The 72,089-nt window shown below is 38.5% G+C and overlaps 5 protein-coding genes across 11 annotated transcripts in view; 1 reads left to right on the top strand and 4 right to left on the bottom strand.

The window, feature by feature from the left end:
- LOC106874816 (uncharacterized) overlaps positions 1-8,285 on the top strand; it is a 23,588-nt gene extending 15,303 nt beyond the window's left edge. The window contains exons 5-9 of one of the 2 annotated variants that reach the window (XM_089348210.1): positions 1-761; positions 3,034-3,200; positions 5,120-5,255; positions 6,613-6,758; positions 7,704-8,285. The exon at positions 1-761 is cut by the window's left edge and continues 13 nt beyond it. In XM_089348210.1, coding sequence (XP_089204336.1) covers positions 1-761; positions 3,034-3,200; positions 5,120-5,255; positions 6,613-6,758; positions 7,704-8,114 — 1,621 coding nt within the window. In that variant the 3' untranslated portion in view covers positions 8,115-8,285. The remainder of the gene's footprint in view (positions 762-3,033; positions 3,201-5,119; positions 5,256-6,612; positions 6,759-7,703) is intronic. The other variant, XM_089348211.1, reaches the window with a different exon arrangement.
- An 8,878-nt stretch (positions 8,286-17,163) lies between these two features.
- On the bottom strand, positions 17,164-21,722 carry LOC106874817 (uncharacterized). The gene is made up of 2 exons (XM_014922677.2): positions 20,956-21,722; positions 17,164-18,216 (listed from the first exon to the last, which is right to left on the bottom strand). The coding sequence occupies exons 1-2, from the start codon at positions 21,398-21,400 to the stop codon at positions 17,804-17,806; spliced, it is 858 nt and encodes a 285-aa protein (XP_014778163.2). The 5' UTR covers positions 21,401-21,722; the 3' UTR covers positions 17,164-17,803.
- Positions 21,723-30,519: 8,797 nt separating this feature from the next.
- LOC106874820 (centrosomal protein CEP57L1) lies at positions 30,520-58,458 on the bottom strand. 6 transcript variants are annotated; one of them, XM_014922682.3, is made up of 14 exons: positions 58,152-58,458; positions 55,032-55,101; positions 53,038-53,211; positions 49,318-49,364; positions 48,063-48,219; positions 45,740-45,913; positions 44,829-44,881; positions 43,553-43,718; positions 42,792-42,968; positions 41,499-41,746; positions 40,404-40,478; positions 39,213-39,427; positions 34,959-35,103; positions 30,520-33,959 (listed from the first exon to the last, which is right to left on the bottom strand). In XM_014922682.3, exons 1-14 carry the CDS (start codon positions 58,176-58,178, stop codon positions 33,732-33,734), a joined length of 1,956 nt encoding a protein of 651 aa, XP_014778168.2. In that variant the 5' UTR covers positions 58,179-58,458; the 3' UTR covers positions 30,520-33,731. The 6 variants fall into 6 exon arrangements, 3 of the variants coding, with proteins under 3 accessions (XP_014778168.2, XP_014778169.2, XP_014778170.2); XM_014922683.3 differs by having other exon boundaries at positions 57,957-58,165; XM_014922684.3 differs by having other exon boundaries at positions 57,980-58,165.
- Positions 58,459-63,276: 4,818 nt separating this feature from the next.
- LOC149137312 (uncharacterized) lies at positions 63,277-64,061 on the bottom strand. Its single transcript, XM_089348209.1, has one exon. It carries the CDS (start codon positions 64,059-64,061, stop codon positions 63,303-63,305), a length of 759 nt encoding a protein of 252 aa, XP_089204335.1. The 3' UTR covers positions 63,277-63,302.
- On the bottom strand, positions 63,277-68,685 carry LOC149137311 (uncharacterized). The gene is given in 3 exon segments (XM_089348207.1): positions 63,277-66,793; positions 66,796-68,072; positions 68,074-68,685. Coding segments are annotated over 3 exon segments (4,299 nt in total). The 5' UTR covers positions 68,544-68,685; the 3' UTR covers positions 63,277-64,241.
- Positions 68,686-72,089: the final 3,404 nt, after the last annotated feature.

Raw genomic sequence — 72,089 nt, 5'->3', positions numbered from 1 at the left:
AAAGAAGAGATCGAACTATGTGAATTGTAATCCTTTAAACGGGAGCAACATCAACTGCAACAAGACTATTAAAACTTTCACTAATCTAAAAGCAACCAAAGAAGTTAGTCGAGAAAATAAGATGCCAACACCGAAGAGAAATACTGTTGATATGAATGGACCAGTGAGGTCGACAAGAAAAAATAATTTGTCTGAGAGAGAGATAAAACAATCAAACGAGACTGTAAAAAATGTTAGTTCTCCAAAAAAAGTTATGGCACAGCATAACCTTAACAAAGAAACCAAACTTAAAAAATCCCCTAAATGTAAAACCAAAAAGGTTTCTTCCAAATCTGTTCTTTTGGTGAATGAAGATGATTTAAAATTTGTAAGCACACAAGTTGCAGACGAAACGGCTAAAAAGGAGGAAGGAAACTGTGCTTCTAAGAAAGACATTGTCAAGAAGATTGACGGAAATAATGAAGAATTTATTTTAGATTTGTTAAGGAATACTCACCCACATCATGATCATTGTTACACGACGGTATCCGGTAAGAAATGTCTTGTTGAAACATGTTCTGTATATTCAGATCAGGAAGAGGACAATTCTAGCAATCACTCAGCAGATGTCGATGACAGTTCTACATTTGATAGCAGACCATTATTGCCAATATTGGAATTAGATTTTTGCAGTGAAGATATACCTACCGTGGCCTCTGAAGAGATTGTGGACAGTTCATTGCTGACCGAAGACGATGACTCTTTGGGTCATTGTGGACATAGTATGTGTTTTTTTTGTTATCTTTTTCTTTGTATCTTTTATCGACTATCTGTTTCAGTCGTTGAACTGTGGTCATGCTGGGGCACTAACTTAAACAAACAACACCAGTAAATATTTTTAAAGTCCGGCATTTATTTTCAATTGGCCTCTTGCTGAACTGCTAAGTTATGGGGGATATAAACAAACCAACACCAATCACCAAGGGGTGTGTGGGGACAAAGACACACGCATACATATGATGGGTTTCCATAGTGTTCTTTATAAAGCATTGGTTGGCCTGGGGCCATAATAGAAGACACTTGCCCAAAGTGCCATGCAGTGGGATGGAACCCAAAGCCATATGGTTGCAAAGTGAGATTCTTAACCACACAGCCATGCTTGAATCTGTAATTTTATAGAAATTTGACAAAATATGTTGAATTGGGAAGATTTCAGTTTTTTTTATTGTTATCAACTGAATTTAAATTTGCAGTTAATTTCAGAAAAGTAATTTCGTGATATTGTGAAGTATATTTGCCAGCTAAATGTGGCAGTCCCATAGAGAACAATGCTACTGTTGTTTATAACCTCAGGAAGACATCTCCTTCAACTGGCTAATGACACACTGTCTGTGTCTGTTTAATATTTGCGAAGGGAAATCATTATCATTCTCATCTCTAGCCTTACTAGGTGGCAAATATACTTCACGGTTCCGTGCTGCTACTGCTTGCTTCTCGCTCAGAGATTTAATTTTGTGATATTTGTACTAAAAAAGAAAATCAAATAAATATTTGGCTTTTTAAATTTCTGTGAAAATGTGGAGAAAAATGAGAAAATATAGATTTTAAGCATTTATTTCTGTAATACATTATAAATATAATTTGGTGCCACATAAAAAGCACCCATAATACTCTGTAAAGTGGTTGAAGTTAGGAATGGCATTCAGCTGCAGAAACCTCATCAAAACAAACCAAGGAACCTGGTATATCGCTATGGCTTGCCAGCTCCTGTCAACCCATCCAAACCAGGCCAGCGTGGAAAACGGATGTCAAATGATGATAGTAATATTCATCATCATCATCATATGTCCATTGTCCATGCTGGCATGGATTGGACTGTTTGGCTGGGACTGGTAAGCAGGAAGGCTGCACCAGACTCCAGTCTCACTTGGCATGGCTTTCTACGGCTAGATGCCGTTCCCAACACCAACCATTCTGAGAGTGTAATGGGTGCTTTTACATGCCACCAGCACGAGTGCCATTTGCATGACACCAGTATCTGCCACAACTGCAATTTTGCTTGGCTTGATGGATCTTCTTCTCAAGCATACTCTGCTTGATGGGTCCAAGCATGTCACATGGAAGTGTTGGTACTTGTCTACCATTCACAAGAAATTGGTTAACCCATGGCTATAAATAGGACACTAATTGACCATGTCCTCACAGTGAGAGTCAACCCCAAAGCACATGTTTGTCCATAACTTTTTTGGGGCCTACTTATATACCAGAAGTTGATGCAGTTGACATCAGCCTAGAATTTCTGTAGGGTGATGCACATATGGAATGCATGGATAGAGAACGAGTGCCAGGTATTTGTACTTTCCATGAAGGAAAGATTGGTAGAATGTTTAGCAGAGATTTTAAAAAGTCAGTCACTGTAAGGACGCAGGAAAGAGGGAAAGGTTTACCTTGTGTTGGTACTTTAAAATCAGTGATGATGTCATTATCAAGAGCACTATGATTTAACATCTGTTTTCCAGGCTGGCATGGGTTGGATGGTTTCACGGGAGCTGGGAAGGTCAGGAGCCATGCCAGGTTCTGTTGTCTGTTTTGGCATGGTTTCTACAGCTGGATGCCCTCCCTATTGTCAATCACTTTGCAGAGTGTACTGGGTGCTTTTTACTTGGCCCCTTCATCAGTGCTTTTTATGTGGCACTAGCATCAACAGGGCTTCCCTGGTACCTTGCATGTCAAAAACCCCTGAGCTGGGATTAGAGAGATTTAAGGTATAAGTATCTTCCTGTAGAGTAGGTACATGGATGTCCCTATATTTATGCATGTATACTATACACACATACAGATGTGTGTGTGTGGGGGGCTTGTGTGAATTTGTGTATGTGGACGTATGTCAAGAGTGGAACATGCTTCGTTTAGGTGTATCCTATAATTGATGTAAGTATATTTAACTGTGTACAGTATATGTGCTATGTACCTGGGTATATGTGTGAGTGTGTATTTAGATCTCTATGCCAGAGTATTGTAACGATGATAATGCTGACGTTTGTTTGTATTCAGAACCATATCCCCCTATGCCGAAATCAGCTTTAGCCAAAAAAGGGAAACTCCAGGTGCCAGAAGAGAATGAATCCCTTAGCGAAGGAGAAGCAGTGGAATATAACGCCCCTTGTCCCAAGAAGAAGAAGAAAGATTTTGAGAAGAATACAGCTGCTGAATTAGAAAGGGTAAGTGTTTGTAGAATTTGATTTGTAAAATTTTGACGTTACGAAGGGCAGTGAGCCATAGAAACCATGCCACAAATGTTAGCACGCCGGGCGAAATGCTTAGCGGTATTTTGTCTGTTGTTACGTTCTGAGTTCAAATTCTGCCGAGGTCGACTTTGCCTTTCATTCTTTCGGGGTCGGTAAATTAAGTACCAGTGAAACACTGGGGTTGATGTCATCGACTTAATCCCTTTGTCTGTCCTTGTTTGTCCCCTCTATGTTTAGCCCCTTGTGGGCAATAAAGAAATAAGAAACCATGCTCCCCAGTTTGCCATTTTCTGTCAAACTGTCCAACCCATGCCAGCACGGAAAATGGACATTAAATGATGATGATGATGGTGTTTCTTGAAGTAATAATAATAAAAGTAGAGATGAGAAATGGCATTATCTAGTCTCTTTCGGTATATTTCAGGAGTGATATTGAGATAAAACCAGTAGGTAGTGAACTCAGTAGGGCTCTTGGCAAAATGTACAGCTGATAGTTACATTCCTGTATGTTGTGAGTTCAAATCCCACTAATGCTGAGTTTGTCTTGCATCCACCCCCTGGGGTGAGAGGTGTTGATAAAATAAGTAACAGTTAAATATTGGAGACAGGTAAACCAATATAGCTACCTCTCTCCCTCTGTTGAACTTTATGTCAATGATAAAAATTAATATTTAGATAACTTTATGTGTATTTTCATGTATTTTAATCTGATATAGTGCCCTGTTATGGCTGGAAGTGTGAGGGGCTTCCATTTTAAACTGGGACCAGGAGAGACATGTTGGCATGTGCCAACAACATAATTTTCATTGTGTTGGACATCACAGAAGTGGGCATCATCATCATCGTCGTCGTTTAACGTCCGTTTTCCATGCTGGCATGGGTTGGATGGTTTGACTTAGGTCTGGAGAGCCAGCAGCTGCACCAGGCTCCAATCTGATCTGGCAAGGTTTCTACAGCTGGATGCCCTTCCTAATGCCAACCACTCCGAGAGTGTAGTGGATGCTTTTTATGTGCCACCGGTATGAGAGCCAGTCCGGCGGTACTGGCATCGATCACATTCGGATAGTGCTTTTTATGTGCCACTGGCCCTGGGGCCAGTCAGGTGGTACTGGCATCAGCCATGTTTGGATGATGCTTTTTACGTGCCATCGGCACTGACACTATTCTAAAGCAATATGAGATGGTGGCAGGAGTCAAGATCAATGCAGACAACTTGATGGGCTTGCAACTGGACACATGAAGAGGCTGGTCAGTGTTGTTCAATAATGTTATAGGATGTTGGATTGATGGACCAGATAAACCACTCACGGTCTGGTTCACTTGCAACAAATACATGTAGACTGGACCTAGGATGAGGCGAGAAACAGGGTGGCTAGTCCTGTCCAGAAATTGGTTGAATGACTGCAGCCTCAGAAAGGCTGGGCAGAAAAGGCAAATGCCCACATCACTTCTGATTTCAATTTCTGCTGAGATTAACTTTGTCTTTCATCCTTTTGGGATCAGTCATCAACGAGCTCCTTCCCCTCAAAATTTCAGGCCTTGTATCTATTGTAGAAAGGATTATTATCATTGTTATTATTATTATTATTATTATTATTATTATTATTATTAAGGTGGCAAACTGGCAGAATCATAAGCATACTGGATGAAATACTTGGTGGTATTTCACCCATCGCTGCGTTCTGAGTTCAAATTCTGCCACGGTCACCTTTGCCTTTCATCCTTTCGGGGTCGATAAATTAAGTACCAGTGAAACGCTGGGGTTGATGTAATCAACTAGTCCCCTTCCCCCAAATTTCAGGCTTTGTGCCTATAGTAGAAAAAAATTATTATTATTATTATTATTATTATTATTATTTTTTTTTTTTTTGTCTTTTTCTTATATATTGAAGAAAACCGCATTACGTTGCATCAGGGAATTGAAAGGCCGCAAGAAAGATGATAAAATTGCTCTTGCTTGTCAAATTTGTCTTGACAAGACTTTTACAGCCAGTGCAACTCTAATGTACCACTATCGTAGCCATGCTGGTAAGTATCTAAAACTTGTCTTTGATCCTTTCATTCTTATCATCAGAACAGCCATTAGTGGTATAGGTTTTAATATTTGGCAACAAGTCTTTAGCTTTCCATAAATTTGTTTTGATATAGTCGTTCTTCTCTGTTACCCATGCCAGTGGCACGTAAAAGCTCCTGTTACACACTTGGAGTGGTTGGCCTTATGAAGGGCATCCAGCCATAGAAAACCATGCTACATGAGACTGGAGTCTGGTGCAGCCTTCCAGCTGGCCAACTGTGGTCAAACAGTCCAACCCATGCCAGCATGGACAATGGACGTTAAATGGTGACGATGATCAATATAAGTAATCACCATAAACTGTAAATCCACAAACACTTTCAACTATACAATAATGAAGGACAACTCAGAATAAAAAGAGAGAGAGAGAGAGGGGGCACCACCACCCCCACCAACATAAAAAAATTTGCAAACAAGCATATCAAATATCCAATTCCATCATCAGTTCACCAACAAATATCACAATGGTGTGTGAGTGGACAAATGAAAGAAAGTGTCACTCAACACATTTGGTAGAGGTTGTGCCAGTGGCACGTGTAAAGACATTCGAGCGAGATCGTTGCCAGTGCCGCTGGACTGGCTCCTGTGCAGGTGGCACGTAAAAGACACCGTTTCAAGTGTGGCCATTGCCAGTACCGCCTGACTGGTCTTCGTGCCGGTGGCACGTAAAAGCACCCACTACACTCTCTGAGTGGTTGGTGTTAGGAAGGGCATCCAGCTGTAGAAACTCTGCCAGATCAGATTGGAGCCTGGTGTAGCCATCTGGCTTGCCAGTCCTCAGTCAAACTGTCTAACCCATGCTAGTATGGAAAGCGGACGTTAAACGACGAGGATGATGATGATGAGTTTAACTCAGCTCCAAATGTCTCTTCTGATATCTGATGACCTGGGTCTCTCTTGTGCACTCATGAAAGTCATATGAAGCCAAGTCAAACTCATATGTGATGTGTGTGTGTGTGTGTGTGTGAGATATACAATCCATAAATGCCATCTAAACTGATCTTCAATCTCTTCCACTGTTGTTTTTTTTTTTCCTTTCAAGAAACACTGATATTAAAATTTTATGATTTTTTTTGAAATCAAGGAAACAGACTTCCTCTGACAGTAATGTCTCCACTCATTAGTAACAGCGACTGGAGACATTACCAATATCACATGGTAGTTTTATTCTGTGGAATCTTTCAAATACCTTGTGTGTGTATATATATAATGTGTTCGTTAATTTAAATATTTCATTAACACTTAAGAAGCCACTTCATAGTTTTTAACAAAGAGAGTTCTTACTAATTTAATTTCCTTAATTCTGTTTAGGAATTAAACCATTTGTGTGCCTTCTGTGCAGTACCACATTTACAAGACAACACAGTCTCAACTATCACATGTTAATCCATAACAATCAAAGCCGTTTCACTTGCAAAGACTGTGGCAGAAAATTTCGGCATCCCAGCCATTTTAAGGTACGGTTGTGACATTTTATCCTCCTTTTGTTTCCCCTTCTTCTTCCACCAACATCTGGCAGTTTCAGACTAAATGCTGTTTAGTTTTAATTCCCAGTTCTATCATTATTCTTTTGTTTATAAAGCAAAAATCTCTCTTGACTGGAGAAATCAACCAACCAAACAACTGTTTTTAGGAGAGTATTGTTGTTTGCTTGAAGCATTGTGTATTGTTTATGAAATATAATGTCTTGAATGGCACAACAATGCAGGGTGGACTATAATAACTGTTATAATTTAATTATTTATAGTCTAATATAATAATATTTTCGAATATAAAAATTCCTTCTTCAGGTATCGCTAGGAATTGATTGAGTCACTGCTATAAACCGATTATAACAGTGACTATGAATAATTAAATTAAAGCAGTTATTATAGTCCACCCTGCATTGTTGTGCCTTTCAAGACATTATATTTCACAAACTAATTTTATATTGGCTGTTATTATATAGAGATTATAACAACTCTTTTTTGTGTCTAACACACGTGGGCATGTCTACAAAGTCAGAAAGCAGCACAGCTCCCATGACTTTCAGAAACATTTTTTCACACTCAGAGTTGCTGAAGCATGGAACAGACAACCTGCATCAGTTGTTAGCTGCCGAGACATTGCATCCTTTAAAACCTCCATGCTTCCTGAAATTCACCAACACTACACCTGACATCCTCCCTATCCTCCCCTCCATACGAATGCACAAATGTCTATCATGACCCGTTCACTGTCCTGACTCTTGTACATGATTCTATGCCCTGTATATGCACCTTCTGATGAGTTGTAGTGCACCTGAGCACTATACACCATAATTTCATTGTTATATTATTTTAATAACTTTGTGATGTAAAGTAAGTAATTGTATATTATGACATTATGAAAATGTTAATGCTTGCTCCTTCTCTTCTCTTTAGGAGCATTTGCGACGACACACAGGAGAAACTCCGTTTGAATGCAAAGACTGCCCACAAAAATTCAAAACACGTAACACATATAAAAGACATTTGAAAACAAGACATGGCAAGTTGCTTACTGCTGCAGGTATTCACGTTTTATCAAAGGAAGAATTTCTGAAAGTTAGAACTAAACCATACAAGAAATATTACACTCTAAAACACACAGAATCTGTTAAAGAACAATTAATGCCTGAATTAGGGGATTCCCAATTAGTGAGTCCATGTTCTGAATCTGTTTACAATCCAGTGCCTACAACATCGAATAATGCCTCTAATTTCACAAACACTATTGAAAAACCATCAACTGCTATAATTAATTCTACAGACAACTCTTTCTATATCCCATTTGAAATATCTGTTAATTCATGAAGGAAATGGTTTAGATGTTCTTTCAGGTGTTGCCTATGTTTCTCATTTTGATAATGTTTGACCATAATTTGATAGTTATACCATAGTGGTATTTTCAAGATGGTACAACTGAAGCCAAAAATTAAGTTTCTTAAACAAAACTAAAACAAAAAAAAAACTCCTCCAACAAAATTGTGTTCTTCATGCGGAAGAGAATTTGGATTATTTTGATAACCTATTTCTTTATCAACAGTACATATATATATGTATATATACACATACACACACACATACACACACACACATATATATATATACATACACACAGACATGTACATATGTATATATATATATACATACACATGTACAAATGTGTGTGTGTGTGTGTGTATACATATATATATATATATATATATATATATATAGAATGTTGAAAAGGAACACATGAGTTGATATATATATGTGGAATAAAAAAGTCAAGGTAGAAAATGCTAAAATGATTTTATAAAAAGCATTTCAGTACCGGTTTCGGTCATTGAGACTTTTTCAACTGTAAGTATGGAAAACAATTGAATTTGGGAAAAATTAAAAGAAATGTATTTTAAAAGAATATTTGCATAGTATTCAAATACAAGGGGTGTTTTCCTTGTTTCTTCCTGTTTCTGTCTCTCTTGTTTACTCTTGTGGGTTCGAGGTCATTGTGAATTCTTGGCAGAGACAGGCAGAAACAAGGAAAACACCCCTTGTATTTGAATACTATGCAAATATTTTTTTAAAAGACATTTCATTTAATTTTTCCAAAATTGAATTGTTTTCCATACTTACAGTTGAAAAAGTCTCAATGACTGAAACCAGGACTGAAACGTTTTTTATAAAATTATTTTAGCATTTTCTACCTTGACTTTTTTCAATATATATATATATATATATATATATATATATATATATATATATAGTTAATGAAAATAGAGCAGTAGTCGTTACAACAAAATTTTCTGATGAGCTGTCCACAAGGCTTTAGCTTTGTGGGTGCGAAACCTTGGGTAACTCTATATAAAATTTTGTTGTAATATATATATATATATACACACACACATATATACATATGTCTATATGTATTGGTTCTTCTGGATGCCAAAACCTCTCATATATATATGTATATGTGCAAGCGCACACACACACACATATAAATATATATACATTGGATACTCTCATTCAATTCAGCATATGAGGGCCCAACAGCCTTTAGCTACCGATATTGATAACCTGTTTTCAGTTGTGAAGGCTTGTGTAGATCCAGCTTTGGAAATATTGATAGAAAGTTGGTGCAAAGGTTTATCGCAAACTTAATGGACAACATGCTGCAGGCTTTTCCTATTATGTTCCAATTGTACCCTGCAGCTGTTTCACTAGCATTGAACATCGATTATACGTCAGTTTTCTTTGTATAGAGAAGGTTATAATCTTTAACATTGACACAGTTAACATAAGGAGGAGATGTATAGTTATTTCCTTCCTAGTTAATATATGTCTAGGAATTGTTTAGGTCAGGGCTGAAAAGCAAAATAGTTCTAAGTGGATTTGAACTCAGAACATAAAGGGAGATAACAAAATACTGCTTCAGATTTTTAATCTTAGTTATTTACTGCTTTTGAAAGTTCACAAAACACTAGTTGCAGTAGTTGTAGTATGGGGACATGTGCTGTAACAGTGTGGCACTGTATCCACCATTTGTTGGTGATTCCCTTCTCCTGGCAGTTGACACCTTTGCACTGCTAAGACGATGACTTTCCAACCCATGGGTCTGTTTGGATAGTTGCTACTAGAGAGGATTTTGTGAGGTCAGAGTTTAAATTCTACCTCAAACATTTTTAGTTGTCTTTTACAACATGCAAAGCGTTGGGACATTTTTTGACATGCTGGTTCCCCCGTGGCACTAGACCAACGTGGTCTGAAGTGTTTTGCTCAAGAACACAATATGCCATCCAGTCTGGGAATCGAACATTGACCTGGCGATCATGAGTGCATTACCCTAACCATCAGACCATGTAACTTCACAGAATACTGACAAAAATAACTACTCTTCAATACGTGTATACTTAGACATAGATATCATCATCATCATCATTAGTGTTTAACGTCTGCCTTCCATGCTGGCATGGGTGGGACAAATATATACACACTGACATACACAGCTGAGGTGTAGCTGCGTGATTAAGAAGTTTGCTTCCCAACCACAAACGAAGTCCTTGGGAGCATCCTTCTTTGCTAACTTTGTCTCTTTTAACACCATAAAACTCAACAAGCTTAAAATGTAATCTTATAAAATCGAATTTTAAAATATTGAAATAGATTTCTAACATATTTGTTAATGCCTTAAAACCCTTCAAGACCACCCTTGGTTTTATTGTACAACCTCCCTGTTTTAAAGTGATCTTAATTAAAACCTCCTCTAAAATTTCACGTTAATTTATGATCCAAACTCCGGCTTCACAATGACAAAGTTATTTTGCAATATTTTTTTCAATTGAGAATAATCTGTATTTCAACAGAAGTATAGCAAAAGGATTAATACATTCATCCTACTACACACATCTTCTCTCTCTCTCTCTCTCTCTCAACCCCACTCCATCACTTTCTCAATATTTGTTAAATTAGGGTGGCTAGCTGGCAGAATCATTAGCATGCCAGGTTAAATGCTTATCGGTATTTCGTCTGCCGTTACGTTCTGAGTTCAAATTCCACCGAGGTTGACTTTGTCTGTCATCCTTTTGGGGTCAATAAATAAGTACCAGTTATGCATTGGGGTCAATGTAATCGACTTAAACCCTTTGTTTGTCCCCTCTATGTTTAGCCTCCTGTGGGCAATAAAGAAATAAGGCAGCAAGCTAGCAGAAATGTTAGCACACCAGGCGAAATGCTTAGCGGTATTTCATCTGTTTTTACATTCTGAGTTCAAATTCTGCCAAGGTCGACTTTGCCTTTAATACTTCCAGGGTCGATAAATTAGTGCCACTTGTGTACTGCCTTTGATCTAATCTACTGGCCCCCTACCCCCAAAATTTCAGGCCTTGTGCCTTGAGTAGAAAAGAATATTTGTTAAATACCAGCAATCCACCACATTCTGTGTTTATGTATGAAAACTATCTCTTGTAGTAATTCTATTATTTTGGTTATGTTTCCTGTTATGTTCTGAGTTTAATCCACCCCAGGGTCAACTTTGCTTTCCATCTGTCTGAGGTTAATAAAATAAATACTTGACAAAATACTGATGCTGATATAATCAACGAAAACCCTTTAAGACAATCCACCTCTGTTTAACACCAGTCCCCCTCTTAGGACCAGTCACCCCACATGGCCACAGTCTGATGGCTGTTCCACCAGCACGACCATAGTCTGATAGCAGGCTTCCCCTCTTCCAAAAGTCACAAGTCTGTCAGCAGAACCCCCAGCACAGCCATAGTCTGATGACAGTCCCCATCTCTTATACTGGTGGTGGAATTCTCCTGGGGTAGGTTGAGCCAACTCTGACCAATGAGTTCACCACATCTCTTATGAATGCTGACCATCAGCATGACCACAGTCTAACATCATTCCACCTTCCAAAGAATCTATTTTTCCAGCGATTAGAGCGCAGAAGGTGTCAGTAGATGTTTCTATTTTGTCATAATTTCCCAGATTATCAGCTAAAATAGAGGTGACTCTCAAGTGATTTTGAAACTGTTTTTACCATGATTAGGCCAGTGACAAAGATGAAGTATTATCACTTGACCAACTTACATTCACATTACAGTAGACATTCGTGGTCTATGAAAGACATCATCCAGCTGTCTAGGGATTTATTTCATACGTATGTAAATAATTAACCATATTTTGTCAAGTGGAGAAAATGTTAGTTCTGTTGCTGGTGATTAACACCAGGCTCCGAATCAGACTGGAGCCTGGTGCAGCTCTCTAGCTTGCTAGTTCTGGTCAAACCATCCAACCCAAACAGACGTTAAATGATAATGATGATGAACAAATTTATAATCAAGTCATGATTTCAGCATTGACCAACACATTTTTTGTCTCTAGATACAAAGTATTTTGCATTATTATTATTATTATTATTATTTAGGCAGTGAGCTGGCAGAATTGTTAGCATGCTGGGCGAAATGCTTAGCAGTATTTCATCTGCCGCTATGTTCTGAGTTCAAATTCCGCCGACGTTGACTTTGCCTTTTATCCTTTCAGGGTTGATAAATCAAGTACCAGTTGAGTACTGGGGTCGATTTAATTGACTTCCCCCCCCCATAATTTCAGGGCTTGTGCCTTTTTAGTTAAAAGGATTATTATTATTACTCTTATTATTATTATTATTATTATTATTATTATTATTATTATTAAGGTGGTGAGCTGGCAGAATTGTTAGCACGCTGGGCAAAAAAGTTGGCGGTATTTCACCCGTCTACATTCTGAGTTCAAATTCTGCCAAGGTTGACTTTGCTTTCATTTTTTTTTTTTTTCAGGGTCAATAAAATAAGTACCAGTTGAATACTGGGGGGGGGGGGTCAATGTATTCAGCTCATCCCCTTCCCACCAAAATTGCTGCCCTTGTGGCAAAATTTGAAATCATCATTATTATTATCCAAAGTGTTCTCTTCTATAACGGTCTGCATATAACATTTGACTGCTATTTCTAGCAGGTCATGGTTCCCCCTCATAAGCGCATGTGAAATTCAGTAAAAGCTAAGGGTATTATATAAACATAGAATAGTATATTTTGTGATGCTTACCCACAGAATAATTGGTGGAACGTTTTAATAATGATGATGACTTGGATATTTGTTCTTGATATCTTCCAACAAGTTTCAATGTGAATATTTTAATTGCTGTTTTATTTCATCATTGGAGAACAGTCTTCATTAGCACAAGGAATTTGTCTCTTGTTAGCTTCATTATTAGTCTGGTGGGGTGGGGGTGGGTCTCAAGCTGACGAGACCCAACAATGTCGAAACAATGACTGTCAAACCGGAGTCCCTTGCATTAATGAATCAAGTATTTTTTTTTACTTGTTTCAGTCATTTGACTGTGGCCATGCTGGAGCACCGCCTTTAGTTGAACAAACCAACCCCAGGACTTATTCTTTGTAAGCCTAGTACTTATTCTATCGGTCTCTTTTGCCAAACCACTAAGTTATGGGGACGTAAACACACCAACATCGGTTTTTCAAGTGATGGTGGTGGGGGACAAACACATATACAAATACACACACACACGCACATGATGGGCTTCTTTCAGTTTCCGTCTTCCAAATTTACTCACAAGTTACTACACAATGTGGGACTGAACCCAGAACCATGTGGTTGGTAAGCAAGCTACTTACCACCTATGTGTATGTTGCAAACAAACGTTTGTCATATAGGCGAAGCCTTTTAAAGTATTGACTAGTAAACCTTTAATATACTTGGTAGAATATTATGGTTGTATAGCAAAATACGGTGCTCCAACCCACCCACAATTAATAAGTACATACCAGTTGCCAGGAATGGGTTTAATATGTAAAATCAATAAATCCAATTGTGTTACACAGCTAAATATTAGTGGTTATTTAAGCAACATGTTTGTGGGTGGTTAATGGGTTGGATGTGATACTGAAGAAGGAGCAAGAACTCCTGAAATATCCATGTACACCCATTACCCATTTTTCCATTTTTGATCACATTGTTTACATAGACATATTCGTATATGAAACGTCATAGCTTTCAGCGCTGGCTCTAGTTACTATAGAAAGTCTGTAGAGATAACTTAAAAGTGACTGATTTGCACTGCTAACACAAGTAGGATACAGGATTGACTTATAAACATTTAATATATTTGGTAGAATATTATGGTTGCATAACAAAATACAGTGTCCCTACCAGCAATTAATAGGAGGAGCGATTCACCACTGATGAAACACCACAAAATTAGCATATTTACATTTGAATCTGCCTGAATGTTTTAAGACTAAATATGCCGGTCATCATTCTGATTGTTGCTGCTCACCAGGCAGAGGATGATGTCTAGATAATGAAATGCCATCAATATAAAGTTTCACCATCCCACCTCAGAATACATCATGTGAGAAGTAATTTTTAGATATCTTTACATTTTACCATCACTGAGAAATTTCAATTCATAAAAGACATATTTTCCTATGAATTAGCCAAACCCTTTTGATACCAACATACTTGAGACTGCTTATGGTTCCCTCATAGAAACAACCTGTTTCATAGGGTTCATATTTATGTTAACCCTTAAGCGTTCAGATTATTCTGTTAAATGCAATACGTATACATTTCCATTGTTTTCAATTAATCCTGAATTATCTTGAAGCTTCAAAATTACAATAAGACGTGATTGTTTATTTTTAGAATAACATTGCGGGATAGGTGTGAAGGGCCAGATCTGGCCAGTTTCAACATAAAACAGGTGGAATATATGGGCTGGAAATGGTCAGTTGAAATGCTAAAGGGTTAAACCTTCCATCATAATTTTACACAAATTGTAATAATGAGTTTATTGTGTACTTCCTCTACAGCAAGAGACCTGTTTTGCTTTGGCCCCTTCCCTCATATTTTAACCACACTGATCTCCTAGCATGAAGCTGCCTCTTTCAGGGTTCATAGTCTTGTTAGCTAGTGCTGGTGACATGAAAAAAAGCACTCAATACAAGGTGTAAATTGTTTGGTGTTGGGAAGACCTCCAGCTGTTGGGATCATTCCAAAGTAGAAAGTGGAGTACATTGCAGTCCTTGGACTCATTGGATCTTGTCAAACTGTCCGTCCTGTGCCACTATGGAACATGGACCTTAAATGATAATGAGTCTATTGTATACAATGAATAATGAACTTATCGTATACAGTGCTGCTTGGGTGCTGCACTACAAGTCATCAGGAATGGTAACCAATGGTAACCAAAAGTGCATGTACAGTGCATAAAATAATTCACAGGAAGTGAATAGTAAACAAGTAGTTTAAAAATACAGGTGGGGCATCAGGTGTACTGTTGTTGAATTTCGGGAAGCCTGGAAGTTTTGCAGAATGTAATGTCCCAACAACTAACAACCGATGCCAGTAGTTTATTCCATGCTTCAGCAATTCTGGGCATGAAGAAAAAATGTTTCCAAAAGTCATGGACACTCTGTTGTTTTCCAATTTTGTAAGTAATGCTCAGATGCATTGCAAATTATTGGGAAAAGGTAAAAGAGAAGACAGGAAGTAGGTGTAAGTAATGAAAGCGAGAGGTAGACACATGATATGAAGAACAAAATGAACAGAAAATGGGCCATGAGAAGGAAAAGGTGCTTAGGTAGATCAGGAGTAGTGTTAGTTCCAGAAAGTGTTGGAATATTTCAAATGATTCAGTATCCTGGCAGCTAACAACCAACACATATGGTTTATTCCATGTTTTCACAATTCTAAGCATAAAATATATATAATATTAATAAATGACAGAAATTTTGCTAAATCCTGCCAAATTCTTGACTGTTTTTAAAATTAGCTAAAAAAAAAAAAAACTGGTGTATTTCACGAGAAAAGGATTAACCCTTTAGCATTCAGATTACTCTGCCAAATGTGTGTTTATTTATTCCACTTGTTTTTGGATTAATCATGCATTATCTTGAGGCTTTGAGATTTTGATGATGTGATTGTTTATTTTTAGAATGACATTGTAGGGTAGTGTAAGAGACCAGATCTGGCTGGTTTGAACATAAAACAATATTTAGGCCAGTTTAAATGCTAAAGGGTTAAAAAAAAACACTAAACGTACCATGTGACAGAAAAGAATGAAAATACAAAACTAGGAACAGAATTGAAACAAAACAAAACAAATGGATTCTAACTCTATTTTAGGAATGATGTTTAATCTGTAATCCAGACACTATTTTATTGTATTTTGAAAAATATATTTATGAAAAAAAATCATATCATTTTTTCTAAGAAATAAGATTTTAGGACAGTGGGTCTTAGTGATGGTGTTATTTCTCGAGATTCTCTTTTCAACTACAAGGGCTACAATACAGATTCTTTATAAACAAGATCTCAGATAGAAGCTTATACTTTGAGTAAAGTTAAACCCAACTCTATTAGCTTGAAAAAAAACAAAAATATGGAAAAAAAAAGAAAAAAGGCAAAGCAAATATGTAAATATTAAAAGTATATTGTTCTTTTTTTTTATGATGTAGTATTTTTATATGTTATAGATACAATAAATATATCTTGAAATATTGTATGTGTATGTATGTATACATACACACTCACACATATGTATATATATATATATATGAATGTATTTTTTAATGAATAGAATAAAAATTATTTTCCTTGGAACATGAGTCTTTGATTTTAGTGGTATTTTGTCTGTCTTTACATTCTGAGTTCAAATTCTGCCAAGGTCAACTTTGCCTTTCATCCTCTCGTGGGGGGGGGGGGGGGGGGGGTGAAAAATTAAGTACCAGTAATCAACTGACCCCCTTCCTAAAAATTTCGGGCCTTGTGCCTAGAGTAGAAAAGAATATAAGTCTTTGATTTATATTCTCATCTCAGTCTTCAGATATAAGAGAACCAATCAACCGAGGGTTACTTCCAAGATTCTTTGAAGGGGAACACCACTGACCCCTGCAAAAATGTATAATTGATGGAATGTGTATCTTTTTTTAATTTTTTTTTTTACTTCTTTCAGTCATGAGACCACGACCAGGCTGGGGCATGGCCTTGAATTTTAATTTTTAGATAAAATAAGTACTAGGCTTACAAAGAATAAGTCTTGGGGATCGATTCGTTTGACTTAGTCCTTTTAAGCCTGGTACTTTTACCAAACTGCTAAGTTACAGGGATGTTACCATGCCAACACTGGTTGTCAAACGGTCGTGGGACACACACACACATACATACTCGACAAGCTTCTTTCAGTTTCCATCTACCAAATCCACTCACAAGGCTTTAGTTGGCCTGGGGCTGTAGTAGAAGACATTTGCATAAGGTACCACACAGTGGGACTGAACCCAGAACCATGTGGTTGGAAAATTTATTTACTGATTTCTTGCTTTTCTTTACTTCTTACCATTTTTTTTCTCATTATTTTCTTTTGTTGTGTTTTCTTTTCACTAAAATCCAGGTGCTGGTTCTGAATTTTCCTTGTAATATTCTCAAATATTAAATTCTAACATTTTTTTTTTTTTTTGCTTGGCTTTGCAACCCTGGAGTTTTGCATTCAATCTCGCTGTACAGCACTTTGATCAGAAGTCTTCCACTGAGTAACCTCAAACCAACCAATGGCCTTGGGAGTAAATTTGGCAGACAGAAACATTGTGTGTTTGTACCCCACCATTGCTTGACAACCAGTGTTGGTTTGTTTATGTCCCTGTAACTTATTGGCAAAAGAGACCAATAGAATAAGTACTAGGGTTTGGCTTGCTTAATTAAACCCTTCAAGTGTGTGTGTGTGTTACATGATCTTTCGTTAAGCAGCAGCAGCAGTAGTAGTAGTAGTATGAGTGGTGGGGAGGGAGGTGAAGTAATAGTACATTACTGCATCCACCATTTGTTGGTGATGCTCTATTCTTGGCAGACGAGACTTTTTGCACCGTTCAGGTGACACCCCTCCAACCGATGGGTCTGTTTGGGCAGTGAGGGGTTTTGTAAGGTCGGCGTGCAAAACCTTCCTCAACCAGTTTTAGTTACATGTTAAGGGTCAGATTTAAACAGGACATGTTCCAACAATAAACTTGGGGATACAAACTGAGAAAATATTGCCTCTCCACAGACGTAACCAGCTGCTGCAGACGCCACAACCAATGGCAGGAAATGTTCGATACGGGGATGGGCTTTGTGAAAAAATCCAAGAGATTCACACTCAAGCATTTGTTTTTTCCTTTCTGATGGTGATAATTTGGGGTTACAAAATACATTGCGCTCCCAAACTTTAAATTCGGTTGCCCATTCAAATACACCATCAACAGTTTTCGCTTTTTCGCTAGAGTGAGTCATAAAACCAGATCCAACAATAAGTATTCCGTCTTTGCGTAGTTCTGATAATGCCTCACCAATTTCTTGGTGTTCTTTCATGTCCAAAGTATTCTTCAGAGACACTTGAAATGCTGAAATGAATTACAATAAAATATTAAAAATTAGGAAAGCTAATTTTAATCTTTAGAAATAATACATTTCTAAATCTCTGAGAGAGATTTATGCAGTAGTGATACGATGAAGTAGTTGTATGCTGTCAACTTAATGTGACAGTCCCCTGAAGGGAATAATACTACTGTTGGTTAGACCTAGGAAGCTACACCGCTTCCTGTCGGCCTTGACATATTTCCTGTGTCCTTATGTTTACAAGGGGGAGACTAGCACCTCCACCCAGCTAAGCCTGCATCCAGAGCAAAGACTCAGAAACATGTCTCTGGATGCAGGCTTAGCTGGGTGGAAGTGCTTGTCTCCCCCTTGTGAACATAAGGACACAGGAAATGTGTCAAGGCCGACGGGAAGCGGTGCAGCTTCCTAGGTCTAACCAACAGTAGTATTATTCCCTTCAGGGGACTGTCACATTAAGTTGACAGCATACAACTGCTAATTTTAAGTTTCATTTTGTGATGTGTGTCGGTATGCATGTGTGCGAGCCTAGCAATTTTTTTCGTATTCAATTCTGACATAATTGTAATCTACACCATCTGAAAGGTATTTATAGACAATTTCATTAAATAATACCCTTTGTTCAGAAAGTTATTAGGAAACAAAGCTCATTCAAGGTTCCACACAGTGGGACTGAGCCCGGAACCATGTGGTTGGTAAGCAAGCTACTGGTGAAATAATTTAACTTTCACAGAATTCCCTCAGTATACTGTGTCCACAGGTACCTACTAGGGTACCTGTGTTATTTCTTAAATACTTCAGAAATAACAGCCGAGAGGTACACCGTTCCAACCTTACCATACCTAACATAAATGGGGCCTAATGCAGTTTCGCACCTCTCCTTGAAAAATGCAGTTTTTGGAAAATTTTCTTTCGGATTCTTACGTTTTGGATGTCGGAGATTACGAATATGCAAAAAAAAAATGTTTTTTTATTTTCGCCACCTCCCCCTCGCACCCCCATTTAAATTTTTAATTTTGTTTACTTTAAAGAGATCGTAGCAAATTGACAAACATTGGCAGATCGAAATTAAATCCAGACAAAAACATTTAAGTGAAGAGAATTTGCGTTTTACTTGTGTCAATAAGAGTTTAATGTAAATTAGATACACCAATTTATGAGGAACAAACATTAAGGAATGTTTTCACTTTCATCAGCAGATCGAGAAATTTATTTTTGGTAACTAAACACTTTCAAACTTCGTAGAATGGTAGAATGTGTCATATAAAACATCTTTTACTCAGTTGAGAAAAGTTTCTATTTACGAAGTTATTTCGTGTTAAAATTGTCGTATTTCGGTAATTTCACCCTCCCCCAATTTTAAATTTTGAACTTTTTCATCCATTTATTTATCGATCTGTCTGTTTATCCCTGTCCGTTTATTCATAAAATATATTTGTCAAATGTGGCGGTCCTATAGAGGACGGTGTTACTGTTGTTTATTTTCCCAGGAAGACATTCTATCTCTCTTTTTTTCTTTTACTCTTTCATTTGTTTCAGTCATTTGACTGTGGCCATGCTGGAGCACCGCCTTTAGTCGAGCAAATCGGCCCCAGGCCTTATTCTTTGTAAGCCTAGTACTTATTCTATCGGTCTAACCGCTAAGTTACGGGGACGTAAACACATCAGCATCGGTTATCAAACACAGACGCACAAACATATACACACACATATATACATATATATATATATATATATATATATATATATACGACAGGCTTCTTTCAGTTTCCGTCTACCAAATCCACTCACAAGGCTTTGGTTGACCTGAGGCTATAGTAGAAGACACTTGCCCAAGGTGCCACGCAGTGGGACTGAACCCGGAACCATGTGGTTAGGAAGCAAGACTTCTTACCACACAGCCACGCCTGTGCCTATATCTTTATACGCATCTCTTTATATACACATATCTATATTCTTATTGAATTAAAATTTTGAAAACGTGGTCTCTTGCATTTTCGGAATATCCGTCATCTAAAAACATAACGAGAAAAAAATTTCGATAAAGTCCAAAATTTTAGGGGGTTAAAAATTTTTTTTTTTTTTTTACCTATTCGTAATCTCCGACATCTTAAACGTAGGAATCCGAAAAAAAAATTATTTTAATGCATTTTTCAATGAGAGGTGCAAAACTGCATTAACACCCCCATACATATGATTGTTTTCATCTTATATAAAATATTTGTATAGGCATGAGCCATAATTTTCGAGAAGCGGCCCGCTAAGATATGGCTTATCATCAGTCGGGCCTCACTACTAAAAATATTCAGTACCGTCCCGTGGGCCGCAGTTTGCCCATGACGGCTCTCTTCGTTGGTTATGTAATAAAGATTTGTTTACACGTAGCCCAAGAGATGGTACCTGTCGTCACTTCCGATCAATTTACTCGGAATGTCGACCTCCGACCAGACTCCAATTGAAGGTTACCAACATCCCCCATGAGCTAACCATCGACCACGTACCTGCCCGCATGGTGTACCGTGGGTTTTGAATAATTTGGAGATACGGACAGCCGCACCTGGTGCTCCTCCTGCAGGTATGCTCTTAGGAAATCCAGAAATAAGTTTGGCTGCTATTTCTAAACGTTCCGTCTATTTCAACGATAAACCAACAAGGACCACCTGTAAGCTTGGGGTTAATGTCTATGATGGCAGTTTGTAGTAGGACGAAAGCAACAATAATTAAATAAAATTTGAGGGTTAACTTACTTGGGATATCGGCTTCTGGCCAGACTAAGATGAAGGGCACAAAAACGCCATGGTCTAACCCACGACCATGCGCCTGCCGGCATGATATACCGCGTGTCTTGAATAATTCGGAGACACGGGCAGCCACGGCTGGAGCTCCTTTTGCAGGCCATTTCAGTTCATACATGCTCTTAGGAAATCCGTAATAATCAAAGAACAAGGAATGATCTTGGTCGTCCATGGCGCTTGGGACATTTTCTTCCCAGTGGGCGCTGACAACTAGGATCGCCTTTGGCCGTTTATTCAGGTGAGTTCGTGTTAGATTTTGCAGGAATTTTGCTGCCTCCGAGTCCCGATCCATTCCACGCATACCTGGATATTCCTTGATATCCATGAAGAATGAAGGCCCACCTCCATGCGATAAGAAAATAACAGGCTGTACACAATCGTTCGAGTGACCCGACATAATTCTATTTCAATATTTGTTGCGAGAGTCGAGGTGACAACTTCCTCTCTTCCTCTCTTTCACTCGCTGTAGTTATTCATTGATCGCTTTCTTTCTCCATGTCTCACCTGTCTTATTCCTTCTCTCTCTCTCTTTCTTTAACCTTCACTCATTATTATGGATCTTGTTAAATTTCTTCCAACCATTTAAGTATCTCAAATTTTTACCAGATTTTTTTTCAAAATTTCGACATTGTATAACTTCTTTATTGTTAATTTCTAGAATGCACATTTCGTCTCCAGATTGCAAAACTGCATTAAAAAAATTATCTAGAGAAAATACTTGAAATTTAACAAGATCCATTGTTGCATCTGTTTCGTATATAATTGGAGCTAATTAAAATTAACCCATAAGAACAGTAATGCACGCTTAATAAATTAATTAAAATATGTTGCCGAGAAATGACAACATTTACCTGAGCAAAAACAACCCATCAATTTCACCGATCTTGATAAACGTTTCAAGCAGAAACGTACAGAATACATCAGTGCAAACTTTGATAATAACAAAAGGGGGAAAAACACGATAAAACATTAAACTACATAAAGACACCATCGCTGCCTGTTTGAGTTTATTAGAGTCACATCAATAGCCATGAGAAATAAGGTTTTTCTGTCTCACATGTTGTTAAACATTTGTTTATTCGTTTCGATCATCCAGGATAGCCAGATTATTTATTTCTGCATATATCTCGTTACTGTTGGTTTCAGTCTAATTGACGACGCTATAATCAATGATTACCTCTTCTTTTTTTTTCCTTTAACTTTCATCTGCCCACTTTGAATTTATCTCATTACACTCGTCAACAAAATACAACTTTCATTTCCTGGCATAAAATCTTTGAGTTGTATTAGACTTAATTTTGGCAGGATGATTCCAAAACTGACCTCACATTTGCTTTATCACATCACATTTTTGTGCCATTGGTATATGCTTTTACTTACCAGAAGTATACCAAAAGTTAACTTTACACCACTATTTGCAGGAATTTTGGATTGTCATACTAATTTTGAATATGTTGCTTTAAAATCCTATCTCTTCTTTTCAGGTAGGAACTGAACCACTGTGATCTTGTTATGGATACAACATCAAAAAGAAGGACCTGCTGTTATGACCCCCGATATTTCTGTTAAATCTGTAGAGAATTCATTCCACAGGCTCAAAGGCACAAATATTGATAACTTTGCCAAGGTGTATCTTGATTGTTCGTTTAACGTCCGCTTTCCATGCTAGCATGAGTTGGACAATTTGACTGAGGACTGGCGAACCAGAAGGCTACACCAGGCTTCAATCTGATCTGGCAGTTTCTACAGCTGGATGCCCTTCCTAACGCCAACCACTCTGAGAGTGTAGTGGGTGCTTTTTACGTGCCACCGGCATGAGGGCCAGTCAGGCGGTACTGGCAACGGCCACACTCAAAATGGTGTATTTTACATGTCACCTGCACAGGAGCCAGTCCAGTGGTACTAGCAACGACCTCACTCAAATGTTTTTTCATGTGCCAGTAAGGTGACGCTGGTTGCTTACTTTAAAATATCACTTGGAGACTAGAATAAAACCTGTGTTGAAGCGATTCATCAAAGCTCTCGATCACAGTAGAGACTGCTTCAGATATATATGTACAGCCTTTCAAAGTCTCAGTGATGAGAAAAAGGCAGGAATATTTGATGGACCTCAGATAAGAACACTCCTCAGGGATCCACATTTTGTTACGAGAATGAGTGCGACAGAGGCTAGAGCTTGGAATGCCTTCTCTGATGTGGTGCAGAATTTCCTTGGAAACAGGGAAGCTGACAACTATCAGGAGATTGTGGAGGAGCAGTTCTTGGGTTTGTAGAATGAGCATTAAATTGGTCCAGTTACATGGTCACTTGTGTGAGTTTCCAGAGAATGTGGGTGATGTTAGTGAAGAACAAGGTAAACGCATTCATCAAGATGTAAAAGTAATGGAAGAAGGCTGATGGGGCTCAAACATGTCAGATTACTGCTGGAGCTTGATGGGAGACATTCCAGAAGCCATGCACAAGAAATCATCAAATAAGACAATCAGAATGAATGACCACAATGAACAGAGATTTCGTATTCATATTTTGTTATCACCAAACTTAATTCTTACATGCTAATGTGCATTTACCCCCATAGCTTTGTGTTTTGGTTTATTAGATTAAAAAATGACAGGAGTGGCTGAGTGGTAAGTAGCTTGCATACCAACCACATGGTTCCGGGTTCAGTCCCACTGCGTGGCACCTTGGGCAAATACCTTCTACTATAGCCTCGGGCCGACCAAAGCCTTGTGAGTGGATTTGGTAGACGGAAACTGAAAGAAGCCCGTTGTATATATGTGTGTGTGTGTGTGTGTGTGTTTCTGTGTTTGTCCCCCCAACATCGCTTGACAACTGATGCTGGTGTGTTTACGTCACCGTAACTTAGCGGTTTGACAAAAGAGACCGATAGAATAAGTACTAGGCTTACAAAGAATAAGTCCTGGGGTCAATTTGCTTGACTAAAGGTAGTGCTCCAGCATGGCCGCAGTCAAATGACTGAAACAGGTAAAAGAGAGTATACTGTCTATTAAAAATTGCATTTACGTATGTTTAATTCTTCCTTTATGAGAATTAGATAACTGTTTCTAGCAAAACTAAAACATTTTATATCTCAAAAATCTGAGGTGATAGACAAAATCTGATGCCAGATTTTAGATTCATCCCCACAAAATTAGCTAAAAACCATTGATAAATCTTGGGCCAGAAAATGGTTGACCAGCATTATCATATCAGCTCTATTTTCACCACAGACACAAATTTGTATATGCCGCTATTTGGTTGAAATTTTAGCTTTGGCATTCTTTTGATATTGGTACACGAAGCAATTCACCCATACAACCTTCCCTCGTGACACAAAAGGGGCTAGGCTGAAAAAAAAAAAAAATGGTGAATGAGGTCTTCTCCTCACACTTTGCAGACCAATGCCGAAGGAACGCGCTCCATCCTCATCAGTATTTCCTTGAATCATTATTCCATTCTCTCTTCTTTGTCTCCCACTATCTTCTTTTTTATTCAATGTTCTGATTTGTCCCAATCATTATTCATTATTCCATCCAATTGTGTGTGTTTATACATACACAAGAAACACTATTTCTTTCAAATGTTATATTGAAAACACAACAGTATTTGAGTTTAAAGTCTTTTATTAATGATTTTTCACAGTAACAGTTTTAAATCCATTAATATCTTTCAGTCTCTCATCTTCTAAATAATGTACTCGTTAGTCATGTTTCTGTAGTAGTTATACATATACATATAATTATTGTTTCAGTCATTACACTACACCCACGATGTCAACCAAATTGATTTAAGTTTGGTATTATTTTATTGTTCACTTTTTGATGAACTACTCAGTCACAGGCTTCCACAGTTTCCATCCACCAGATCCACTCCCAAGGCATTGGTCAGTCCAAGGTAACATGCAGTGGGACAGAACATGAAACCACGTGATTGGGAGGCTAAGTTCTCAACCACATGACTCTCTGGTCCTCCATCAGTTATGACAAGTGTTTCAGTTGATTTAATCAATGGAACAGCCTGCTCATGAAATTAATGTGCAAGTGGTTGAGCACTCCACAGACATGTGTACCCAGAGCCTAATTCTCAGGGAAATTCAGTGTTACACAGAATATGACAAAGCAAGCCCTTTGAGTTATAGGCACAACTCATGTTTGACTGAAGCAATGTGAAATAAAGTGTCTTGCTCACGGACACAACTCACTGCCAGGAATTGTCTATTTTGTCCATGGTGGTGGTGGTGGTCATCATTGTCATGTGGCAAGTTACTACATTCACCCATAGCGACTGGCATTCCGTCGGTTTTAACTACGAGCGTTCTAGTAGATCAGATCATGGAACGGCCTGCTCATGAGATTAATGTGCAAGTGGCTGAGTACTCCACAGACATGTACCCTTAATGTAGTTACAAAAGAGATTTAGTGTAACACAGAATGTGACAAGGCTGACCCTTTGAATTACTGGTACAACTCATTTTTGCCAGCTGGGTGGAGTGGAGCAACGTGAAATGAAGTGTCTTGCTTAAGGAGACAATGTACCACTGGGAATCAAACTCACGACCTTACAATCGTAAACCAAACACCATAACCACTAAGCCATGTGGTGAAAGCACATGGCTCCACCCGCACCAAATAAATACCACTGGCCGTGTGACTGGGTTAATGTTATCACAACCGAAATCCCTTACTTGCAATGGTTTCTAAATTCAACAGACATTTTTTTTCCCTATGTGGCCCAATTGATGTTGGAGGCCTGAACTTCAGGATTAACAGATGTTACCCCACTGGCTGGCCCTTGGGTGCCTCTATCACAGTCCACTCTGTTGCAAACATTCTAATCAAACCTCTGGTCCCTAGAGATATTGCACTAAACTCACAAGGCACTTCTCTCCCTCCAGTCATTAGTCATGTGACAGTGTAAATAGAAAAATAAAAAACAAAACTTCTCTCAACATTATTTATATTTGACGGATATTTGTCCTCATCTTGTTTGTTTCGGCTGATATACCCTCCAGCCTTCGTCAGGTGTCTTGGGGAAATTTCGAACCAGAGTTCTCATTCTTAAGGTATTTTTCGATATTATTATTATTATTATTCAGGCATATGGCATAGCGGTTAAGAGCGCAGTCTACTAAACCCAAGATTCCAAGTTCGATTCCAGGCAGTGACCTGAATAATAATGTCGAAAATATAAACATCCTTTTTTTTTTTATTCTGAAAACATTAGTTTTCTCTGTGTGGACATACAAAAGACCATCTTCGGTGAATCTTAAAACTTTCTGTGAAAATTTGACTCTTGTCATTTCTTTCCTTTCTCCCCGAGTATTCAGAAATGTAAGCATCTTTTTTTATTGCAAAAACACAACTGTTTTCTCTAACTGGACATACAAAAGAACATCTCGAGAAAAGTCAACTTTAATTTCTACAATATTATCTTTATTTTCTCCCTGACGAGCTGAAACATGCAATAACAGAAATGCACGTGGAATAATAATTCTCTCTGGTCGAACACAACTTCTCTATTCACAAATAATACAGAACAGAGTAAGTCGGCCCTTCCTAAATTTTTCTTAAGGTCAAGGTCACTGTTGCTGTCGTTCGCTGCTAGTAGTAGTAGTAGACATTCAAACTCTTTTTGACCAATTGGATCCCATCCCACTTCAAAAGAAAAAATATTACATGAGCCGCACTTACTACTACTACTATTACTACCACTGCTGCTGTTGCTGCTACTACTATTACTACTACTGCTGCTGCCACTACTACTACTATTACCACTGCCGCTGCTGCTGCTAATGATGATAAATGCAGCCCCTGTATGAAGATTAGTGGTTAAAAAAAAAAAAAAAAAGAAAATTTAATAATAATTTAACTTTACTTAAAAAGAAAAGAAAATTTCAAACAGTACACTGAATCGCTTGTCCAATGGTTATTCTGGAAGCGCGCCTGTCAGCCAAACATTTTCAACTAGCAGAATATCTTCCCCGAATACGAATCTGGAAGGTCACTTAAACGGGATTTGTCCCAAATTAAGCCCCCAAAGTTCACCACTACAACGACCACAAAATCAAAAATGTAAAAGAACTACATGGAACCGGGAAGAATATAAAGAAGTAATATATGCTTATTACTTTGCATTAAGTAGGCCAACCCAAGAGAAACACACCGCAAACTCCGACAGAATTTGGAGGAGCCGGAATCCAGCTAGCAGACCAAACCTGGATGAAAACAGATTAGTAAATGTTAGAAGAGATATCCTCAGAAATACCAGACTCACAGATGTAGAATTAACCTCTATTAAAAAAGCGGTAGAGAATGACCTAAATATAAGTAATGAAAGAAATAATGAAGCAGAGGAGAGGAATGTTGGACCACAAACATTGACTGAAAGGTGACCATCTGCCGAAACCCCTCAAGAGCCTGAAGAAAAAGGAGAAGATAAATGACCCTAGGGAAAACAGCCAGGAAATTGATGTCGAAACTGAATTTGAAGACCACATATTTGCTGAACAACACAGTAAATCATTGAAATGAAGCAGGAAGTTTTGAATGAGCTTGCAGTTGTAGGGCATACAAATATGAATGATAGGGAACCACTCCATAAACTCCCAAATGCACACCATCATAAAACGCAAATAAAAATTGGTAACTGTGTTACACAAGAAATTATACAACAACTAAAATCCGATCTTAAGTTAAATGAAATTATTTACTCCGTTGCTAAGGTAATCGAAAGACGCTGTTTAACACCCAAAAAGCCAACAATACCAAATTCGAAAAGAAAATCAAACTGGAGGAGTAGAATTGAAACTGAGATTGAATCGTTGCAAAGGGAGATATCAATATTAACTGAGCTAATCTCTGGAAATGATATAAGATCAAGAAAAGGTAGGAAGATCGTGAGAAAATATGGACTCTCAACAAGAGAAGAACTAATGTCAGCGAATGAAACACTGAAACAGAAAGTTCAAGCGAAGGCTCAGAGAATACGCAGATTTGAGAAAAGAATCAAATTCTACAGGCAAAATAAGATGTTCAAATCTAATGCCAAATCATTTTACAGGGAAATAGGGAAAGAAAAAATAACCATTGAAAATCCACCCCTAATGGAAGAAGTTGAAAACTTTTGGAAAGGGATCTGGAGTGATGAGAAACCATACAATGAAAATGCAGACTGGATCAAACGCACCCAAGATGCCTACAAAAATCTACAAGAACAGGTATGGGAAGACATCTCAATCGCCGACCTAAGGAGGGCACTAACGAAGGCTCATAAGTGGAAATCCCCTGGTACTGATAGAGTACCAAATTTCTGGCTCTCATCACTCTCGTCCACACACAAAATGTTTGTAATACTATTTAATAGTATTATGAAAGACCCAGAAAGAACTCCCCATTGGATGGCAAATGGTGTTACTTACCTCCTCCCGAAAAATAACGAAACCAAAGACCCAAAAAACTACCGGCCTATAACATGTTTGTCTACGACCTATAAGATTTTGACATCTATTCTAGTGGAGAAAACACATACGTTTATGGAAGAGAATAGCCTCTTTCCTACTGAACAAAAAGGATGCAGACGAGGCTCATACGGATGCAAAGATCAGCTCTTAATTAATCGCATGATCTTTGAGAACTGCCACAACAAGCGCAGAAATCTCAGCTCTTCATGGATTGATTATAAAAAAGCCTTTGACAGCATACCACATTCGTGGATTCTGAAATCGCTGGACATTTTCAAAATTTCTCCTGTGATTTCAGATTTTTTAAAGTATAATATGTCATTATGGAAAACGAAGCTGCAATTATATCATTCTAATGGAGTATTGCACTCAAACAATATAAGCATAAACTGTGGCATTTTCCAGGGTGACTCGTTTTCACCACTAATACCACTCTCAAGTGAACTGAATAGAACAAGGTATGGCTACAAAATTGACAACAGGAAAATAAGCCATCTATTTTATATGGATGATTTAAAACTATATGGCATAGATGACAAAGAGCTTGAAGGACTACAACATACTGTGAAAGGATTCAGTGATGATATCGGGATGGAGTTTGGCCTTGAAAAGTGTGCCAAAGCCACTTTTAAGAAAGGGAAACTGGTAAAGTCAAGTTCAATAGAATTAGATGTCGAAACAGTAATAAAGGAACTTGAGCAGGAACAAACCTATAAATACCTAGGAATAAATGAAGGCTCTGGTATCCAGCATGCAAGCATGAAAGAGAAGGTTAGGAAGGAATGTTATAGAAGAGTTTGAGCAGTTCTGAAGTCTGAGCTGAATGCATATAATAAGGTGTTAGCCATAAATTCCTTAGCAGTCCCAGTTGTTCTTTATAGCTTCAATGTACTTAACTGGAATACCAGTGAAATAGTCAAAATTGATAGAAAAAGCCGCAAGCTACTGACTTGTAATAAGATGCACCATCCAAAGGCAAACGTGGATCGTCTTTACCTTCCCAGAGCTCAGGGAGGTCGAGGCTTGATCCAGCTTGAACTTACGTACAAAACCACCACAATCGGACTGGCCAAATACCTTGAAACAACCAACGATTGAATGCTAAAACTTGTTGAAAAACACGAAAGACCGAAAAAACTTCACTCTATTCTGAAAGAGAGCAAAAAATTCGCTACTGATCTCTTAGATACCTACCAAATTGATCAGGTTGAAGGAAATGCGCCAACCGCTGCTGCAAAGAAAATAAAATTAATTGCAAAGACAAAAGCACATGAAAAATTAGCTAGCAGATGGGAAGAGAAACCTCTGCATGGCAAGTATGTGGCTCATAGCAAACAAGCTGATGTCGACCAGAAACAGAATCAGTGGTTACGAAGCTCAGGGCTAAGAGCAGAGAGTGAAGGTTTCATATTAGCTGCTCAAGATCAAAGCTTATTAACCCGGAACTACCAAGCCAATGTGATAAAAAATGGAGCTGACCCAAAATGCCGATTCTGTAACGATGAGATTGAAACTATAGACCACCTAATCTCGGGGTGTAGAGTCTTAGCACCTGTAGAATATAAAGCAAGACATGACAGAGTTGGCCAGTATTTACACTGGACAATATGTCGGCATTATAAAATCAAAACCCCTGACAAATGGTATAAACACCATCCTGAAGCTGTAACTGAGGGAGAAAATGTGTCAATTCTCTGGGACTTCCCCGTACATACCGACAAAACTATAAAAGCTAATAAAGTGGATACTACTATAAAAGATCAGACAAAAAAATGTGTTTATTAATTGACATGAGTATTCCCTGTGATCATAATATAGCGGCGAAAGAATTTGACAAGATCAGTAAATATAAAGACTTGCTAATAGAAATTGAAAAAATGTGGAATCTCAAGGCGACTACCGTACCAGTGATTGTAGGGTAAAAAAAAAGGTACTGAAACCTATTTGAAAATGATACCAGGCTTACCATCCCTACAGGAAGTGCAAAAAAATCATGTTAACTGGAACGACTCATGTACTGAGAAGGGCATTATCGCTGGGAAAACAACACCCATTCATGAATTTATTTATTTATTTATTAATTTTTTTAAAAATACATATTTTACCTGTGAATTTGCGTGTGTAAACTGGGAATGCATACAATGAACTTCTCTGCACTAGGTGTACGGAAAACACTCGGCGAGAAATGGAAGAAAATTTGAAGAAGAAGAAAAACAACAACAACAACAACAACAACAACAACAACAACATTGAAAAATACCTTAGGAATGAGAACCCAGGTTCGAAATTTCTCCAAGACAACTGATGAAGGCTGGAAGGTATATCAACCAAAACATTGTGTTAACAACAAACAAGATGGGGACAAATATCCGTCAAAGGTAAATCATCATCATCATCATCTCTCAACAATGTGTATCTCACACAGTCATACATACAATCATATTTATTTAAAAGTTCTAATGTGAAGGATCATTGTTTGTAGAAAAAATAGACATCATCATCATCATTCACTGTGTCTTCCATGCTGGCATGGGTTGGATGGTTTGACAGGATCCAATAGGTCAGAGAACTGCACCATGCTCCGGTGTCTGGTTTGGCAAGGTTTCTATGGCTGGATGCCCTTTCTCACACCAGCCCCATTATAGTGTGTGCTGGGTGTTTTTTTTTAATGTCACTTGTACTAATGAGGTTACCATGTAACTCACAGGACTAAAAAAGACCCTTCGACTGATTGGTGGCACAACACTGAGGAAAGGGGTTTTTGTGTCAGGTGTTGAGAGGCTGAAGCATGATCAAGGGACAGGCACAGGTGTCTTGAGATACATGCCTACCCCACATTCTATAAGGGTGAGTAGCTGGAAAGAAGACAACGATGATGGTGGGACCTGGAATGGTAAGATTTATCACAACACTTAGTTTAATAAATCTATTATTTCATCATTTATTTGTTCCAGTTATTAGACTGCGGCCATGCTGGAGCATTGCCCTGAAGAAATTTAGTTGAACAAATTGACCCCAGTACTTTTTTTTTTAAAGTCTGGTACTTATTCTATCGGTCCTTTTTGTTGAACTGCTAAGTTATAAGGATGTAAACACCGGTTGTCAAAAAGTGGTGGGGGACAAACACAAAAGACACACACATACACATATGATGGGCTTCTTCCAGTTTCCATCAGAACCATGTGGTAGGGAAGCACTCATCTTACCACACAGTCACACTAAATGCTTTTTCTTTTGTAGAATATATAAAATATAATTATAAAATACATAATTTAATTACAAAAATTAAAATTCGTAATCTCTTGGCACCTATCTATGTGACTAGTAATGTTTCCAAAGAAACAGAATAACGATATATATATAAAGTTTGATATTTGAAACACTACTTTACAGCTGGATGCTTCTCCTGTCACCAACCCCTTGCTTGTTTTTCAGTTAAGGGACTATTTGTTATTCCATTTGTTTTCAAAAGCACAGAGTTATGAGATGATCTGTTAAAAGGGAATGTCAGCATGATGCCACCGTTTTTGCTTGAGCAGTTTTATGTAAAGATGCCACAGAATATAAACATTAACACACACACACATGCATCATCATTTAACGTCTACTTTTCTTGCTTGTATGAGTCAGACAGAATTTGTTGAAGCAACTTTTCAGTAACAGCAAGCCCTTCCAGTCACCAACCCTCAACTGTTTCACAGCAAGGTAACATTTCCCCATGACTAGACATGTTTTCATTGAAGATTGTAAACGAAACCCATCTCTTGTATGACTGATACTTGCTTACAACTGTATTGTGATTAAGACGAGGAGACAAAAACTTGCACCTATATACATACATACACACATATATATATATATATGAGTGTTTTTTCAGTTTCTGTCTGCCCACTCCATTCACAAGGCTTCGGACACCCCAAAGCATTTTTTTCAATATACTACACAGTGGGACTGAACTTGACACCATGTGGTTGGGAAGCAAACTTCCTAACCACACAGCTATGCCTGTGCCTATACACATGTACACACGCGGCAGGCTTCCATTTCCAAATTCAACTCACAGTGCCTGAGAATAGAGTAGAAGACATAATGTCCTGCTTCCCTGCTTCCCAGTCACCTACAATTCTCTTAACTGCAACTTGCTAACTGGACTGGCATCTCCAAAATATCAGGAATCACTTTAATCCTTTAGCATTCAGATTACTCTGACCAATGTAATGCTTATTTATTCACATGGATTTGAATCAATCATGCATTGTCTCAAGGCTCTGAGATTTCAATGATCAAATGGAAACTGTAGTTGTGACCCCTGTGCCGGTGGCATGTAAAAAGCACCATCCAAACGTGGCTGATTGGCTTCTGTGCCGGTGGCATGTAAAAAGCACTCACTACACTCTCGGAGTGGTTGGCATTAGGAAGGGCATCCAGCTGTAGAAACACTGCCAGATCAGATTGGGGGGCCTGGTGCAGCCACCTGGCTTCCCAGACCCCAGTCAAACCGTCCAACCCATGCCAGCATGGAAAACGGACGTTAAACGATGATGTCTTGAATCAATCATGCTTTATCTCATAGCTCTGAGATTTCAATGATGTGATTGCTCATTTTTAACATGACATTGTAGGCTATGTATAAGAGGCTGGATTTGGTCAGTTTGAACATAAAACATGTGGAATATTTGGGCCAGATATGTCCAGTTTGAATGCTAGAGGGTTAAGCAATGGAAATGTAAATTAGGAAAATGAATGAAAGAATCTATTTTGGTCTTTGGATGAAGCAAAAGTTCTCTGAATTATTTCAGAGAGGGAATGGTATTTAAACATTGTTTGAATCTCTTTCAGCAGTATTAACCTTTGCTGCACAGGAACCAACTATACTTGGTTCCATGCAAATGCACTTGAGACAGGGGACCAAGTTAAGTCGCTTTTGACAGTCAGATACTTTCTGGAATTCTCCACATTTCAAATGACAGAATACGCATAAATCTAATCAGCACAATGAGAACTACTTCCACAAAGTAATTCAGCTAAAACCAGGAATCAAGACAAATGAGGGACTCAGCTCATTAGGGGCATCTTACTCCATTGATTGATTCATAAATATATTTAAAAAATAAAACATATAGAATATTGCAACGTCTTGCAGAACCATTCCAATATTCTTGATTAGAAAAGACATGATTTGAAATGCTGAAGTCATTCGTTTCTGTGTACCTTTCAATTGTCAACAATGATTTAAAATAGGAGATAATCTCTGACACACGTCTGATAATCACACCCAACGTAAATCCTCTTGACGCAACGTAGCTTGTAATTTTCTTGGATCTTTTGAAATTTGATGAGGTTTTCTCCCAACATTTTCTGAGCCTGTCTGTGGTAAATTCCTGCAAGGCCTTTTCAAAGTTCTTGAATGGTTCCCTAAGGAAACAGTTTTGGTTTTACACAATGATTGATTGGTTTCTCGTTTTTTCCTCTTTTCATGTTTAGTTTCTTTCTTTGGCTGAAGAGAAATGAAGAAATACGAAATGGAATCGAGAAAAAATGGAAATACATTATTTTTACATTGTGTGTGTGTGTGTGTGTATAAAGCAGGGAAATAAAACAAGATCTTTCAAAGACTCCCGGAGTGAAATCCTTAACACATAAGAGACTTCCCCTCTTCCCTGCTTTGTCACTGTTAAAAGTAAAGAGAATAGAAAATATCAATTGTATTTGTGTACAATTTTAATTTATTATATATGTCATCCACATTATCATCATCGTCATTTAATGTCTGCTTTCCATGCTGGCATGGGTTGGATGGTTTGACTGAGGACTGGCAAGCCAGGAGGCTGCACCAGGCTCCAATCTGATTCGGCAAGGTTTCTACAACTGGATGACCTTCCTAACGCCAACCACTCCTCCAAGAGTGTAGTGGGTGATTTCTACATGCCACGGCAAGGGAACCAGTCAGGTGGCACCAGCATCGATCACGCTTGAATGATGCTTTTTATGTGCCACTGGCATGGGAGCCCGTCAGGCGGCAATCATCATCATCATCATCATCATCGTCATTTAACGCCCGCTTTCTATGTTGGCATGAGTTGGACGGTTTGACTGAGGTCTGGAAAGCCAGCGGCTGCACCAGGCTCCAATCTGATCTGGCAGTTTCTACAGCTGGGTGCCCTTCCTAACACCAACCATTCCAAGATGTAGTGGGTGCTTTTTACGTGCCACCAGCATGAGGGCCAGGCAGGCGGTACTGGCATTGAGCACGCATGAATGGTGCTTTTTATGTGCCACCGACACAGGAGCCAGTCAGGCGACAATGTTCACATAAAAGTAGAAAAAGATAAATAAATAAAATGAAAGGACTAAAAGGTAAAAAGGAAAAGATACCTAAGCAGCAGGGATGCTGGGGGTGGTGGAAATGTGTGAGCATGTGGGTGTGTTTGTGTGTTGTGGGATGGAGGTGAAAAAAAAAACGAAAATAGAAGCAATTATTGATAGATTCCTTTACCGGGTAGAGGGCTTTGCGAATTTTAACCATTTGCTTTGCTTTTGTTTCCATCAGATCCACGAGATTGTCAATCTCTGTCTCAAGGTCTTCGTGTAACTGGCTCTCATGTGTCTCGTTATACAGTTTCGTTAAATTCTGGTGTTTCCTGTCAATCAAATATTTTTAAGATTCAAATTTAGTCAAAAATGACTGAAACAAGTAAAAGAAATAAAGAATATTAATTACTACTATTACCACTACTACTATTACTACTACTACTATTACCACTACTACTATTACTACTACTACTACTACTTCAGTGAATGTGGATTTACGTCATCATCATTACCATCTTCATCAAATTAAAATTCTACATGTGGCATTGGTTTTCGGAGTGGACAGCCTTGCTATCACCACTTAAATTACAGGGTGGACGGAGTGCATTCTTCCATGCCACCACCACTAAAGAGATTGTCTCACAGAACTCAACCATCCTCTCTACACTCAGACTTTATTTGGAGTTGCCTTCACCATGGTTTACAAAATTTACATTCAGGATGATAATGCGTCAATTCACAAGACTAATGTTATTCAAAATTGGTACAAAGAATACAAGAGCAAAGCAGGCCACATGAACAGATCCTTTCAATCACCAGAACTCAATATAAGCAAACATTTATGGTGGATTTGGGAGCAATAAGTAGGGAGCCACTTCCTTCTGCCAGTGTCACTGAAAGAAGTAAAGCAGGTTTTACTAAAAGAACGGCACAAATTCCCGTAAAAAGCATTCATAACCTTTATGAATTAATTCCTAAATCGAACTAAATTTGTAGCCTGGCACCCATGCCAACGTCTCTTCATTGAACACTAAACTCGGCTTGCGAAGACCTGTCGGGGCAAGCGAAAGCGAAATCATGATGGCACCTGTACCAGTGGAGCGTCAAGAGCACCGTCCGAGCGTGATTGTCGCCAGAGCAGCTGTCTGGCTTCCACGCCGGTGGCACGTAAATAGCACCATTTGAGTGTGATCGTTACCAACGTCGCCTTCTTGGCACATGAAAGAACATTTGAGCGGGTTCGTTGCCAGTACCGCTGGACTGGCTCCTGTGCAGGTGGCACATCTAGCATGGAAAGCGGACATTAAATGATGATGATGATGATGATGATTAAAGCTGTGACTGACGCCAAAGGTAAATCAATTCCATACTAAATAATAAAAATTCCATTTAACAAGATGTTTCCATTATTTTGTCCAGCCCCTGGAGCAATCAAACTTCTTGATTGAGTTATGAAGGTCACAGAGCAAGTCAGAGCCCAACTGATCCTTAATAATGTAGACACGGATGTGATGCAATTCGGCTTTGTCCTTGGAAGTGGCACCACAGATTCAATCTTTCTAGTGAGACAATTACAGAAATACCTGGCTAAGAATAAACTGCTATACTGGGCTTTTGCTGGTTTGAAGAAAGCATTTGACATTCAGTAATCTGGTGGAGACTGAAGAAACTAGGAGAAGACGAATGGTTTGTGCAGGGGGTTCAAGCCATGTAGAAGGATGCACAGCAAGTGAGGGTTGGCAATGACTTCAGGGATGAATTCAGTATGAACATAGAAGTACTTCAAGGTTCTCTCCTCAGTCCTCTCTTATTCATTGGTCCTACAAACCATCACAGTGGAGTTTAAGACAGACTGTCCATGGGAACTCCTATATGATGATCTGGTGCTCATAGCTGAACCAAGAGGGGGAAATAGAGAAGAAATTCCAGGCATGGAAACTAAAACTGGAATCGAGAGGTCTTAAGGTAAAGATCAAGGTTTTAGTAAGTAGGAAAGAAGACAAAACCCTGGTAATTTTAGAGAAATGGCCTCGTTTGATAAATGAAAAAGGAGTAGGAATAAACTCCATACACTTATTTCTTTATTGCCCACAAGGGGCTAAACATAGAGGGGACAGATAAAGGGATTAAGTCGATTACATCAACTCCAGTGCATAACTGGTACTTATTTTATTGACCCCGAAAGGATGAAAGGCAAAGTCAACCTCAGCGGAATTTGAACTCAGAATGTAACGGTAAATGAAATACCGCTAAGCATTTCACCCAGCGTGGTAACGTTTATTCTATACACTGTACTTGATGTAAGCTATGGACACACAAGAGATGTAGAACAAGCACTGGCTGATTATCTGAAAATGTAAGCTTCACATGTGGTAGCAGCACTGGAGCATTTCATATACAAGCATCCAGAAACTGAGTCTCTTAAATGCCCAGATGATTCATTAGAAATAGCTGTGAGCTTTTGTTACTGAGATGCAATTAGCAAGGGAAGTGGTGTCTTTGAAAGTATTGTAGGCACAGTGAGAACTGATTGGAGAAAGTTCAGGGAGCTACAATCACTGCTGATAACAAAAACAAAGAACTTTCCTGTAAGAGTGAAGGGCAGACTGGGTGATGTCTGTGTCAGGACTGCAGTGCTGCATGGTAGTGAGACATGGGCCTTAAATGCAGATGGCTTGAAAAGATTGGAAAGAAATGAAGCGAGCATGCTCTGCAGAATCAGCATGAAAGAGTAGAATGGTGTTGGGTGAAAAACTGGACATCAGAGGAAAGAAATGTGTGAAAGAAAGAAGCTGCTCTGGTATGGACACGTGATGTGTATGGATGAAGGCAGCTGTACAAAGAAGCGGTGATTGCTAAATGTGGCTGGGACAAACTGGTTAAGGCTGACCTTAGGACTCTGAGCTTGATGGAGATGACAAAGGACCGGTATCTCTGATGATATGAAGGCTGGCATGCACAGGCGACCGCTGGTCTTTCATAAACAACCATGCCCAGATTTGTGCCTTGGAAGGGGGAACTTTTTAGGCACAATCCCATGGCCATTCATGACCAAAGGGGGTTCATAAATCCCTTCAGGTAGATGGCCCTGCTCAATCTGGAGAAAAGGTGTAGATAGAAACTCCATAAGATCCACCCAGTGCAAGCTTTGGACACATAAAAGGTGCAGCAACATCAGAGGAAGGTTAACAAGGAAACTTTTGTATGTGGAAGATGCACAGGTACAATAAACACTGAAAATGTGCAGAAAATAGACTCCATCAACTATCGGTGGGACAAGCTAGAGGTAGTAGATAGCTTCTGTTATCTAGGTGATCAAGTTAGTAGTGGAGGTGGATGCTCCAAGACTGTAGCTGAGGATAAGATTAGGCTGGGCAAAGTTCAGAGAGCTCTTACTCCAGCAGGCAACAAAGGGCCTTTCTCTCAGAAGGAAAGGCAGATTGTTTGATGCCTGTGTGCGAACAGCTATGCTGCATGGCAGGGAAACATGGGCTGTGACAGCTTTGGACATGCGTAGGCTTGAGAGAAATGAAGCCAGTATGCTTCACTGGATGTGCAATGTCAGAGTGCATGCTTCAGAGAATGTGAATGTCATGAGAGAAAGGTTGGGCATAAGAGGAATCAGATGTGGTGTGCAAGAGAGATGACTGTGCTGGTATGGTCATGTGATGCATATGGCCGAGGACAGCTGTGTAAAGAAGTGCTGATCTTTAACTGTGGAGGGAACCTGTGGTAAAGGTAGACTCAGGAAGACATGAGAGAAGGTGGTGAAGCATGATCATCGATCTTTGGAACTCACAGAGGCAATGACTGGTGACCGAGGCCTTTGGTGATGTGCTGTGCTTGAGAGGACCCGTCAAGCTAAGTGCACCTGTGCTGGTGGCACATAGAGAACATCTTTTGAACGTTGGGCCTCATGGAGGCAAAGTGGCTGAGTTCCTTTAGAGCATTGGGCCTCACAGAGGCAAAGTGGATGAGTTCCTTTCAAGTGTTGGGCCTCATGGAGGCAATGACCAAGACCTTTGGCATTATGTTGTGCTTGGAAAGAGGACTCATCAAGCTGAGCAGAATCGTAGTGGTGGTGGTGGTGGTGGTGGATATCAGTGTCACACAAATTAACATCCATGCCGGTGGCATGTAAACGCACCCATTACACTCTTGGAGTGGTTGGCATTAGGAAGAGCATCCAGCTGTAGAAAACCATGCCAAATCAGACTAGAGTCTGGTGCAGCCTTCCAGCCCAGTCAAACTGTCCAACCGATGCCAGCATGGACAACAGATGTTAAATGATGATGATGATGATGATGATGATGATGATGATGATGATGATGATGATGATGAAGGGCACAAGCAACAAGCGTGCACAGAACCCAGGACCGTGCAGTTGGTGAGCAAACTTCTTAACACACCATCAAACACAAACAATGGCGCTTCCTACCATGTCAGCTGACAGAATTCTCTTTGGAGTTGAGCAAACAGTTCTTGGAGGTTATTACAGTTCAGCAAAGAAGAACTTGTACAGTCTGTCGACGTGGTACCAGCAATTTGTCTTTTGTTTGCCGAAGAGTCGAGATGATGACATTTGCTGTGTGGTTCCGTTAAAGTGAAAACGTCCTGCATGTTAATGTCGGCACCATTTTGATGGGTGAATGACTGGAAATAGAAAGACAAGGGAGTTATCCTTCAATTTTTTTTATTTGTTTCAGTCATTAGACTGCGGCCATGCTGGGGCATCACCTTGGAGAATTGTTGGTCAAACAGATCGACCCCCACCCCACCAGGACTTATTTTGTTTCTTTTTCGCAAACCCTGGCACTTGTTCTATTGGTTCTCTTTTGCTGAACCACTAAATCACAAGGGAACTAAACAAACCAACACCAGTTTTCAAGCAGTGGGGTGGGGAACACACAAATACACACACACACACATCACCATTTAAAATCTGCTTTCCATGCTGGCATGGTTGGACAGTTTGACAGGAACTGGCCAGCTGAAGGAGTTGCTCAGGTTCCAATTGGCTATAAAAGCATGAACACATACACACACCCCTCTCTCAATATATATATACACGATGGGCTTCCTTCAGTTTCCATCTATCAAATCTACACACAAGGCTTTAGTGGGCCTAAGGCTATTTTAGAAGACATTTGCCCAAGGTGCCACACAGTAGGACTGAACCCGAAACCATGTGTTTGAGAAGCAAGCTTCTTACCAAACAGCCATACATGTGCCTATAATTATGGATAGTACTGAAAAAATTTAATTAGAAAGATTAAAATTTGAAAATTAAAAAATTAAAAGAAATTAACAAACGAATGAACTCAGAAAAATTTAACAACCACCACCACTGCTGGCGCCACCACTACCAATATTATTTGAATAAGTTTGTATTTTGTGGGAGAATGAAAAAACCGGCATTTTGAGGACTGTCTCCAAAATGTCCCTTTAGTCTGAGAGAGTACAATAGTCTTAGATTGAAAAGGTATCCCTAAAATATCAGATCCCTCTCCTGGTTACATCAAACAAACTTATCTAAATTTGTGACCATGTTGAAACGGCCACATTATCTTCAACTACCATAACAGTCCCCACATAAACACAGACTTTGAAATAAAGTTTACTCACTTACTTTTAAGGCCGTCTCTAATCTCTCCATTTGTTTCTTCTCTATTGTTAGGGCTTGTTCCAAAAGCTTAATCCGTTGCTAGAGAAAGAGAAAAATTTTAAACTCCATAAAACAACATAAAATTCAGAGTGCTGATCATCATTGTCATCGTTGTCATCATAATCATCTAACATCTGTCATCCTTGGGCTGGCAAGCTGTACCAGACTCCAGTCTATTTTGGCATGGTTTTCTATGACTGGATGCCCTTCATAAGGCCAACCACTCCAAGAGTGTAACAGGAGCTTTTACGTGCCACTGGCATGGGTGCCATTTGTGACACCGGTATCTGCCATGACTGCGATTTTGCTCGGCTTGATGGGTCTTCTTCTCAAGCACGACATAATGCCAAAAGGTCTCAGTCATTGCCTCTGTGAGGCCCAACATACAGAAAATAAGAAATGGTTGTTTGAATCAAACAATGCGTATTCTACGTAAATCATCATCATCGTTTAACGTCCGCTTTCCATGCTAGCATGGGTTGGACGATTTGACTGAGGACTGGTGCAACCGGATGGCTACACCAGGCTCCAATCTAATTTGGCAGAGTTTCTACAGCTGGATGCCCTTCCTAACGCCAACCACTCAGAGAGTGTAGTGCTGGTGACATGTAAAAAGCACCATCTGAACGTGGTTGATGCCAGGCCCGCATGACTGGCTCCCATGCTGGTGGCACATAAAAATCATCGACCAAACATGGTCGATGCCAATACCTGCTGACTGACCCCCGTGCCAGTGGCATGTAAAAGGCACCATTTGAGCATGGTCATTGCTAATCCCACCAGACTGGCTCCTATGCTGATGGCACATAAAAAGCACCTGTAGTTGGCGTTAGGAAGGGCATCCAGCTGTAGAAACCTTACCAGATTAGGTTGGAACCTGGTGCAGTCTTGTGGCTTGCCTGCCCTCAGTCAAACCATCCAACCCATGCCAGCATGGAAAGCAGACGTAAAACGACGATGATTATGATGATGATGGCGGTTGACAATCGAGAGGAGTTTGTTACCTTCTTCGAAAGAGAGCTCTAGTAAATGAAGTTACTAAATTAATGGAATACTTACTTCAGCTACATTTTGAATAATAGACAGTTGTAATATTTCTCGTTCAAGTCCTGTAATTTGGTCCAGAGATAATTGATGCGGTGATGATTGATGAAGTGCGAAAGTTTTACAGCTCTTTTGATTTTCCAACTCTTTCTGTAGGTTTACCTTGTTTTGCTCTGCCTTCAAAGCCAATTGCTTCAGCTGTTCTAAGTTTTTCTTCAGCAAAATACACCTTGATTTAATTCTGGCTACTGATGCAATTATATCTGGATGAATAGAATAATTTGGAGTATATAATATATATATATATATATATATATATACATATTTCATTCAAATTTTTTATGCACGTTTTTTCATAGACAAAAATATGAGGTTTGTTTTATAGCCAAATGTCCTTCCAGTTGCTAACTGTTCCCTGTTTTTCAAGCAAGGGATCTCATACGTTACAAGTTTTTGAAGCAGCAAAGCTGGCAGAAGATTCATTGATAGGAAATGACAACAAACACAGACATACATGCTGTATAGTGAAACTGTACACCCTGCCTGGTAAAAAAGTGGTAGGATCCAGTCATTATAAAGAGACCAGTAGCTGGTCGACAGGGGAAGGTCAGGAAGGTTGAGAGTATATGTTGATAGTTGTGTCTGCGTTGATATAGTAATTATCCTGTGATACTGAGTGGGCGTTATAACAAACCAATTTTTTTGAGGATGATAACACTGAACGACTGGGGGTCATACAGTGCTAGATAGAACCATTCTATCGACAACTTTGGACGATAACAATATCTGTCAGAGCGACAACTGTCATCAAAAGATAGATACACAAAGTGACAGAAGACTGCTTTACAACAATACATATATGCACACATGCACAATCGCACATAACCTTATTTCATTACTGCCCACAAGGGGCCACATACAGAGGGGACAAACAAACGAATTAAGTCGATTTGATCAACCCCAGTAAGTAACTGGTACTTATTTAATCGACCCTGAAAGGATGAAAGGCAAAGTCGACCTCAGCGGAATTTGAACTCAGAACGTAACGGCAGATGAAATACCGCAAAGCATTTTGCCTGGCGTGCTAACGTTTCTGCCAACTCGTCGCTTTGCACATAACCAGCTTCTTTCAGTTTTCATCCTCCAAATATACTCAAGGATTTGATCAGCCCAAGGCTTAGTAGAAGACACTCGCCCAGGGTGCCACACAGTGGGACTGAACCTAAAACCACATGGATTGGGAATTGAACTTTTGAAAAACACAGCTGATGATGAACAGATGCATGTATCAACATGCTAGTATCTTACCTTGAGGATGAGTCAATCTTTCAACTGTTGTTCCATTCCTTGCACTCTTTTGTGAATGATTTCTGTAATCCTCCGTCTCAGTAGAGACGCACTCTGTGCTATGACTTACAGCTTGGCCGTGTTCAGATTCCAAAACATCAACGTGCTGCTTATATCTTTTTAGACTATTCATTAAAGCTGCAAAGAAACCAACAAAATATAGATGATGATATATATATCTGCCTATGAATATATTAATACATATGTGTGTGCATACATACTAAGTTACCAATAGAGCACTGAGGTTGATGTAATTGACTTACCCCCACACCCAAAACTGCTGGCCGTGTGCCAAAATTTGAAACCAATATATAGATGTAGATATATATTTAGTCTGTTTCAATATCGTATGTATATTAGATAAGTTTATCCCAAAGTGTTACCAGAAGAAATGAGAATAAAACATACAGACGCCTGTCAAAATAAATATGTAGGCTTATATTAACCCATTCATGCCGAAATTTTTCTAGGGAATGAAATTGCCTGAAAATTCACAGAAACTATTATTTTGACCTAAATAACAACTGAAAAGAATTTCATTGAAATCCGTTTGATTCAGATTGCATACGTGTTAAGAACATGTTTCATTTTTTGATACAGATCATACACAAATCACAATTTGTATGAAGTATTTGTTTTATACCCTTATAAATTAAGGGTCAGTTTGAACGGACGATCGGCATGAATGGGTTAAAGTAATACAAAGATAGAGAATGGTTTACCTTCTATGTTTGTTTCAGAAAACGTGTAGACTGGTTTATCAGAAGTCTGATGATCACCATTGATTGAAGGCTTTGTAGTGGGAAGTTTCTTGTAAGAACCAGTGCTAATGTCAAAAATCTGATCTGAATGTGGTCTAACGTCACTACAGCTGGGAGGACTAAATACCTGTACCAAAGAAAACAGAGACTCATGTAACACAACCAAAACTGCACTGGAACAATTGGTCTTCCTTTCCTACTCACTTGGTCAAATTTCACTGAATGAAGGGAAGCAACACAAAGCTGTGAGGACATTCTTCTGTCCTGCAAGGTACAAGGCAACCTCACTCATGTTGGTGCCACAGTAAAATGTATATATATATATATATATATATACATATATATAGCTAGATAGATGCAACCCCATGATTCTAAGTTCAGTCCCACTGTGCAGCACCTTGGGCAAGAGTCTTCTATGCTTGCCCCAAGCCAACCAATGCCTTGTGAGTGGATTTGGTAGACAGAAATTGTGTGGAAGTCTGTTGCACATATATGTATGTGGGGGGGTTACATATCTGCCCACTCTCTTCCCTCACTGCATCACAACCAGTGTTAGTTGCTGATGTTACCTTAATGTAGAGGTTCAGCAAAAGGGACAAACAAAATAAATACCAAACTTAAAAAGGAAAAAGAAGTACAGGAGTTGAGTTATTCAACTAAACCCTTTGAAGTGGTGCCACAGCATGGCCACAGTCCAATGACTGAAACATGTAAAAGAAGGTACTTTTATCTTTTACTTTATCACCACCACCATCATCATCATCATCATCATCGTTTAACGTCTGCCTTCCATGCTGGCATGGGTAGGATAGTTTGACAAGAGCTGGCCAGGCAGAAGCCTGCACCAGACTTCCGTGACTGTCGCAGTAGGATGTCATTAGATTGAGCCCATGCTGGAGGACACAAACACACCAACATTGGTTGTCAAATGGTGGTGGGGGACAACCACAGACACAAAGACACACGTACAATATATATATATATATATATATATATATGACAGGTTTCTTACAGTTTCTGTCTACCGAATCCACTCACAAGGTTTTGGTTGGCCTGAGGCTATAGAAGACACTTGCTCAAGGTGCTATGCAGTAGGACTGAACCCAGAACCATGTGGCTGAGAAGCAAACTTCTTACCAAACAGCCACTGGTTTCCAAAATATAGATAATTACATGGGTTCTAAAACAGATTCAATTCTTGTAGCACAAATCAATGTTAAATCAATAGAATACTTACTTGATCGACCTTCTGTTTAGTGGTAGTCACTGATGATCTTTTTTCTTCAGGTTCTGTAATATAAAAGTGGAGATTCAGGTGAGGTCAGGTGTGAGGGGCATGAGCTGTTGAGGCACTCGAGTCACATCGTTAGGAAAACTGTTTAGGTTGAACAGCATAGATGAGATTAAAGTTATTATTTGTCAATCATGATATAAGAGAAATTTTTAAAGATCCAAAAGAAGTAGTTTTTAGGGCTTTTGTCTATGTCTGTAATGTAGCAATCATAAGAAAAACTGGCGTCTCATTTTCGTCATCATCATCATTTAACGTCTGCTTTCCATGCTAGCATGGGTTGGACGGTTTGACTGTTTGACTGGGGACTGGTGAAACCAGATGGCTGCACCAGGCTCCAGTCTGATCTGGCAGAGTTTCTACAGATGGATGCCCTTCCTAACGCCAACCATTCCGAGAGAGTATTGGGTGCATTTACATGCCACCAGCACGAGGGCCAGTCAGGCGGTACTGGCAACAGCCACGCTCAAATGGTGTTTTTATGTGCCACCTGTACAGGAGTCAGTCCAGCGGCGCTGGCAACGACCTCGCTTGAATGTTGATGTTATTAGATGTTGTGGCAAGACTACAGCACCCTTTCAATGGAACAGATGGGACCAATTCATATAAATAGTAGCAGTCTGATGTAGTGGGCAGTTTTTACAGTTCAAGTTAATGTGTTGGAAATATTGATTGTTGATTCTTCTTTGCATGTTTGTTACTGCAATTGTTTCTATTTTGTATTGTTATAACACTGTTACAGTGTATTCTTTATTTATTGTCGACAATATCAACAATACTACAATATTGGAGGCACAAGGATATAACATTAAAATACTGAAAATGGAAAGAGTCAATTGTCAACAGAGGCTACTTACCACTCTGCTGAGGTGCCAAGTCTTCAAATGTTTCCTTCCCAGCCTTGTTTTGTGGACAGTTTTTGTAAGCATCTGCTTCAGAGAGGAGTTGTTTATTGCGACTCATAGCGAGATTAAGCTCAGATTCTAGATTCTTCATCTGCTTCTCAAAACTTCTCAAAGCAGTCATTAAAGCTGGAAAGATATCAACGAAATACAAAATATACCTTTAAATCAGTCGTTCTCAACAAGGGTTCATGTAAAATTTTGCCATTAGAATTTATCTACAATAAATTGCTGATACTTCGACAAGACACAAAATATTTTAACACTTATTTTATACAATTCCTAAAAGTATTTAATTATAAAGATGTGACAGGATTTTTTTTAAACATCCAACGGCGCTGAAAAGGAGAGTAAAACAGAAATCTAAGGGATCGATAAGTAAAAATTAGTTGAGAAACACTGGTTTCTATATAATTATGATGATTAAAAATGGCATACAGACATTTCAAATATCATACTGTAACAGAGATAGTGTGTGTGTGCATATATATATATATATATATATATATATCATCATCTATATATATATCATCATCATCATCATCATCATCGTTTAACGTCCGCTTTCCATGCTAGCATGGGTTGGACGATTTGACTGAGGACTGGTGAAACCGGATGGCAACACCAGGCTCCAGTCTGATTTGGCAGAGTTTCTACAGCTGGATGCCCTTCCTAACGCCAACCACTCAGAGAGTGATATATCATCATCATCGTTTAACGTCCGCTTTCCATGCTAGCATGGGTTGGACGATTTGACTGAGGACTGGTGAAACCGGATGGCAACACCAGGCTCCAGTCTGATTTGGCAGAGTTTCTACAGCTGGATGCCCTTCCTAACGCCAACCACTCAGAGAGTGTAGTGGGTGCTTTTACGTGTCACCCGCACGAAAACGGCCACGCTCGAAATGGTGTCTTTTATGTGCCACCCGCACAAGCCAGTCCAGGGGCACTGGCAACGATCTCGCTCGAAAATCCTACAGGAGCCAGTCAGGCGGTACTGGCAACGGCCACGCTCAAAATGGTGCATCTCATGTGCCACCCGCACAAGAACCAGTCCAGGGGCACTGGCAACGATCTTACTTGGCTTGCCGGGTCTTCTCACGCACAGCCCATTTCCAAAGGTCTCGGTCCGTAGTCATCGCCTCGGTGAGGCCCAATGTACGAAGGTCTTGCCTCACCACCTCAGCCCAGGTCTTCCTGGGCCTACCTCTTCCACGGGTTCCCTCAACTGTTAGGGTGTGGCACTTTTTCACGCAGCTATCCTCCTCCATTCTCACCACATGTCCATACCAGCGCAATCGTCTCTCTTGCACGCCACAACTGATGCTTCTAATGTTCAGCTTTTCTCTCAAGATACTTACACTCTGACGGGTATTCACATTGACATTACACATCCAACGGAGCATACTGGCTTCATTCCTTGCGAGCTTACGTATGTCCTCAGCAGTTACAGCCCATGTTTCACTGCCATGTAGCATGGTTGTTCGTACGCATGCGTCATACAGTCTGCCTTTTACTCTGAGTGAGAGTCCCTTTGTCGCCAGCAGGGGTAAGAGCTCTCTAAACTTTGCCCAGGCTATTCTTATTCTAGCAGCTACACTTTCAGCGCACCCACCCCCACTACTAACTTGGTCGCCCAGATAGCGGAAGCTATCGACTACCTCTAGTTTTTCACCCTGGAATGAGATAGAAGTTGTTTCCTGTTTGTTTGCAGTCTTTATTGCACCTGAACATCTGCCACAAACAAAAACTAACTTGCTAGTTAACCTGCCTTTGATGTTGCTGCACCTCTTATGTGTCCATAGCTTGCACCGGGTACATCTTATAGAGTTACTACCTACTCCTTTTCTACATACTGAGCAGGGCCATCTACCTGAAGGGGTTTGTGTTTTATCTACCTTCCTACTTATTAGGATTTTGGTTTTAGCTAGGTTGACTCTAAGGCCCTTCAATTCTAGACCTTGCTTCCACACCTGAAACAAGCACCATTTGAGCGTAATTGTTTACCAGTGTTGCCTTCTAGCATGTTAGAAAATCATCCATGCAGGTGGCACGTAAAAAACACCATTTTGAGGTTGGCTGTTGCCAGTACTGTGTGAGTGGCCTTCGTGCCGGTGGCACGTAAAAGCACCAAGCTGTAGAAACTCTGCCAGATCAGATTGGAGCCTGATGCAGCCATCCGGTTCGCCAGTCCTCAGTCAAATCGCCCAACCCATGCTAGCATGGAAGGCGGATGTTAAACGATGATAATGATGATGAATGATGAAGAACAATTTACCTTGTGTGTTAGGTTTAGGAAAACTGTAGGCTGGTCTATCGGAAGGTTGTTGAGAATCACTGGTAAGAGGCAGCTTCCTATAAGAACCGGTACTTATGTCTTCAAATATCTGCTCTGAATCAGGTTGAAGATCAGAACTGTCAGAAAGATTAGCCATCTGTACCAAAGAAAATAGAAATAATAGAGTAAAGAGTGCTTCACAAAGATTGGTCCAGAAAATTCTTCAGACTCCAAACAACTACTGAACACCTGCAATTCTCAAACGAGACCCAAAATGAAGCATGGCTCCTAAATCAGGTACAGCAGCCACAAACATCCAGACATCTTAGAACACATCCACAGAATATCATATAAGTTATAGGTAAGGGATCACTCACCAAAACGCCCCAACTTCTGAACCACAGAACTACTGTCTCCACCCCCACCCCCTCAGTCTTTTGTACCAATACTATTTGGTAGATTTTCCAATAGAAAATACCCAAAATTTTTAATTGGTCACAGGTAGGTCATGTGGTATCCAGGATGTGATATGAACTAGGGTACCACATGACCCTCTGGTGGGACATATGTATCTAACACTACCTGTGTAACCTTTGCCTCCCATATGGTATAGTGTAAAAATATTACACTGCTCATGTCAAAATTAATTAAGATATTGTATTGGGACCCTGAGATAAAACGTAAAATGAGGCTCGGGAGCCGTGTTAAGATATGAGTGTGTGATTAGAGGGAGATTCAACTATGGTTTCAAGCAGATTTTCAAGCAATTGCATGGAGGCTCCATTAACTGATTAAAATAGCTGAAATCATTCATTTAACAAAGAATATCAATAAATGCAAGTTCTTTAACCCTTTTGTTACCATGTTTCTGTTGAGATGCTTTGTGTTTCTTTCAATTACTTTGAATATAACAAAGAATTTAGTAAAATAACTTAGTTATCATTAAGCTAGTGTTAAGAACATAAATTGTGACAAAGGTTTGGTGGAAGATTTTAATTCAGAACTTATGAAAACAAGACATTTGTACTCAGAGCCAGAACCGGTTTCAGCCAGGTTGGTATCAAAAGGGTTAAGAATTGTTTCTCTATTATATATTTTAACCCTTTCGTCAAACTGTCCAATCCATGCCAACATGGACAACGAATGTTTGATGATGATGATGATAACTGACTGAGAGGGGTTTGTTCCCTTCTTCAAAAGAGAACTCCAGGAAATGGTTTAAGTAGAGAAATTACTAAATTAATAAAACACTTACTTCAACCTGTTTAGTAGCAATCACTGATGATGTCTTTTGTTGAGGTTCTGCAATATAAAAGGATTCCATTTAAAAAAAAATATTGGCTCTCAACAATTCAAGACATTCAAGATCCACCTCACTCATAGGAATCATGGAAAAATGGAATTAAAGCAATGTTTCTGGACACAGGTTTGGTTGTGTGCTGGACAAATTTACTTTGCAATCACGGAGTTCAAGTTCAATCCCATTGTGTGACATCTTCAGGAAATGTCTTTTACCAAATTATTTGGGAGCGTAAGGAGACACAAATACTCATTATTTTCAAGAAAAACTGCCTTATTTAGTGAGGTAGGGAGTAAACAATGTTCTTCTAAATACCAACCCCAATAGAAAGGCATCCATTTTGTCGACAGACGACAAAGGGACAGTTCAAGTAATGAATTTAAATGTTGAATCATTCTTGCTGTCATCATCCTAATCGACATTGGTTTAGATGATGATGATGATAAAATGATTAGAGCAAAAATGATTTAACATTTCAATTCATTACCAGAAGTGTCTCCTTCAGTTAGCAGATCAATTTATCTTAAAGTGCATGGCTGAGTAGTTAAGACATTTGCCTCACAACCATTGTGAGAGGAATTTGTAAGACAGAACCCGTGTCCGCCATCGTCGCCGCCACCACCACCACCATCATCACCATAAGATAACACTTTTTAAAACTCTTACAGAGTAATAATGATTTTTAAGGTATTATTTCCTTTTCGCTCTCTTCCCATTCTCTTTTTTTCCTTTATCCTGTCTACTTACAATTTTCCTCTCACACTCACAGCTTCAGTTTCTTGTCACATTCTCCATCTTCTTCAAACACTTTTATTCAAATTTTTCCATAAAAAATTAATTACAAAGTCTTACTTTGAGACACATGATATCAAGACAATAGTATACACACACACACGCATGCATGTATATAAATGAAAGGCAATCATCAATATATCTCTTATTACCTTGAGGATGGGTCAATCTTTTAACTGATGTTTCATTTTTTCCCCTTTCTTTCCTTTTCTAGTTTCAGCTCAAGAGCTGTGGCACCGCTGTTTGCTTTGCTATACTTTCATTAAACCTCCCCCAATGTGTGGCATTTGGTGAATGGGGGGAGTTTGATGTTGCTGCCCTCATCTGTGTTTCTTGCTGCAAGGTAGGTTCGTCCGGAACTCTTGACAAAAGGAGATCCAGTTTTGTTGCAAAGATGCCTACATCTACCCTGTGTAGGTCCCTCGGGCTTTGTGGAAGGATACGGAAGAGCTATAAGCCCTTGAAGCCCAAACTGTTGCAGTATCTGGTCATGTATCCTGACGGCAATCTTGGAATTTTTGGTACTATGCAGTGGCGCCACGTTCTACTGTTTGCATAACTGACAATGCCAAACTTTGGTACAAGTTCTAGGATTTTCTAGATGTATATCACTGCGTATCTATCCTGCCTTTGTTCTAGGGAGTAGAGTCTTAACTTTTTCAGTCTCTCCCAGTAGCTGACATGTTGCACTGAGACAATCTTCTTCGTGTAACTTTGCTGGATTGCTTGGAGTTCATGAAAATTTTTACCCTATATCTATTTATCAGATCAAAATTACAGAGAATTTTTTGTTATCTGAAATTTTATCTGGTTATACACAAATGTATAAACCACGGCTTTTTGAATAATGAAAGCCTTGTTATTTTCTGTGCCTATGGCAACTTCGTATCTATTGCTTATTATATGAAATGAAATCAATATATCGATTTCGTTTATATTGATTAGAATACTAGAAGAAAACTGCTAGTGTTTGTGCATATATATATATATATATCAGAGGTGACTCCAGGTCATCAGCGTCACTTGAGGCTCATCACAGATTTTGCAGAAGACACATGCCTGTTCATAGAATTTCACATTTTTCCACTTTATTTCTAGCTCCAAATGGCTTATTTTTTATATCTAGCACTATGTCTTTCTCCATTTCTAAGTTAAAAGTAAAAATAAGGCAACCTTGCAAAACACAATTGATCTTTACACACAGACGCACCGAATAACAGCAATCAAATAACGACAGCAGAGTACACAACAAACATCAGCGATCTGATTGTCGTCTGTACTCTTGACAAGAGATGCCAGTTAGTCTTTTACACCTACCAGGCTCATTCATATTAGCCTGAACTGCTGGATAAATTTTCATTCCTTTAAGGTTATTGCAGAATGGAGGAAACTTTTCATAGATTGGAATTTGAATCCTAATCTCTATAGAAATTTGCTTCAAGAAAACATTGAATTTGAATTACTTTTAATTTTTACAGTTATAGACAACAACTCGGGCTGTAACTTCTGAGCTCGAGTCAGGCGTGTGTGAACGATGTTGAGAGAATGTCTGCTACGAATGATATTTTTTGACACAGGACACTTCTAAGCCATCGCCAGACGCTGAACGAACACAAATGAACTGTGACCAGGCTTAATAAAAGGAGCCTGAGTTATTGGCTGTAATTATATACTGAAGTCAGTGTTGGTAGAAATTATATCAGCTTGCAAAACACGTTCACTTTACAAAATTTATACTCAGGCTAAGCCCAAACAGCCTGAGTGACAGTTACCACTGATATATATATATATATTTTTATATATATATATATATATATATATATATTCAAGGTGAATATGATACTTAAGTTTAGGCACCAGAATTAAGTATAGTATTATCCATACAATTCCAAAATAAGGTGATTAAAATCAAAATAAGCAACAAGGATATTCAAGGTTAATGCAGTATGATCGTTTCATGCGACTCCATTTATTTAAGCAATGTGAACATTACATCAAATGTAAAATGCAGAGCACAAAGATATAGAAATTTACAGAAATTTCATTTCAACAGAAGGACATATTGTTGTAACTACATTTAAACTCTCCAAGTGGAAGGATATAAAATCAACATTAACCTCATCATTTAACATCCACTTTTCCATGCTCACATTGGTCATGTAGAATCTTCAGCCAAGTACCCACCCTCTCTTGTGTACAAGAAATGTGTAACATTTCCCCACAGCCAGATAGTGTTATATGGAACACCAAAAAGTAACAACATCGCTTGTATGACAGTAATGTTTATCTATAACTATAACATAATGTCAAGACAAGGGTACACACAGTATCATCATTTAACATGTTTTCCATGCTGGCATGGGTTGGACACTTTGACAGAAACTAGCAAGCTGGAGAACTGTGCAAGACTCCAGTCATCTGTTCTGGCATGGCTTCTACAGCTGGATGCCCTTCCTAATGCCGACCACTTTACAGAGTGTACTGGGTGCTTTATACGTGGCACCAGCACAGATGCTTTTTATGTGGCACAGCAGGGATTCGTTTTACACACCTTTTGCTTAAAAAAAACATCTTCTGAGTGTTGGGTCACACAGAGGCAATGACGAATGACCGAGAACTTTGCCATTATGTCATGCTTGAGAAGAAGACCCTACAAGCCAAGTAAAATCGAAGTAGTGGCAGATACCGACGTCACACAAATGGCACCCATGAAGGTGGCACATAAAAATACTCATTACGTTCTTGGAGTGGTCAGGGTTAGAAAGGGCATCCAGCCACAGAAACCATGCCAAATCAGACTGCAGCCTTCCAACTTGCCAGCATGGACAATGGATGTTAAATGATGACGATACAAATGAAAGTTATCAATCAATATGTTATTACCTTGAGGATCGGTCAATCTTTTAGTTGTTGTTTCATTTCTTGAATTGTCTTGTGAATAGTTTTCGTAAGCATCTGTCTCAGAGATGCAGTGTTTACTGTAACTCTTAGCTTGGCTATGATCAATTTCTTCATTTTCTAAATCTTCCTCAAAGCTTCTTAGAGCAGCTCGAAATTCTGGAAAAAGAAAAAAAAAATATATATATATATATATATATTTAGATATAGATAAAACTTACTTGGAAAAGGATGTGTGGCGTTCGATCATATAATAATATATAAATATATGCATATATCCATACATATATGTACATACCTACATCTATTTGTATACATACATGCATATATAGGTACAGGACATCAAAAAAACATTAAACACAATGAGAAACGAAAACATAGAAAACAAACTTTTTTCTGAACAATGAAAAAAAACAGAGAAACGAGACATGTAACATAAAGAATACACCCCTTCGTCAGTTGTCCCTGTTCCATCTACTCCGCGTTTCAAAGGCAAGGACAATACGCAACTTCGTTGGAACAGTCCTTCCCGCCAAGCAAATTAAATAAAATTTGGGATATTTTGCGGAGGGTTAAAGTGTTAACAAGAACAGGACAGTGAGAACAAGACAGTAAAGACAAACGGTGAGTGCTGTTAAGCCAAGACGATGCAAAAATTATTATGAACGCTAGGTAGACATGGAGAAGAGACAGAAAAAAACACGTCTTTACTTTAGGAAGGCAGTGGGCAAAAAGAGAGATCCCCTCTCGTCATGTGTCAGCGACGAGAGAGTCAAGGAGGAAGAGTGAGAGAGAGAGAGAGGGAATGGTGAAAGGGAGAGAAGAATAGGGAAAGGGTAGGAGAGAAAAACAGAAAGGATGATATATAAGCAAAATAATTGAGATTCAAATGAATTAGGTACTTAAGCTGAGGCACCAAAAATTAGTGTGGAATTATCCGTACAGTTTCAAAATAAGGTGAATAAAATCAAAATAAGCAACAGGATATCCAGAGGTGATGCAGTACGATCGTTTCAAGCAACTCCATTTAATTGAACAATGCAATCATTACATCAATTTAAATGCAGAGCTGTCCTCAGCTGCATTATTAAATAGAATTAAATAATAGATTAAATAAATTCTATTTATTTAGGCAGCTGAGGATAGTCCTCAGTCAAATTATCCAACCCATGCTAGCATGGAAAGCGGATGTTTAAACAAAGATGATGATGATGAAATCAAATGGAAATTGTAGTTGTGATCCCCGTGCCAGTGGCACATAAAAAGCACCATCCAAATGTGGCCGATGTCAGCGCTGCCTTGTCTGGTTTTCGTGCCGGTGGCACGTAAAAGTTACGAGGAAATTTGATAAGCTGAAAGCTTCTGTATAGCTAACGGTTAGAGGTGCTATGAATGCAAATATGTATGTGTGTGTGTGTCTCTGTGTCTGTGTTTGTCCCCCATTGCAGCTTGGATAACTGGTGGTGGTATTAAAGATTATTTGCCAACATAACACCGCAGTCTTGGTTTAGGACGAATGTTGCTGCAATTTAGCCCCAGGATACATCATCTCCAGCTGGCTATACGACACGATCAGTGTCCTTATATTTTCGAACAAGGGAATCTAGCACCACCATAAGGACACAGATCATGTCGTATAGCCAGCTGGAGACGATGCCTCTTGGGGTTAAATTACAGCAACATTCGTCCTAAACCAGGACTGCCATGTTATGTTGGCAAATAATCTTTACTCCAAAGTACTGTTGCTGAATATCTCACATTGTGAGATTTACAAATAGTTATTTTCTAATGATGTTGGTATGTTTATATCCATGTAACTTAGCAGTTCAGTAAAAGAGACTGACAGAATAAGTATCAAGCTTAAGAAAAAAACAGATTCGATCAATTCATTCAACTAAAAATTTTTCAAAGCGGTTCCAAAGCATGGCTGCAGTTTAAAGATTGAAACAACAGATAAAAGTTAATGGGGAATGGTTTACCTTGTACTTGATTTTCAAGAGAAATGTCCAATGGTATTTCAATGCTAGAACTACCTGAAAGGCTAGACATCTGTATCAAAGAAGAAAAAAAAAAAGCAGGATTATTATTTCGGCATCAGAATGACTGCATCACAAAGACTGGCTTACCTTTTCAGAGCTGGAAAATTCTTCAGTCCTCAACAAACAATACCAAGAATCTAAAGATCTCTGTTAGACCCAGGAAGACCTGGGATGAGGTGATGAAGCACGGCCTTCGAACATGGCATTGACCTCACCGAGGCAATGACTAGTGACCGAGACCTTTGGAAATATGACCCGGCAAGACAAGTGAGACCATAACCCGTGGCCTTTACCTTTCCTTCTTTGGAGACAAAACCTTGCTTGTGAAGACCTGTTGATGCAAGTGAAATCGAAATTGAACCAGACGATTTGACTGGGGACTGGCGAACCAGATGGCTACACCAGACTCCAATCTGATCTGGCAGAATTTCTACAGCTGGATTCCCTTCCTAATGCCAACCACTCAGAGCGTAGTGGGTACTTTTTACGTTTCACTGGCACGAGGGCCAGTCTGGCAGTACTAGCAACAGCCACACTCAAATGGTGTTTTTTTTACGTGCCACCGGCACAGAAGTGAGACTGCTGCTCTGGTAGTGCTGTTAGTGCTCCACTGGCACGGGTGCCAGTCATCAAATTTGGTTCAGTTTCGATCTCACTTGAGTTTAGTGTCCAATGAAGGAAGGTTGGCATGGGTGCCAGTCAACGAATTTGGTTTGATTTTCGATTTCGATTTCACTTGCCTCAACAGGTCTTCGCAAGCAGGGTTTTGTGTCCAAATAAGGAAAGGCCACACATAAGTTGGCTGGCTTCATCCCTGTTTTTAAAAAAGTGTTTTCAATCAACTAGAATTACATTAAAAATTCAATATGGTCAGACATTTAAACTGCAGAACATCTTAAACGATTCGAAACTGATTTTCTTTCCTTAAATTTTAGAGAAAAGCTTCTCAGGTGGGTTTTTTTTCTTCTTTTTATACGATTCATGTCGCAGCCAACCATATTTAAACTTTCAGCAACAGTTACCTATAATTATATTTTGTGTGAGAAAAGGGCTACTTACATACTGAACTGTCTCCCTCAATACAACACCTCACTCAGTTGTGCAAGTTGCACGGTGACCCCCACAACTGTTTGTACCAGGTAGAAATAATGGGGGTGGGGGGTGAAATGAAGAAAATTTCAAATAGAGAAAAATAGTTTTGAAAACAGCTTGTAGCAGGGGCAAACTGAGCAGTCGGTCAATTGGATACTGCCCGAGGGCCCACACTCTACATGTCAACTCTACTAAATCAATGCTAAGGCGCCTGGTAAACAGTAGTGCCCAAGGATTCTTAATACTCTGTCTGCCCCTGGCTTGAAGGATCAGGTAAAATACCCTTATAAACGCAAAAAAGGTGGCCCATCCATAAAGATATTTTACCTGAATACATAGCTATTTTCCTGCATTCAAGATTTTCTTCATTTCTAAGATACCAACTCACTCAGTGCTTCAGGGTTTGTTTATAAAGACGTTCTAACAATTGAAAAAATATAAATACTCATTGAGTTGCATTTATCAACTGTCCTAACACACACATACACACACAAGGCATACCTACACAAGTGTGCCGCTCCGTGACTTTGTTTCCTCATAACTTTCAGAAAAATAGATATTTAAAAAAATTAAATCTTCTACAAATACCTCTCAGATGGTGTAGATTACGATAATATCGGAATTTAATGTGAAAAATACCTATGTGTACGTTGGGCACGTCTACATACATACTGAGTCACACAAATTTTTCGAAACTTCAGTTTCATTTTGTAGATACACGTGTGTATCAGTATGTATGTATTTTTACGCGCCCAACAAGTTTTTTCCGTTTCATATTGAATTCCAATATAACCGTAATCTTCACCAATTAAAATATATTTAAAGAAAATTTCATGAAAAAAAAAAAAACATTTCAGAAAGTTGTGAGAAAATAAAGAGACGTGTGAATTTTCTGAATCTCTTCTCTCCACTCTCGAAATTTTTTTTTTTAATTCTCGCAACAATTTCCGATATAATCGAAACCGGTAATCTTCAAGTTTAGGGGGATAAAAAAAATAAATAAAAATATTCAAGAGAAGTAACTGAACGTCTTACCAGTATTCTCCGTACATCTCTGTTTATAAATAAATCACACACGTGATTTGATTGACGTTAGGGTTAGGGTGTGATTTATTTATAAACAGCTAGAAGAAAACGGATAATACTGGTAAGTCGTTCAGTTATTTCCCTTGAATATTTTTATTTATTTTTTTATCCCCCTAAACTTGAAGATTACCTCGAAACCTACGCCTTCTGAACACATTAGTGGAGATATGCCTCTATATAATGAGAAAACTCAGCATTGAAAAATCCCTTTAGCTGTGGATTTGTAATCCTTTTATATTGATATCACGCGAAAATGCACCCCCTACTCTTTGTAAAGTGGTTGCAAAAACCAAATGACACGGCCAAACACCAGTTTGTGACAGCAGTGGATGCTAATGAGAAATGATTGAAATTAGGATGACCCGTCCAACCCATGCCAGCGTGGAAGGCGCATATAAAATGACGATACACACGAACGGAACATAGGAACTAATTGTTTCAAAGTTTTTAGTATCTAGTAAGGAAGTTTTTAAATTGCAATTGATTTTACTTAGAGAGAGAGAGAAAAAAAAACGGCGGGAGAATTTAAGGAAAAACAGAATAAAATAATACAAAGCCATATGAAGAATCAGATAAGGAAGATGAATGAAGTAAATGTTTCTATTCTGAATGTTGGGAATAATTTCATGACTGGAGACGATGTTTCCAAGGAGATTTCAAAACGAGCATCAATATAACAATACTTACAATTAAGGTAGAATGATAATTACTTATAAACTTTGTGTCCAGAATATAGGAATATTTTGATAGCGTCAAAGTGGCGTATATTTGTCATTTCAATATAAATTACGTCCACATTCAGTTAAATATGTTTGCCAACAAATGATATAAACATTAACAACTTTACTGAAACTTATTTATGCCTGTTGCTAAGTTGCTTACCTCTCCTGTGTTTCTTGCTTCTCCCATTACCTCCCCTGATTATTATCATCATTTTTGGCGCCTTTTCTTTTCTTGTCGTCAACTACAATGAAAGATTTTCTTTGTCAAAAATATGTATTTTCCAGGCCCAAAACAGAAATTCTAATCGTACATGGAGAGTCATAGTTTTATGAAATTTTTTTTAAACTTCAAACAATAAACTAATCAAATATCTTTAAATAATTGTTCAAATGCGTTTTAATTCGTTTCAACGGTGTCAATAACACCAATTTGAATAGTAGACGGCGGCGGCGGCGGTGGTGGTGGTAGTTCTCGTCTGCTGCTGCTGATTATGTTACCGTTGTTGCTTTCGGTCGTCTACGTTTTAATGGAGCATCAATGATATGAAAGTCACTGGTTTGGGACCAGTCATTAGAATACATACATGCGTATATGTATAAATATATATGTACGTATACATATATATATATACGTATACATACATGCATATATAATATATATATATACGTATACATATATGCATATATGTATAAATATATATATATATATATATATATATATATATATAGACGGTTTAGATATAGATTCAAGGCTTGAATATGGTACTTATGCGAAGGCACCCGAATTTCACATCCCAAAAGGATGGGTGATTAAAATCAAATAATAAGCAACACGGATTTCAAAAGTGATTGCAGTACGCACGTTTCATGCTACTTCAATTTATTTAAGTAATGTGAGCATTACCTTAAATGCAATATGAAGAGCAATCTTCAGCTGCACGAAAAAATGTAGAAAAAAAGACATATTACAAATGTGGCAACATATTAAAACCAAGTGGGAGAGAGCAGAGGAAGAATATATAAGTCCATCTTGACATAGCAGGGTCTATCAGGCTAGTCCTCTGCTCTCTCCCACTTGGTTTTAATATGTTGCCACATTTGTAATATGTCTTTTTTTCTACATTTTTTCGTGCAGCTGAAGATTGCTCTTCATATTGCATCTAAGGTAATGCTCACATTACTGAAATAAATTGAAGTAGCATGAAACGTGCGTACTGCAATCACTTTTGAAATCCGTGTTGCTTATTATTTGATATATATATATATATATATATATATACACACACGTGTATGTACACATTTTATTTAAACTTCAAAATTATCTCAGAACTGTTACAAATTCTTTTACTTCTTTCAGTGATTTGAATGTGGCCATGCTGGAGCACCTCTTTATGTATTGGGTTGTCCGGAAAGTTCTTGCCGATGTTTAAAGGAAAGAAAAAGGTCAATAAATACTTGCCATTACATTTTTAATCAACCAAATATGAACCATTGTGTTGCACAATGCATCTCCATCTTTCCTTTAACTTGAAAATACTCTCTTCCCAGAAATGCGGTGGTTTCATGGCAAAGAATTCATCAAGGTATCTTTTTACGTCATCCAAGGAATTGAAAGTTTTACCATTAAGACTATTCTGCAGAGACCTGAATAAGTGAAAATCCGAAGGTGAATATGGAGGGTGGGGTAACACATCCCAGCCGAGCTGCAGCAATTTTTGTCTGGTTCCCAAAGAAACGTGTGGTCACCCCTCCTGTTGGCCAATTCTGGACGTTTCTCTCGAATTGCTGCTTTTAACTCATCCAGTTGTGTGCAGTATTTCTCAGAATTAATTGTCTGGTTACTTGGGTGAAGCTCATAGTACAGAATTCCTTTCCAATCCCACCAGACACAAAGCAAGACCTTTTTAAGGTGAAGACCCGCTTTGGGGGTGACTAAGGGTGGCTCATGTCGTTCACTCCAGGATCGCTTTCTCTGAACATTTCGGTAGATAATCCATTTCTCATCACCTGTCACAATTTGCTTTAAAAAAGGCACGTTTTCATTACATTTATAAAGCGAATCACAGATGGAAATGCGATCCAAAAGGTTCTTCTCACTCAACTCATGTAGTACCCAAACATTGGAGCGATTTGTGTACCCAAGCTTTACCAGGTGCTCATGAACGACAGATTCTCATAGGAGCAGATGGGTTACGCTCCGACCCCACGAGTCCCAATCCCCTACTGGAACCTTTGTATACAGACTTATGACACGTTCACGAGGAATCTTTCATTCCCAGCACCCCCACAACATGCAACCATCTTTCTTTGAACATTTTCTCTGACTGACTTTTCCCAGTTAACCTTTGCTCTTGCCACCTTCTCGTAAACCTTACTGGTTTCACCTACCCTCTGTAAGTGTTCCATCTTGGTTACGATAATGGTGATGTCATCTACATATGCTGAAAACAGCTGTCCCCCTCGGGATGCCACTCAACTTTCGCAGTAACGGCTCTAGGGCCATCACATACAAAATCATCGAGAGTGGACATCCTTGGCAAACTGAGCGCTTGATAGAGAACGGCTTAGAAAGAAAGCCATTTGCCCAAACAAGTCTGGCATGCTTTTGTACAATTCGTAAGGCAAACCTTCAAGTCCCGGCGCCCAACCAACTTTGCAGTCAGCTATAGCCTCTCTCACCTCCTCAGGTGTGATTGACCCTTCACAGCACTCAGCATTCTGTCCTGAGAGATGCGGCAGCCCGGCAAGGAAGTCCGAAAGGTTCAACCTACTATCTGGTCCATCGCCCCTCCTGAAAAGCCTTACACATCTCATCGGGTTCGTTCACAATCTCGCCTTGTAGGTTCTCCAAAGATGGAATTGTAGAATCATTTCCACGTTGGGTTTCCACCACTCGGGCCCATCCAGCAGCATTGATCCCCTCACTCCCCATTGCATGAAGTCTAGCCCTGATAAAGCATCCCATGTGTTTGGCCTCGAGGTGCTGGTTTAATTCCAGTCTCTTAGCCTTCACCTGAGCAGCACTACCAATCAACACAGCTTCCTCAACTAGTTCTAGTTCCCTCTTATGCTCTCTAGCCACTAAACCTATGCTATATCTAACAGACTCAAATTTAATGGCTCTTTTGAGGGTGTACCGCCATTTATTATTAATGATGGTACCTGTTAAAGCCCTCTGTATCAGTAACTTAATCCGAGTCCTGTACTCCTCAATTGCCAAAAGGGACTTATTGAGTTTCCAGTAACCGGATCCTCTATTCTGTAACTTATCTAGGTTCAGCTTACAAGTGACCAATTTATGATCACTGTAGCTGACCAAGTGGAATTGTGGACACTTAGCTATGTCTCTGTCTATTTCTCTAATTAGAATCCTATCTATATATGACTTAAAAGACCCCTCACCACTTAACCAATGTCCACAATGGGGTGTTCGGGAATTCAAGTCTGTATGGATCCACCAGCTGAAAGTGACTTAGTAGATCCCGGAAGCCGGCATTCGGTACCCTATCTGAGTTTGAGCCAACATTATCCACGCAGCCAGCTCACTTATTCATATCTTTACTTCATTGGACACTAAACTCTGCTTTCAAAGACCTGTTGAGGCAAGTGATTTTGAAATCGAAATCAAACCAACTTCGACAACTGGCACCCATCTCAACCTCTCCTTCATTGGGTTGGGGCAAGTGAAATCGAAATCGTAATTGAACCGTATTCGATGACTGGCACCTGTGCCAGTGGAGCACTAACAGCACTGTCCGAGCGTGATCATTGCCAGAGCAGCTGTCTGGCTTCCGTGCTAGTGGCCCGTATATAGCACCATTTGAGCGTGATCGTTATCAGCGTCGCCTTACTGGCACTTGTGCCGGTGGCACATTAGAAAATCATTCGAGCGAGGTCATTGCCAGTGCTGCTGGACTGCCTCCTGTGCAGGTGGCACGTAAAAACACCATTTTGAGCGTGGCCGTTGCCAGTACCGAGTGACTGGCCCTCATGCCGGTGGCACGTAAAAGCAACCACTGCACTCTCAGAGTGGTTGGCATTAGGAAGGGCATCCAGCTGTAGAAACTGCCAGATCAGATTGAAGTCTGGTGCAGCCTTCTGATTCACCAGTCCTCAGTCAGATCGTCCAAGCCCTGCTAGCATGGAAAGCGGACGTTAAATAACGATGATGATCGTGAATGGTGTTAAAGTCTCCTAACAAAACCAATGGGTACGACGTACCAAGAAACTTTTCTAGGTCTCGGAAATACTCAGACTAACCATTATTGGGGGCGTAAATTGCCACCAGTCCGACTTTCCTACTGTTCTATGTGGCAGTCTCCTCACTGATATTTCATCAATTCCTGAACTACTAATCTTCACTATGTAATTACCACATCTCACCTTTAATCTACCTTTACCAATTATTTCACCTGATTTACCTCTTCTTCTTCTTCTTCCTCTTAAGGACTGTGTCAAGTCCTCATTAAAGGCCTGTGATATGCAGGACACTGACTGGGAGAACAATGCCTGTCATCACTACGGATGGAGGAAGCAGGTTAAGGAGGGGATCGACACTTTTGAGAGAGCACGTATCCAGCATGAAGAACTTAAGCGAGCTGCGCGAAAGCGCACGGCTCGTATAGTGAATGGGGAAAGCTTAATCTGCAATGTTTGCAGTCGTGTATGCTTATCAAGAGCAGGGCTCATTAGCCACCAACGGAGCCGCAAATGCAAAATATAAGTTAGTCCTAGAGCGCACAATGTTCCTGAAGGTCGGCAATGGTCTTCCTCGGTCACAAGTGGACGGCCATCATATATATATATATATATATATATATATATATATATATATATATATATATATATATACACACACACACACACACACACAAACATGCATATTTAAACATTATATACACACACACACATATATATATACACACACATGTATATACACATTTTATTTAAACGGCAAAATTATCCCAGAACTGTTAAACATTTTTTTTTACTTGTTTCAGTGATTTGAATGCGGCCATGCTGGAGCACCTGTTTATATATATATATATATATATATATATTCAAAAGTGAATTCATATTTATGTTTATAGCCTTATTTCTATACATTCCTAAATATGTGTGTATATATATAAACACATGTATATATACTACATATAAATATACACACACACACAAAGAGAGTGTGTTGAGGAATGTTACAACACTAATTGTTATTGTACAGAATATAATGCAGGTTCAATTCCCGGGTGAACCCATTTACAATAATAATAATAAGAAGAAGAAGATTGAAGTTTAATATTTCTGGAAATATTTATTTGTCATAATGAAAGAAAGCAAAAGGTTGACGTCCAGGAATAATTCCAAAAACCATCAAAGAATTTTCTGAAATATCAAAACCAAGAACTTCAACGACTTCATTTTCATCCCAACTGAGGAGTAAATATTTTGGATCCTTTTCAGATATCAGGATTTCATTATCTTCAGACGTTTCCTCTTCAATAAGTCGCGGTATTTTGTAAATATTGTTTTCGGCACCTGTTATATAAACACATTCACCAATTGTGGTTAAATGATGTCTTGCAATATAATATGATGAAGTAGAATACATTCTTCCTAGTATTCTTATCTTCCTCACCAATGACTTTTCCCTGAACAATTCCACAACACACAAATCAGAGCACCATGCTACATGCAACCCCGCCTTCTCCCTCTTCATAACAACAACATCACCAAAAGATGTGACTGCCACATTATCCACCCCTTCATCTCCTTCCAACCTTAAATATCTCCACGTCTCCCCACGACACACTTCATCTTTACATTTCCCATCTTTGATATCAACCACATCCACATAATAAGAGTCAAAGGTGTTGGAGTCTTTGCAAATGTAGCAATCCTTGTTGTTCATCCATATAATTCCGTATTTCTTGTTTCTCTCTTCTTGAGTCATGTCTCTAATATAATGACCATCACACACCAGTTGATTGTCGTTGTATTTATAAATCCTGTTGTAGTATTTCTCAGTTCTGATGGTTTTTAAACAACGGAGATCCCTGTTGAAGACCCTCATTTCTCTACCAAAGGCGACAATGAAACATTCATCTGTCCACCGACATATGTCCAGTGGTAATTGTTGTTGTTGTTCATGTTGAAGTATGTCCACTGTTGTTGTTGTTGTTCTGATTAAAGTGACACTTTCTCGAAATATCAACACACTCACATTCTCATCTAACTTAATTAGTTTACTGTTCTAGTCCCTAATGTCCTCATAATCATAAGTAACAGGTTCCTTGAATGCAGGAATGGAAAGAGGGACCATTGCTGTTCTATATGGAAGTCTCCTCACTGATATTTCATCAATTCCTGAATTACTAATCTCCGCTATGTAATTACCACATCTCACCTTTAAACTACTTTTACTAATTATTTCACCTGATTTACCTCTTCTTCCTCCATCTCCTCCATTGTACTTCAATTTATTAATTAATTCATTACTGAATATTTCCTTGTTCGTTTCAGATGTAATGGAAGGGAAATGAAGACCAGAATCAAGATTTAATAACGACACAGATTCCAGAATGTTCGTTTGATCCCCATCAATCTTTATGCAATGACATTCAATCAATTCAATATGGACAGACCAGTAAATACCCACCACTTTTCTCCATATTACACCGTAAGGGATGTGACTTGGCCAAACTTTAGATTTCTGCAAATCTTTTCCATTCAGTTGAAATATTTCTTTTCTTTTAGGAACCGTGGTCATTATGTGTGTTTCTTGTGTAAAACACACACCACAAACTAAACTTGCAACATTTCTGTGACATAGCAACTCCCCGTCTTCATCAAATATTTTAACATTTCCATTATTGGCTTTTTCACACACAACTGTCTTTCCTTCATCAGAAATATCAAAATCTTTTACTTGAACAGGAAATTCGTCTGTTTGTAAACGAGCAACCGGGAAGCTTTCTTGATTCACCATAAACAACCCTTCAACATACATTTCATCCTCTCTCAATCCCCATTTGGGGACTCCAACAACCCTTGGTCCTTTACAGTTTATACTGAAGAAATATACTTGACCTTTATAAATTCTTTGATTTAAAAATATTTTCTTGTATTCCCCAGTCTGGGTGAAATACAAAATGTTTTGATATTGAAATAAACCTGAATATTTCTCCCATTCACCATGAATGTACAAAAAACCGCCATCAAATGTTATCTTGTGATCATCACCATAGCAATGAAACCGCATGTAGTGAGTGACCGAATGTAAATATTGACCATCACTGTTGAAGAAAATGACAAATCTCATGTTTAAGACAGCAATGACATCTTCAGCAGTAACATTAATATCCTTAATGTCATCACGTGAATACTTTCCATCTTCTTTTCTCCATATTAATGGTTCAGGTATGTCTATTTGTTTTATTTCCTTCACATTCGAATGTATATCATCAACAGCAATGACATACAAATGATTTCTATCTCTCCATTTACTACAAACCAGTTGATTGTTTGATAAAGAAGCCATGTATTCATATTTATTTCTCGTTTGGTAAATTACCAACAACAATGGAAATTCCACTTTTAATGTCAACAGTTGGGATTTATCATCACCATCATCATCAGCTTCATAATCCCTCTCCGTAATGACCAGTGTGTTTGACTGCCATCGACACATTTTAATATAATAGTAATCATTAAATTTAATTGAATCCAAAAGTTGACAATCCAATGTGAATATCTTAAATTTTCGATTCTCCTTGTCCCATCCTGCAATCAGATTATTTTCAGTAATTACCAAAGGATTAATCCACAATGGTCTTGTGTCTCCCAAATGTTTAGGGATATGAATATGTTTGGCTTTATCAGAAACTGCCAGGTCTTGTAGATATAAAGTAGAAGATAACATTTCACTGACAGAAATGCATCTGGAAAATACATCTACCAGGTCGATATAATAATTAAATTGATTATTTATAACGAGATCATTAACCAACAAATTATGATCGTTTATAGCAAACATACGACTGCTGTCTACAAGATAAACAAACATTTGGTCAATAGATCCACCATAGAGATTGGAGGGACGTTTCACTTGGGACATTAAAACACTGGGGACCATCTGATGACTGCCATGACCATCACCACCTATTCTAGTGTTGTACTGAAAAGCTTTTCCCCTAGTAACAATTAATAGCTTTTCTGTTTTCTTGTCTATTGATAATGATTTCACAAAAAAAGGGATATTAATTCTATGAATTGTTTCAACTTGATTGTAATATTTAATGGCTAAAATATCTAAATGTGATGGTTTATCACAATAACAAACAATTTCACCTTCACCCATCTTACACACCCGTACATAAGGCTGCCTTAATGATACACTTCTCACTGTCTTTGATAGGTTTCCGATGACCCTTAATTGTTTCTGTAGGGGTAATGTGACACCTATTTGATGAGAATCCCATCGACATATATCTGTAGCTGTAGACGGCAGAGATAATCTGGACACAATGTCTCCTTCATTAGAAATGTATAACAAGCAATCATGGTTGATGTCGGACACCACCAACTGTCCATTTGCCAGTTTACATATTTCGCCAATGACAAGTTTTTTGTCATTCTCCTTTTCTTTGAGTCGTATATTTAGATTTCTGATATAAGGATTTCTCGTGTGCAAACAACAGCCAGACGACCAGTCCTGATACTTGTAAAGAAGAATCCTGTTGAGTTGAGTGTCCGGTACATAAACAGTTCCTTGGAAAACAGCAATGTGAGGGTGAACAGGGAAAGCAGTTGCCACTGCCATTTCGTTTCTCCATATATATCATAACATATCAGAATAGAGTGTCTCTTGAAGAGGACATAAAAATAAACATTATCAGAGTAGATGTGATGAGGGTAGCCATAGAATGGAAGGTATTTATGAAAAAGCTCTTCACCACATGTGGAATAAAATACCATTTTATTTTCGCTTCCATTTACGACTACAAAATTAATTGGAGTTGCAGCAATGGTGACATTATAATGTCCTAGAGAAACTCTTTCTATAATGTCAACTTTATCTTCGTTGATCAAAAGGATATGGACCTCATTTTTGTTTTCAGTGGTGGTCACAGCTAAACACTTATTTGATACAATATGACATATTTTCATGTAATCAGTTTGGACCTTTATTAAAGGACCTTTTCTTAGTTCAGGACAGGTGATACACTGAAATCCTTTCATTTCACGATAAAATACCAGGAATCTGTTTGCGTTTATTCTACAACAGAAAGAAGGAAGCTCAAGGAAAACTAAATTATTTTGGTTAATTATTTCCCCAGTATCAGTGAATAATTTGGCTTTTTTGTTTCTGCAAATTATTAATATAGAAGATATAGACATAGGTAGAATATTTGTAATGTTGCAGTAATCCTTAATATCAATATTGTCTTTCAAACTGGGGGTATGTAGCTGGTGGTTGTATAACAGTTTGGGCCAAAAGTCTTTATTTATTTGAATGACATGTGGTTTGCCAAAATAATCTGTTACCAAAATGGTATTTTTACCAACAGAAATAGTGTGGCATTTCCTGCCAATGTCCCTCTTTGTCACACTACCTTTAGCTGAAATTTTATAAATAATTTGTCCCTGGAGTACATAGAAATAGCTTTGGTACAGAGAGATTTTACTTGGGAGGTGCCGAGAATAGGTCTCTACCTCCCATAACTGTTGGCCATCCATCTTATAACAGATTACTCTGTTAATACTGGAAAATGTAATTAAAAGTATATTCTGGATGCCTACAGCAATATCTGTAGGTGTTTCTTTAGTCGTGAATTCATGTCGAATTCTTTTATCATCCCAATCAATTTGATAAATAGTTTTACCAAACATTTCTACACCTATAAATGTAGAATGTTCCAAGTAAGCAACCAAATGTAACCCCAACTGTATTCTTTTAATCTTGAAACTTGTGGGGCTGATAATAAGAATCATTTTTTGGAAGGGGAGGGTTGCTAGAACCATCTCTTGACCAATTCTGGTGAAACTGGTGACAGAAGATGGACAATGGACATCATTTCTATCAGTCTCTTGTCACACAACATATTGTCATACAATGGCGGGAATAGGTTACCACTCCCTCCTGTATGATAATGGTATTGGCTATTATTGTGCTTTTATTGTCAAATTCTTCTCCAGATTCCTTGATCTTTGCTTCTCTGGTCACAACTGGGCAAAGAGGCCGAAATTTTGTGGTTATTTTTGGTGGATCAATGGCTTTGTGGTTGTATGGGTTACAGGTGACATAAATGTCAAAGAGTCTTTGTTGAAACCAATCAAGGTTTTGGTGAACAAAATCCTTATTTTGTTTTGTAAATTCAAGAAATCTTTGCATTTTACGTTTGATTTTACGTAAAATACAAGATCCATCTAAACCCATGAAGTCCATGTGATTACACTTATCTTTTACATAATCTATAAATGTATTGATGTGGTCTGTTTTGATTATTGTTTGGTAACATGTCACAATATGAAGAAAATTTGGTAACATGGACATTTCCCATTCTTCAGATTTCTTTGTCTTGTGCTTCCTGTTCTTCTGTTTTCTTTGTGTTTTGTGTGTGTAATATTTGGGCAAGAATTAATGTAGTTTCCTTAGAAATCGATGTTGTATCACAGTCTGTGGCAGGGATGAGAGCCAACATTTTGTTTTCTTCATTAATCTCCTCCATTTTATGAATATAAAATTATTATCTTTTTCTGTTAAATATATTGTTTTCTGTGGATTTTGTTTTTTCCTTTGGAATAAAATCTATCTCTTTAAAATTCACTAATTTTTTCATCAAAGCTGAAATAAAATTAGAACTTTATTAGTTTTGTGAAAAGTTTTTGATAAAATAATATTTACTTGATTCATTCAAACAATTTCAAGGAAAACACACATTTCATTAAATATATTAAACAAATTGTTTATTTGACAGGGAAGTTAAACATTTAAACTATTTTCAATGGAATAATCATTAGAAATAAAACTTGAAGATATAAATACACCATTATCTTTATTGACTGAATATAAGTGATGGTGAAAAGTTTTGTAGTAAGAAGGAATATAGATATTTTGTTGAGGTTATTTCTACAGATATTATCGATAGAAATTATAGCCAGGACTGATTTCCTGCTACAAAATTTCATATCGAAACGTCAGACGGAAACAAACAATGAGATCAAAGACAAAAACATCTGTTGTTTGTTCTCATTGTTTATCTCATCGCTTCTTTACATCTGACATGTTGATACGAAACGTTTTAGCAAAAAATCAGAGCCAACTATAATTTCTATGGAATCATCATCATCATCATCATCGTTTAACGTCCGCTTTCCATGCTAGCATGGGTGTCAAAAGAATAATATGAAAAGCACAGCTAACACAATAGAATGTGGTGTTGACTTATAAAACGATTTAATATATTTTACAGTAATTTATGGTTGCATAATGAAATACCATGTCCCTACAAATCAGGAATATAAGTATTATTAATAATTATATGCACTGGAAATGTGATAGTCATAGATGACTTGGTTTCCATTATATTTATCTGGATTAAGAGATATCAATAAAGCTGGAGATGAAACTGTTCTTAACCTGACAAATGCTGTAAATCTCTCAAGATTTCAATATAATCCACACAATTATCATACACAACATTGATTAACTTGGAAAGCTTATCAAAGATGGGCTTTCATATAATCACACTGATACACAGCATGTTGAGAGGATCGTTATTATTTGTTCCTGATTGAGATAATAAAGATTGGTTAATGAATAAGCCCAATTAACAAAAGGTAGGTTCACCTAAATTATATTTAATATAAGGGACAATGTTTGGGTAGCAATGAGAAAGACGTGTTTGTATGAAAAAGGGGTTTGGCAGGTGAAAGGTCTTTATGAAAAAGGGCTTTCGCAGGTGAAGAGGGGTTTTGTGTTAGGTGAGGAGATATAACTTGGTGGAGTTTATTATGAAGTATTGGGGGTTTAGTGAGGTGGATTAGGAAATATTGGTGGGGTGTTTAATGACATTCTAGTGACTCATCATCATTAGAATGATCCTCTACCTCCTCTTTGGTCTATAAAATAATGACTGTTAATCTACTGAACCCAGGAAGAATGAAAAGTAAAAGTGACCTTCTTCAGGATGTCAGCTCTTTGAATATACATGGACTAAACAACAATATATTTTTGGAAAAAGCTGGATAAGGCTGTGTTGTTGTTATTGGTGTTGTTGTTGACAACTAAGTTTATAAAGAGAAAACCAGATAATTGCAAATATTTCAACTGTAAAATAATATTGGAATTAATACAAAAACTCTCATAATAATTATATTAGATTTTAATCTAATTGTGTTTGTATTTATATACACATGCATACATATATATGAATGAAAGTGTATAATATATACACAAGGATGCACATATGTATATTTATACATCCATATGTATGTATGATCATCATTTTACCCTCACTTTCCATGCTGGAATAGGTTGGATGGTTCAAAGAATATTTTGCCTGAAGTTACATTTTCTGATTTTCTTTCTACAGCTGGATGCTCTTCCTGACACCAACCACTGCACAATGTGCACTGGGTGCATCTTATGGCGCCGTCACTAGAGACGATTGCCATGTCCTTGACAAAACTAAAGGTTCCCCTCAATCTCTGGGCTTTACATATACCTTGGGATGAGGGTAATAAATATATGGAAAGGAGGGGTTGAGTGTTGGGGACAGACTCAGGGAGGTCCAGTAACATCCCTAGTTTCATTGGAAGAATGGTGAAGAGAAGAGATTTACAGCAATAAGATAGAGTAAAAAGAAGGGAGAGTGATTGAGAGATGAAAGATAGAGGTAGGGGTGATAGGGGCATGGCAGTAGGGTCACAGGTGACAGTAACATGGGGGATATGAAGGATGTGTGATATTGGAAGTGAAGGATAAGTTATGTGTATTAGAGGGGTGAGTGATCGGGATGTGTGTATTTGGTGTTAAGAAGATCATCCAGCTGTAGAAATCTTGCCAAATCTTTCATTGGAGCTCAGCAAAGTCCTCTGGCTCACTGCTTCCTCTTCAACTGTCCTACCCATGCCAGTTAGGGAAGATGGATGTCAAAACCTTTATAATACATCAGATGATGTATTTTCTTTTCTGTGTTTTCCCTCTCATAATTTTGTTTTGTTCCTTGCCAGGTTCTTGTGAGTCCCACTCAGTCAAGTCTATGACTACACTCGACAAGTTTCACCAATCCTCACCTGGTTTCAAGCAAGAGAATATTTCACCAAGTTCTTCAAACATGAACAGCACAATGGTTGGATATGTTTTCTGGTGGAACACTGCAAACAAACGACACTGTTTGACGTGACATTTGTTTATAATTAGCATCTGATGTCAAGACAAGGAGACATGGGTAGACATATGCACACACACACACACACACATGTATACACATACAAGTACAAATGTAGCTATGCATACATGAATATACACACACACACACATATATATATATACCATAGGCTTTATCAGTTCCTTGTACGAAACCCACTCACAAGGCTTGGGTCAACCTGGAACATTAGAAGAAGTTACTTCTTTAAGGTGCTGCAAAGTAGGACTGAGCCTGAGACCACAAAGTTGCGAAGTGAATTCCTTAACCTTACAGCCATGCCCCCATCTGTTTTTGGTGATATTTTGAAGATAATAACAAAAATAATCCTTTCTACTACAGGCACAAGCCTGAAATTTTGGGTGTGGGGACTAGTCGATTACATCAGACCCAGCCCCTAACTGGTTCTTTTTTTATCAATCCCAAAGGGACGAGAGGCAAAGTCGACCTTGGCAGAATTTGGTGGAATAAGTACCAGTTACACAACTCCAGTATGTAACTGGTACTTATTGACCCCAAAAGGATGAAAGGCAAAGTCGACCTTGGTAGAATTTGAACTCATAATGTAGCAGCAAACGAGTAATAATAATAATAATAATAATAATAATAATAATTATAATAATAATGGTTTCAAATTTTAGCACAAGTCCAGCAGTTTCAGGTGAGCAGGT

The sequence above is a fragment of the Octopus bimaculoides genome, chromosome 2 (assembly GCF_046866305.1).
Source record: "Octopus bimaculoides isolate indiv1 chromosome 2, ASM4686630v1, whole genome shotgun sequence".
Taxonomy (NCBI): Eukaryota; Metazoa; Mollusca; class Cephalopoda; order Octopoda; family Octopodidae; genus Octopus; species Octopus bimaculoides.
Note: the sequence above shows the minus strand (reverse complement) of the source record. Positions and strands in the feature narration are given on the sequence as shown.

Coding starts and splice junctions, on each gene's coding strand:
- LOC149137312 (XM_089348209.1), bottom strand. CDS start 64,061: ATGAGGGTCTTCAACAGGGATCTCCGTTGTTTAAAAACCATCAGAACT.
- LOC106874820 (XM_014922682.3), bottom strand. CDS start 58,178: ATGGGAGAAGCAAGAAACACAGGAGAG. Junction 45,914..48,062: donor TCCTAAACCTAACACACAAG/GTAAATTGTTCT, acceptor ATATCTTTCCAG/CTTTAATGACTGCTTTGAGA. Junction 33,960..34,958: donor TTCGCAAAGCCCTCTACCCG/GTAAAGGAATCT, acceptor ATTTCTCTTCAG/CCAAAGAAAGAAACTAAACA.
- LOC106874817 (XM_014922677.2), bottom strand. CDS start 21,400: ATGTCGGGTCACTCGAACGATTGTGTACAGCCTGTTATTTTCTTATCG. Junction 18,217..20,955: donor GCCAGAAGCCGATATCCCAA/GTAAGTTAACCC, acceptor AATTCATTTCAG/CATTTCAAGTGTCTCTGAAG.